General features: G+C 48.6%; 4 protein-coding genes across 7 annotated transcripts; 3 read left to right on the forward strand and 1 right to left on the reverse strand.

The window, feature by feature from the left end:
* The first annotated feature begins 480 nt into the window (after window positions 1-480).
* LOC139248257 (zinc finger protein 229-like) lies at window positions 481-40,558 on the forward strand. Of its 4 annotated transcripts, XM_070872025.1 has the most exons (4): window positions 34,510-34,574; window positions 35,128-35,216; window positions 38,928-39,280; window positions 39,362-40,558. In XM_070872025.1, exons 3-4 carry the CDS (start codon window positions 39,035-39,037, stop codon window positions 40,382-40,384), a joined length of 1,269 nt encoding a protein of 422 aa, XP_070728126.1. In that variant the 5' UTR covers window positions 34,510-34,574; window positions 35,128-35,216; window positions 38,928-39,034; the 3' UTR covers window positions 40,385-40,558. The 4 variants fall into 4 exon arrangements, with proteins under 4 accessions (XP_070728125.1, XP_070728124.1, XP_070728126.1 ...); XM_070872024.1 differs by lacking the exon at window positions 34,510-34,574 and adding an exon at window positions 481-496 and having other exon boundaries at window positions 38,928-40,558; XM_070872023.1 differs by lacking the exon at window positions 34,510-34,574 and adding an exon at window positions 953-1,034 and having other exon boundaries at window positions 38,928-40,558.
* On the forward strand, window positions 20,302-20,688 carry LOC139248161 (histone H2A type 2-A-like). The gene has a single exon (XM_070871905.1). It carries the CDS (start codon window positions 20,302-20,304, stop codon window positions 20,686-20,688), a length of 387 nt encoding a protein of 128 aa, XP_070728006.1.
* LOC139248162 (histone H1-like) lies at window positions 24,181-37,378 on the reverse strand. The gene is made up of 4 exons (XM_070871907.1): window positions 37,311-37,378; window positions 35,451-35,483; window positions 25,306-25,408; window positions 24,181-24,693 (listed from the first exon to the last, which is right to left on the reverse strand). The coding sequence occupies exons 1-4, from the start codon at window positions 37,376-37,378 to the stop codon at window positions 24,181-24,183; spliced, it is 717 nt and encodes a 238-aa protein (XP_070728008.1).
* Window positions 40,559-70,172: 29,614 nt separating the features above from the next.
* LOC139248275 (histone H2B 1.2-like) lies at window positions 70,173-70,550 on the forward strand. The gene has a single exon (XM_070872062.1). The coding sequence runs from the start codon at window positions 70,173-70,175 to the stop codon at window positions 70,548-70,550; it is 378 nt and encodes a 125-aa protein (XP_070728163.1).
* Window positions 70,551-72,089: the final 1,539 nt, after the last annotated feature.

A 72,089-nucleotide genomic window follows, 5' to 3' on the forward strand; every position in this document is an offset into this window, starting at 1 on the left:
TAGCCATTAACCAGTCCAGGCCACGGGCGGTCGAGGGGGTGTTCAGCCCGACTGCCTGCCTCTCTTCCACGGTTATGTTCGTGCCAGAGTGTCCCTGGAGATGGAGCATGCGGTGTTCACCGGTACGATCGTGGCCTTCTGTGAGAGATGGGCGCCAGAGGGACTGGAGTGCATCATCACCCCCAGGAACCAAATTTTAATTTGATCCATTTAATGCCAAAGTTAAATTTGTCTGTTTTAATGCTCCTTTAATAAGGGGTCACTTGATTTATTGTTCTACTAAAGTAGTTGTGTATACAGTGTGGGGTAACAGTGAAAGTAAATCACCTCGCTCTTTCAAATCATTGCTGCTTTCTTTCCCCAAATCAGTAGTGAATGTTCCTGATTCAGTCCCAATCTCACCGTGTCTGTTGTTCTTCGACAGTGAACAGTGGAAACACACCCTGACGGTGAGGATGTGAGGAGTTTCACAAAGTGTATCTATTGCAGGCACCAGGTGAGGAGTGTGGAGAAGACATTTCAAGCATCGGTTATTTTGTTTTGGTGCATTGAGTTGTCCAGAACCGTGTTGCTGGTGATCGAGAGCCTGTCGCTCCCTCAGATACATCAGGATCCGGGCCCTGTGACATTCTGTTAACTACACAGGCCCTCAACTCGGTTTCAATAGACTGAAAACAATTGTTGTACAGCCCAGGTACTATAGTTATATTCCAGGAAGAGATTCAGAATTTTACAAGTAGTCCCATGGGAGTGGGAGATATAAACCTGAACTGTTCCAATCGGGTGGTCCTATTCATGGACCAGTGCTGTTTGTATCGTGGTTTCCCCTCTCCAGATACTTTACTTTATTATAAACAAACATGTTAATTATAACTTTACTTTTTATAGTCTCCCACTCACCTGTCCATATCATAACTAATAATGTTCTCGTATTATTATTCTCTGAGAGAAGTACTTCACTGAGCCTGAATAAATGTGATCTTTCCTCCACCCGGAACACAAGGAACAGTGCTGTCAGCTCCTTCTCACTCACAGTAAGTATATTATCACTTACAGAGCGCAGACACAAAACTGGTCTCAATCCTATTGTCATAGGCAGCAGAAGCTGTCAGTCCCACAGTGATCCGAATTTCCAGAGTTACATTATTAATCCCACAGTCACTTGGAGCAGTACAATAAGATGTTGTTTCAAAGTCCAAACATATCGCACTGAGAGACAGATCCATTTTCATTCACTTACTCACAAACACAGGAACAGATAGACACTGACACAGTGTCAATCCACACTGCTGGCACACACGGACTTTCAACCAGTGTAGGCAGCTCCTTCCCACACACAGTAAGTACATTATCACTCACAGAGCGCAGAGATACAGAACTGGCCTCAATCCTATTATCACAGGCAGCAGAAGCAGTCAGTCCCACAGTAATCCACAGTACAAGAGTTACATTGTGAATCTTACAAGGAGCAGTAGAATCAGACGCTGTTTCACCATTGAAACAGATCAAACTAACATGTAGATTAAACACCCGCACTCACTTGCCAGAAACTGGCAGGTAGAGAATAAAACACACAATCACATACCTTAATATATAAGTTAGAAAGTAAAAACCATACTCTCATAGCAGAAGCTGACGGGTACAGAGCAAAAGCAATAATCACGTATCAGGAAAGGAGAGATTCAGTATTAAGCCATCTCGAATATACCAGAAAATGACAGGTGCAGAATAAAACCCACACTCCCGTACCATAGGCTGACAGATACAATCTACAACCCACACCCACATAGATGAAAGTGACACGCACAGAGTAAACTCCACACCAGAGAGTGACAGGTAGAGTGTAAATCCCAGAGTCACATGTCAGAAAACAGAGGTAAAAAGTAAAACTGATACTTGCATTGCAGAATCTGACAGTTTCTGAGCTAAAGACATATTGCCATCTCATAAACTGGCAGATGCAGAGTGAAACCCACACACACCTATCAGAAAGGTAAAACCTTTACTCACATATCAGACAAATTCAGGTAGAACATAAAACAGATATTCACGTTCACATACCAGAGACGGGCAGATGCAGAGTAAATCCCCGCGCATGTAGCAGGAACTGACAGGTACAGTCTAAAACATACACCCAAATTGCAGGAGCTAATAGGTGCTGATTAAACCCAGACTAACACACCAGAAACTGAGAGGCACAGATTAAACCCCCACACACATACCTAAATCTGACAGTTACAGAAATATACACAGACTCGCATATGAGAGACACATACAGTATAAAGCCCATATTCATGTATCATACATAAAAGCTGACAGTTACAAGTTAAACTACCATTCATAAGCCAGAAACTGACGGGTACAGATTAAACCAACACTCACATATCAGAAACTGACAGGTTCAGAATAAAATCCACAATCACATACCAGAAACTGACCAGTACAGATTAAAACAATACTCATATACCAGAAACTGACAAGTACAGATCATAACGCACATTCACATACAATAGACTGATAAGTACAGAATAAAACACACCCTCATATATCAGAAACTGACTAGCAGAGATTAAGCACCACACTCATCTATTGAATCTCACATATCAGAAACTGACAGGTAAAATAAAACCTACACTTAGATACTGACAGATACAGAGTAAATGCCACATTCGTGTTCTAGCGAAAGATACATACAGTGTAAATTACTAACCCACTAACTTGAAATTAACAGTTGCAGAATAAGTACCCAATCCCAGAAAGTGACATGTACAAAGTAAAACCCACACTCACCTAACAGATACTGACAGGTAGAAGAAAGACCATCCTCACTTCCCAGTTATTGACTGGAACAGGGTTATAACGTCTCGCCCACACCTGAAACTGGCAGATACAAAGGAAAAGCAACTTCCAATTAAGCAGAAACTGGCAGTTAAAGGGTAGGACACTCACTAACATATCAGAAAATAACAAGGAAAGAATAAAACCCAGACTCCCATAACAGATACAGAGAAAAGCATATATGCACATACCAGAGACAGACAGATACAGTGTGAACTCACACTCACATACCAGAGACAGATAGATACAGAATGAACTCACACTCACAGACCAGAGACAGATAGATACAGAATGAAACTCACACTCACACCAGAGACAGATAGGTACAGAATGAACTCACACTCACATACCAGAGACAGATAGATACAGAGTGAACTCACACTCACATACCAGAGACAGATAGATACAGAGTGAACTCACACTCACATACCAGAGACACAAAGATACAGAGTGAAACTCACACTCACATACCGGAGACAGATAGGTACAGAATGAACTCACATTCACATACCAGAGACAGATAGATACAGAGTGAACTCACACTCACAAACCAGAGACAGATAAATACAGATTGAAAGTCACACTCACATACCAGAGACAGATAGATACAGAATGAACTCGCACTCACATACCAGAGACAGATAGATACAGAGTGAACTCACACTCACAAACCAGGGACAGATAGATACAGTGTGAACTAACACTCACATACCAGAGACAGATAGGTAGAGATTGAACTCACACTCACATACCAGAGACAAATAGGTACAGAATGAACTCACATTCACATACCAGAGACAGATAGGTACAGTGTGAACTCACACTCACATACCAGAGACAGATAGATACAGTGTGAACTCACACTCACATATCAGAGACAGATAGATACAGTGTGAACTCACACTCACATACCAGAGACAGATAGATACAGTGTGAACTCACACTCACATACCAGAGACAGATAGCTACAATGTGAACTCCCTCTCACATACCAGAGACAGATAGGTGCGGAACGAACTCACACTCATATAAGAACATAAGCAATCGGAGCAGGAGTTGGACATTTGAGGAACAGGATAAAGCTTCATTTGGAAAGACAGGGATTAATCAAGGACAGTCAGCATGGATTTGTTAAGGGAAGGTCATGTCTGACTAACTTGATTGAATTTTTCGAGGAGCTAACCAGGAGGATCGATGAGGGCAGTGCATGTGATGTAGTGTATATGGATTTTAGCAAAGCTTTTGATAAGGTCCAACATGGCCAACTGGTCACGAAAGTAAAAGCCGATGGGATCCAGGGCAAAGTGGCCAGTTGGATCCAAAATTGGCTGAGGCAGAAAGCAAAGGGTAATGGTTGATAGGTGTTTTTGTGACTGGAAGGATGTATCCAGTGGGGTTCCGCAGGGCTCAGTGCTGGGTCCCTTGCTTTTTGTGGTATATATCAATGACTTGGACTGGAATGTTGTGGGTATGATTAGGAAGTTTACAGCTGACAGTAAAATAGGCTGTGTGGTTGATAATGAAGAAGAAAGCTGTGGATTGCAGGAAGATATCAATGTACTGGTCAGGTGGGTGGAACAGTGCCAAATGGATTCAATCCAGAGAGGTGTGAGGTCATGCATTTGGGGAGGGCTAACAAGGCAAGGGAATACACATTAAATGGTACGACACTGAAAAGTGTAGAGGAACAAAGGGACCTTAGAATACATGTCCACGGATCCCTGAAGATAGCAGACCAGGTAGATAAGGTGGTTAAGAAGGCATGTGGAATATTTGCTTTATTAGTCGAGGTATAGAATACAAGAGCCAAGGAGGTTGTGCTTGAACTGTATAAAACACTGGTTAGGCCACAGCTGGAGTACTGTGTGTAGTCCTGGTCACCACATTACAGTAAGGTGTGATGGCACTGGAAAGGGTGCAGAGGAGATTTACAAGAATGTTGCCTGGACTGGAGAATATTGGTAATGAGGAAAGATTGGAGAGAGGAGGCTGAGGAGAGACCTGATTGAGGTGTAGAAAATTATGAGGGTTCTGGATAGAGTGGAAAGGAAGGACTTGTTTCCCTTGGCAGAGGGGTCGACAACCAGAGAACATAGATTTAATGTAATTGGGGGGATGTTTAGAGGAGATACGAGGGGAAATGTCTTCACCCAGCGAGTAGTGGGGGTCTGGAACACACTGCCCGAAAGGGTGGTAGAGGCAGAAACCCTCACGACATTTAATACTTGGATGTGCACTTAAAGTGCCGTAACCTTCAGGGCTACGGACCAAGAGCTGGAAAATGGGATTAGGCAGGATAGCTCTTGGTCGGCCGGCGCGGACGCAATGGGCCAAAATGGCCTCCTTCCATGCTGTAAATTTCTATGATTTGCCCCTCAAGCCTGCTCCGCCATTGAATTAGATCATGGCTGATCTTCTACCTCAACTCCCGTTGCCCGCACTATCCCCATATCCCTTGGTTCCCTTAATATCAAACAAAATGTCAATCTCAGTCTTGAATACACTCATTACCTGAGCATCCACATCTCTCTGGGGTAGAGCATTCCAAAGATTCACAACCCTCTCAGTGAAGACATTTCTCCTCATCTAAGATCTAAATGGCCGAGCCCTTATTGTGAGTCTAACACTCCTAGTTCTGGACTGTCCATCCAGTGGAAGCAGCCTCTCAGCATTTACCCTGTCAATCCCCCCAGGGTCTTATATGTTTCAATAAGATCACCTCTCATTCTTCTCATCTCCAAGTGTATAGACCCACACCTTTCACCTTCCTAAGTGCTTGCTGTACCAACATGTTAACTTTCAATGTTTTGCGTACAATGGCACTCAAGTCCCCCTGAATTTCAACATTTACTAATCTCTCAGGTTTTAAACAATATTTTCGTTTTCTATTCATATAAAGTAAAACCTCCACTCATACCAGAAACTGGCAGATACAGAGGAATACCCACACTCGCGTACCAGAAAATGAGAGTTACAGAATAAAACCCACAAATGTAATTCCAGAGACAGACAGGTACAGAGTAAAACCCACATTCTCATTTCAGACACTGACAGGTACATAATAAAACCCACATTCACAGATCAGAAAGAGAAGATACTGAAAAAAAAAATAACACACACAAAGCAGGGACTGACGGATAAAGACTAAAACCCACACTCACGTAAACCCCTCTCTTCCACAGCAGAAATTGACAGGTAGAAAGGAAAACCCACACTCATGTAGTGGTAAATGAATGGTACAGAGTAAAACTCACTCACACATCAGAAACTGACAGGTACAGAGTGGAACCCACATTCACAAACTAGAAAGTGACAGTTACAGCATAAAACCCGCTCTCACTTTTCACAACCTGACAGTTGGAGTAAAACACAGATTCGCATATCAGAAACTGACAGGTAGATTAAGACCCACATTCGCAAACAGAAACTGATAGATACAGTGTAAGCCACACACCCACTTCGCTGAAATCAGCTGGTACATAATAAAATGCGCACTCACACACCAGAACTGGTGCAGAGTGAAACTCACTCACATACCAGAGACAGATAGATACAGAGTGAAACTCACACACTCTGTGTTGTATCATTATTTTATAAAAGGACGATAGCAGAATGAATAAATCGACTAAATTAACACTGTGGTTTCCTCTTAAAAGAGCTGTTGATTTTTTAATGCTTTTTCCTGTGTTGTGAATTTATTTGCAATGGTCACCGCCTTTGTCCCATTCCGACACGGCGTGCTTGGCCAGCTCCCCGGGCAGCACCAGACTCACAGCGGTCTGGGTGTGTACACAATCCACAACAGCCAAACTATTGGAGGTTGGTGCCATCTCCTGGCTGCCAGCCAGTAGTGCAACAAGATAACCATTCATCAGTAACTGTTTTAAGCTGGAGACAAATAACCTGAACACCTTGTTTACGTTCAGATTACAATGATTGCAGTTAGTCCTGACTAAAGCTCCAAAGACCCATGGTGAGTGGTCTGTCAATACAGAGGTTTACATGTTAAACTTAGTGTGATGGTGCTATAGTGCTGAGCATAGCTGCCTTCCCAGGGGTTGACTCAGGTTTCATTCTCGGCCAGCACAAACAGGCTCCATTTAATACAGTTTATGTCACCATGTCGCAGTTTAGAACCGAACACGAGTGCCTTCCAGCAAATGCTATTTCTCTAACATTTACAAAGCACATTCATCATCCATTTATTTATCACATAAAATTGAGGTTTCATTTATTTTTGGTGACAACTATTGTTTAATCTAGAGGGGACTGAAGAAAAAATAACTGGGGTGAGGACTCAGTCCAGATTTTAAACTAATAAATGGGGTGAGGGCTTGGTCCAAGCAAGATTACTATTGACAGTGACCATTTGTAATTGGAGGGAAGGTGTCCCAGCACCGTGCTTACATTCTGATTAAAATGATTGCTCAGCAATTTATTTGTCCCGCTGAAGACCCGTAAGAAGCAGTTTGTCTGCAAATACAAAATGACTGATGTGTGGGCGATGGTGATATAGTGCTGAGCATAGCTACCTTTCAAGCAGTTGACCCGGGTTCGATTCTTGGCCATCTCAACCGAGGTACTTTGAATATCCGTCGCAGGTCAGAACTGAATTATGGGATCTTGCAGCAGGATTTTACAACAAGACAATTGTCAATCCCATTTGTAAATTAAAATTAACAAAATTAAACTAAAAGGGACTTCAAACTAATAAATGAGTACTCAGTGAAAAACTACAGTAAAAATAGTAGTTAAATGTCCAAAAAATGGGTGAAGAGCAGAGTTCGGGTCCCAAACAGTGCCAAGGATACTCCAAGTGAAGATAATAGTAAAACAACGAATGTAGTTGCAGCAGCAGTGACAGACAAGAAAGGTGTTGAATTAAACGGTATGAGATAGGCGGCATCAATTCTCAATTAAGCAGAAACTGTCAGGTACAGAGGAAGACGCACACTCGCATTTCAGAAACTGGCAGATAAGTGGAGAGAATCCCACCCTCACATACCAGAGACACATATATACAGGGAAAATCCCAAACTCACATACCAGAGACATATATACAGAGGAAATCCCACCCTCACACACCAGAGACAGAGAAAGACAGGGAAAATCCCATCCTCACACACCAGAGACAGATATATACATAGAAAATCCAACCCTCACATACCAGAGACCGATATATACAGGGAAAAGCCCACCCTCACACACCAGAGATAGATATATACAGGGAAAATTCCACCCTCACATACCAGAGACAGATATATACAGAGAAAATCCGACCCTCACAAACCAGACAGATATATATACATAAAAAATCCCACCCTCACACACCAGAGACAGATATATATATATATACAGGGAAAATCCCACCCTCACATACCAGAGACATATAAACAGAGAAAATCCCACCCTCACACACCAGAGACAGATATATACAGGGAAAATCCCACCCTCACACACCAGAGACCGATAAACACAGGGAAAATCCCACCCTCTCACACCAAAGACCGATTATATTCAGGGAAAATCCCACCCTCACACACCAGAGACAGATAAACAGAAAATAGGTGCAGGTGTAGGCCATTCAGCACTTCGAATGGCGGTGCAGACTCGATGAGTTCATGGCTGAACCTGCAACCTCAGTACCCCATTCCTGCTTTCTCGCCATACCCCTTGATCCCCCGAGTAGTAAGGACTATATCTAACTCCTTTTTGAATATATTTAGTGAATTGGCCTCAACAACTTTCTGTGGTAGAGAATTCCACAGGTTCACCACTCTCTGGGTGAAGAAGTTTCTCCTCATCTCAGTCCTAAATGGATTGCCCCTTATCCTTGGACTGTGACCCCTGGTTCTGGACTTCCCCAACATTGGGAACCATTCTTCCTGCATTAACCTGTCTAAACCCGTCAGAATTTTAAACGTTTTTATGAGATCTCCTCTCATTCTTCTGAACTCCAGTGAATACAAGCCCAGTTGATCCAGTCTTTCTTGATATGTCAGTCCCGCCATCCCGGGAATCAGTCTGGTGAACCTTCGCTGCACTCCCTCAATAGCAAGAATGTCCTTCCTCAAGTTAGGAGACCAAAACTGTACATAATACTCCAGGTGTGGCCTCACCAAGGCTCTGTACAACTGTAGCAATACCTCCCTGTCCCTGTACTCAAATCCCCTCGCTATGAAGGCCAAAATGCCATCTGCTTTCTTCACCGCCTGCTGTACCTGCATGCCAACCTTCAATGACTGATGTACCATGACACCCAGGTCTCTTTACCCCTCCCCTTTTCCTAATCTGTCACCATTCAGATAATAGTCTGTCTCTCTGTTTTTACCACCAAAGTGGATAACCTCACATTTATCCACATTATCCTTCATCTGCCATGCATTTGCACACTCACCTAACCTATCCAAGTCACTCTGCAGCCTCATAGCACCCTCCTCGCAGCTCACACTGCCACCCAACTTAGTGTCATCCGCAAATTTGGAGATACTACATTTAATCCCCTCGTCCAAATCATTAATGTACAATGTAAACAGCGGGGCCCCAGCACAGCATATTCAGGGAAAATCCCACACTCACACCCCAGAGACAGATATGTACAGAGAAAGTCCCACACTGACACACCATAGACAGATATATACAGAGCAAATCCCACCCTCAAACACCAGAGACAGATATATACTGGGAAAATCCCATCCTCACATACCAGAGACAGATATATACAGGGAAAATCCCACCCTCACAGACCAGAGACAGATATGCACAGAGAAGATCCCACCCTCACATACCAGAGACAGGTGTATACAGTGAAAATCCCACCATCACACACCAGAGACAGATATAGACAGAGAAAATAGCACCCTCACACACCAGAGACAGATATATACAGGACAAAGCCCACCCTCACATACCAGAGAAAGATATAAGCATGGAAAGTCCCACCCTCACACACCAGAGACCGATTCTATACAGGGAAATTCCCTCCCTCACACACCAGAGACAGATATATACAGAGAAAATAGCACCCTCACACACCAGACAGATATATTCAGGGAAAATCCCACCCTCAAATACCGGAGACTGCATATCTGCAGGGAAAATCGCACCCTCACACACCAGAGACAGATATATAGAGGGAAAATCCCACCCTCACTTACCAGAGACAGATAAATACAGAGAAAATTACACCCTCACATACCGGAGACAGATCTTTACAGGAAAAATCCCACCCTCACACACCAGAGACAGATATATACAGGGGAAATCCCACCCTCACACACCAGAGACAGATATATACAGGAAAATCCCAGCCTCACATACCAGAGACAGATATATACAGGGAAAATCCCACCCTTACATACCAGAGACAGATATATACAGGGAAAATCCCAGCCTCACAAACCAGAGACAGATATATAGAGAATAAATCCCACCCTTACACACCAGACAGATATATACAGAGAAAATCCCACATTCACAAACCAGACTGATATGCACATAGAAAATCCCACCCTCACATACCAGAGACCGATTATATACAGAGAAAATTCCAGCCTCACATATCGGAGACCGATATATACCGGGAAAATCCCTTCCTCACATACCAGAGACAGATATATGCACAGAAAATCTCACCCTCACACACCAGAGACCGATATATACAGGGAAAATCTCTCCCTCACACACCAGACACCGATATATACAGGACAAATCCAACCCTCACATACCAGAGACAGATATATGCAGGGAAAATTCCACCCTCACATACCAGAGATTGATATGTACAGGGAAAATCCCACCCTCACACACTAGAGACAGATATATACAGGGAAAAGCCCTCCCTCACACACCAGAGACAGATATATTCAGGGAAAATTCCATCCTCACACACCAGAGACCAATATATACAGGACAGATCCAACCCTCACATACCAGAGACAGATAGAAGCATGGAAAATCCCACCCTCACACACCAGAGACAGATATGTACAGGGAAAATTCCACCCTCACACACCAGAGACAGAGATATACAGAGAAAATCTGACCCTCACAAAGTAGACAGATATATACAGGGAAAATCCCACCCTCACACACCAGAGACAGATATATACAGGGAAAATCCCACCATCACACACCAGAGACATATATATACAGGGAGAATTCCACCCTCACACACTAGAGGCAGATATATGCATGGAAAATCCCACCCTCACACACCAGAGACCGATTATATACAGGGAAAATACCACCCTCACAGACCAGAGACAGATATGCACAGAGAAAATCCCACCCTCACATACCAGAGACGGATATAGGGAGAGAAAATCCCACACTCACATACCAGAGACAGATATAAACAGAGCAAATCCCACCCTCAAACACCAGAGACAGATATATACAAGGAAAATCCCATCCTCACATACCAGAGACAGATATATACAGGGAAAATCCCACCCTCACAGACCAGAGACAGATATGCACAAAGAAAATCCCACCCTCACATACCAGAGAAAGATATAAGCATGGAAAATCCCACCTTCACGCATCAGAGACCGATTCTATACAGAGAAATTCCCTCCCTCACACACCAGAGGTAGATATATTCAGGGAAAATTCCATTCTCACACACCAGAGCCAGATATATACAAGGAAAATCCCACCCTCACATACCAGAGACAGATACATACAGAGAAAATCTGACACTCACATACTAGACAGATATATACAGAGAAAATTCCACCCTCACACCAGAGACCGATATATACAGGGAAAATCCCACCCTCACATACCAGAGACAGGTAAATACAGGGAAAATCCCACCCTCACACACCAGAGACAGATATATACAGAGAAAATCAAACCCTCACATACCAGAGACAGATATATACAGAGAAAATACCACCCTCACATGCCAGAGATAGGTATTTACAGGGAAAATCCCACCCTCACACACGAGAGGCAGGTATATACAGAGAAAATCCCACTCTCACACACCAGAGACAGATATATACATAGAAAATCCCAACCTCACACACCAGAGACAGATATATACAGGGAAAATCCCAACCTCACACACCAGAGACCGATTATATACAGGGAAAAGCCCACCCTCACACACCAGAGACAGATATATACAGGGAAAATCCCACCCTCACACAGCAGAGACCGATATATACAGGACAAATCCAACCCTCACATACCAGAGACAGATATATACAGGGAAAATTCCACCCTCACATACCAGAGATTGATATGTACAGGGAAAATCCCACCCTCACATACCAGAGACAGATATATACAGCGAAAATCTGACCCTCACATACTGGACAGATATATACAGGCAAAATCCCACCCTGACACACAGAGACCGATATATACAGGACAAATCCAACCCACACATACCAGAGACAGATATATACAGGTAAAATTCCACCCTCACATACCAGAGATTGATATGTACAGGGAAAATCCCACCCTGACACACCAGAGACAGATATATACAGGGAAAATCCCTCCCTCACACACCAGAGACAGAACTACACAGGGAAAATCCCACCCTCACACACCAGAGACAGATATATATCGAGAAAATCCCACTCCCACACACCAGAGACAGATATGCACAGAGAAAATCTCACCCTCACATACCAGAGACAGATCCATACAGGACAAATCCCACCCTCATACCAGAGACAGATAGAAGCATGGAAAATCCCACCCTCACGCACCAGAGACCGATTCTATACAGAGAAAATCACACCCTCACAGACGAGACAGATATATACAGAGAAAATCCCACCCTCACACCAGAGACCGATATATACAGGGAAAATCCCACCCTCAAACACCAAGACAGATATATACTGGAAAAATCCCATCCTCACATACCAGAGACAGATATATACAGGGAAAATCCCACCCTCACAGACCAGAGACAGATATGCACAGAGAAAATCCCACCCTCACATACCAGAGACAGGTGTATACAGTGAAAATCCCACCATCACACACCAGAAATTGATATATACAGGGAAAATCCCACCATCACATACCGGAGACTGTATATTTCCAGAGAAAATCGCACCCTCACACACTAAAGACCGATTATATACAGAGAAAATCCCACCCTCACACACCGGAGACAGATATATATCGAGAAAATCCCACTCCCACACACCAGAGACAGATATGCTCAGAGAAAATCCCACCCTCACATACCAGAGACAGATATATACAGAGAAAATCCCACCCTCACATCCCAGAGACAGATATTTCCAGGGAAAATCCTACCCTCAAACACCAGAGACCGATTACATACAGAGAAAATTCCACCCTCACATACCAGACATTGATATGTACAGTGAAAATCCCACCCTCACCTACCGGAGACTGTATATATACAGGGAAAATCCCACCCTCACACACTAGAGACAGATATATATCGAGAAAATCCCACTCCCACACACCAGAGACAGATATGCTCAGAGAAAATCTCACCCTCACATACCAGAGACAGATCCATACAGGACAAATCCCACCCTCACATACCACAGACAGATATAAGCATGGAAAATCCCACCCTCACGCACCAGATACCGATTCTATACAGAGAAAATGCCACCCTCACACACCAGAGACAGATATATACGGAGAAAATCCCACTCCCACACACCAGAGACAGATATGCACAGAGAAAATCTCACCCTCACATACCAGAGACAAATACATAGAGAAAATCCCACCCTCACACACGAGAGACAGAGAAATACAGAGAAAATCACACCCTCATAGACTAGACAGATATATACAGAGAAAATCCCACCCTCACACACCAGAGACAGATATATACCGGGAAAATCCCACCCTCACTTACCGTAGACAGATATATACAGAGAAAATCCCACCCGCACATACCAGAGACAGATATATACAGTGAAAAGCCCACCCTCACTCACCAGAAACAGATAAATACAGGGAAAATCCCACCCTCACACACCAGAGACAGATATATAGAGAACAAATCCCACCTTCACATACCAGAGATTGATATATACAGGGAAAATCCCACCATCACATACCGGAGACTGTATATTTCCAGAGAAAATCGCACCCTCACACACTAAAGACCGATTATATCCAGAGAAAATCCCAACCTCACACACCGGAGACAGATCTATATCGAGAAAATCCCACTCCCACACACCAGAGACAGATATATACAGGGAAAATTCTCCCCTCACACACCAGGGACAGATATTTACAAGGAAAATCCCAGCCTCACATACCAGGGACAGATATATACAGGGAAAATCCCACCCTCACACACCAGTCAGATATGTAGAGGGAAAATCCCACCCTCACATCCCAGAGAAAGATATACACAGAGAAAATCCCACCCTCACACACTAGTGACAGAAATATATACAGGGAAAATCCCACCCTCACATACCAGACAGATATGTACAGGGAAAATCCCACCCTCACACACCAGGGACAGATATTTCCAAGGAAAATCCCACCCTCGCATACCAGGGACAGATACATACAGGGAAAATCCCACCCTCACACACCAGTCAGATATGCAGAGGGAAAATCCCACCCTCACATCCCAGAGAAAGATATATACAGAGAAAATCCCACCCTCACACACCAGACACAGATATATACAGAGAAAATCCCACCCTCACATACCAGAGACAGATATCTACAGGGGTCAGCCCACCCTCACACACCAGAGACAGATATTTCCAGAGAATATCCCACCATCACACACCAGAGACAGATATATACAGGGAAAATCCCACCATCACATACCGGAGACTGTATATTTCCAGAGAAAATCGCACCCTCACACACTAAAGACCGATTATATACAGAGAAAATCCCACCCTCACACACCGGAGACAGATATATATCGAGAAAATCCCACTCCCACACACCAGAGACAGATATGCTCAGAGAAAATCCCACCCTCACATACCAGAGACAGATATATACAGAGAAAATCCCACCCTCACATCCCAGAGACAGATATTTCCAGGGAAAATCCTACCCTCAAACACCAGAGACCGATTACATACAGAGAAAATTCCACCCTCACATACCAGACATTGATATGTACAGTGAAAATCCCACCCTCACCTACCGGAGACTGTATATATACAGGGAAAATCCCACCCTCACACACTAGAGACAGATATATATCGAGAAAATCCCACTCCCACACACCAGAGACAGATATGCTCAGAGAAAATCTCACCCTCACATACCAGAGACAGATCCATACAGGACAAATCCCACCCTCACATACCACAGACAGATATAAGCATGGAAAATCCCACCCTCACGCACCAGATACCGATTCTATACAGAGAAAATGCCACCCTCACACACCAGAGACAGATATATACGGAGAAAATCCCACTCCCACACACCAGAGACAGATATGCACAGAGAAAATCTCACCCTCACATACCAGAGACAAATACATAGAGAAAATCCCACCCTCACACACGAGAGACAGAGAAATACAGAGAAAATCACACCCTCATAGACTAGACAGATATATACAGAGAAAATCCCACCCTCACACACCAGAGACAGATATATACCGGGAAAATCCCACCCTCACTTACCGTAGACAGATATATACAGAGAAAATCCCACCCGCACATACCAGAGACAGATATATACAGTGAAAAGCCCACCCTCACTCACCAGAAACAGATAAATACAGGGAAAATCCCACCCTCACACACCAGAGACAGATATATAGAGAACAAATCCCACCTTCACATACCAGAGATTGATATATACAGGGAAAATCCCACCATCACATACCGGAGACTGTATATTTCCAGAGAAAATCGCACCCTCACACACTAAAGACCGATTATATCCAGAGAAAATCCCAACCTCACACACCGGAGACAGATCTATATCGAGAAAATCCCACTCCCACACACCAGAGACAGATATATACAGGGAAAATTCTCCCCTCACACACCAGGGACAGATATTTACAAGGAAAATCCCAGCCTCACATACCAGGGACAGATATATACAGGGAAAATCCCACCCTCACACACCAGTCAGATATGTAGAGGGAAAATCCCACCCTCACATCCCAGAGAAAGATATACACAGAGAAAATCCCACCCTCACACACTAGTGACAGAAATATATACAGGGAAAATCCCACCCTCACATACCAGACAGATATGTACAGGGAAAATCCCACCCTCACACACCAGGGACAGATATTTCCAAGGAAAATCCCACCCTCGCATACCAGGGACAGATACATACAGGGAAAATCCCACCCTCACACACCAGTCAGATATGCAGAGGGAAAATCCCACCCTCACATCCCAGAGAAAGATATATACAGAGAAAATCCCACCCTCACACACCAGACACAGATATATACAGAGAAAATCCCACCCTCACATACCAGAGACAGATATCTACAGGGGTCAGCCCACCCTCACACACCAGAGACAGATATTTCCAGAGAATATCCCACTCTCACACACCAGAGACAGATATATACAGGGAAAATCCCACCCTCACATACCAGATACAGATATATATAGGGAAAATCCCAGCCTCACATCACAGAGACAGATATCTACAGGGAAAATCCCACCCTCACTCACCAGAGACAGATATATACAGGGAAACACTCATACTCACACATAAAATGCTGACAGGTACAAAGTGAAACCCGCATTCCCCTACCAGAAACTGACAAATTCAGGGTAAAAACTTTGTAGCAGAAGTTGACAGAAAGCGAGGAAATCTTACAGGTACAGTTTATACCCAACACTCACCAGAAACGACAGTTGCAGATTAAATCCCACTCTCACATCCATGAAAGTGACAGGTACAGATTATACTCCACTCTCATATACCAGCCACAGATTGGCAGGTACGGATGAAATCCCATCCTCACATACCAAGGCCAGAAAAATAGAGAAAAGCCCACCCTCACATACCAGAAAATGATAGATACAGAATAAAACCCACATTCACACACCAGAATCTGACAGGTACAGATTTTGATTAAATCCACACTCGCATACCAGAAATGACAGGTACAGATTAATCCCTACACTCACATACCTGAAACTAACAGGTACAGATTAAATCCCACACTCATATACCAGAGACAGACAGCTACAGAATAACCCCACACTCACAAAGTGGAAACTGAAGGGTACAGATTTAACACAACATTTGTATACCAGAAACAACCAGGTACAGACTAAATCTAACACTCACACACCTGAAACAAAGAGGTACCGAATATCCCCCACACTCACTGACAGGTACAGAATAAACATTACACTCACATACTCAGGCAGAAAGGTACAGAATAAACCCCACACTTACATATCAGAACCTGCCAGGTACAGATGAAACCCAACTCTCACATACCAGAATCAGACAGATGCAGATTAAACTCCACACTCGCATACTAGAGACTGACGGGTATAAAATAAATCCAACACTCGCATACCAGAAATTGACAAGTACAGAATAAAACACACAACTCACATACCAGAAACAGATAGGTACAGATTAAACTCCACAGTCAGATATCAGAAACTGACAGGTACAGATTAAACCCCACTCTCATACACCAGAAATGACAGATTAAACCCCACTCAGATACCAGCCACAGATGGACAGGTACAGATGAAATCCCACACTATCATACCAGAGGCTGCCAGGTAGAGAATAAAACACGCACTCCCATACAGAAACTGACAAAGTGCAGAATAAACCCACACACATATCACAGAGACAGACAGAAACAGAATAATAATCACATACCAGAATTTGACAGGTGTATAATAAAACCCAAATTCGCCAGTAACTCAGGTAAAAAAACAACACTCACATATCAGCGACTGATAGCTATAAGAATTAGGAGAAGGCCAAAAGGACTCTGGAGCCTGCTCCACAATTCAATAGGATCATGGCTGAACTGCCCAATATCCAGGCAGTGCTTCTGACAAAGAAATCCAAGGCTGGGTTCAGTAAGAACAAGTAAAGTGGACAAGATTTAATCTAATACCACGTTGGTTCTTTTCAGAGCCACCCACTCTATCTGTGAAAGGGCTGGTTACTGTCTGAAGAAACTGATCTATTGATCACAATCTTATCAGCTGTGCTTCAGGTGGGAGCACCCTCACTTTTGAGTCAGAAAGTTGTGGGTTCAAGTCCCACTCCAGGGTCTTGAGCAGAAAAATCTAGGCTGAAACTCCAGTGCAGTGTTGAGGGAGCGCTACATTGTCGGAGGTGACATCGATCGGATAAGACGTTAAACCGAGCCACCGTCTGCTCTCTCAGCTGGACGCAAAACATCTCATAGCAATATGGGGAGTTATCGCGTCTTATAGGCAATATTTATCCCTCGATCAACACAACACAACAGATCATTTGACCATTATGTTGCTGTTTGTGGGAGCTTGCTGTTCCCAAATTGGCTGCCGCGTTACATTACATCAGTGCCTTCTCTTCAAAGTATTTCATTGGATGTGAAGCAGGTCATGAAAGGCGCTATATAAATCCAAGTCATTATTTTTCTACTTAATATTAAATCCCGACGATTGATAAACTGGGAGATTCCTGACCAGAAGTCACCTTCAGTCAATCTCGGGTAGAAAGCGGTCAATGTCTGTTGAACATATAGAAATCGAGATCGGCAAACAGAGCAGCGAGTTTGCTGTTCAGATTCTAAAATATATATATTATAGGAAAAAATGTATGAACCTTCTTCGTAAGATTTTTGCCTGAAAGCAGAACAGAAACACATAAAGAACAGATATAAATCAGGAGGTGTTGTAACTGATGACCTCATTCAAGAATTTGAGATTGTGGCGAGCAACAAATTTGATTGGTCTCTTTAAACATCCAATCAGAGAGATACTGAACAATGGATATTGACAAGCCAATCACAACCATTGCCTTCGCCCATCCCTCATTAGCATAGGGCTGTGGGCGGAGTGTGGGGCTGCCGAGAAATATGGGCTCGGAGCAGAGTTTCCCCAAATCTGCGCCTGACTGAACGAGTTGATGGCTGACGAAAAGAAAACAGATCTAGCCAAGAAAAGCGCTAAGAAAGTAATCAAGAAAATCCCAGCGAAGAGCGGCAAGAGGCGCAGAAAAGGTCGAGGAAGGAGAGTTACGCCATCTACATCGACAAAGTGATGAAGCAGGTTCACCCCGACACCGGCATCTCCTCCAAGGCCATGGGCAACATGAACTCGTTTGTGAGCGATATTTTCGAGCGCACCGCGGGTGAGGCTTCCCGCCTGGCTCATTACAACAAGCGCCGCACCATCAGTTCCCGGGAGATCCAGACCTCCGTGCGCCTGCTGCTGCCCGGGGAGCTGGCCAAGCACGCCGTGTCGGAAGGGACAAAGGCGGTGACCAAGTACACCAGCTCCAAGTGTCCTGACAGATCAAACCCCAAACACAACGGCTCTTTTAAGAGCCACCCACAACCTCTCTGAAAGAGCTGCACTCTGTTTACTGTAATTATTTCCTGAACAAATATATTTGAGAATTTTTACACTTCCAGCTGTAGATTTAATTTTGAATTTTCAGATATCAGTTTAACTGTCCGGTACCACCTTAGCGTCGCTGGAATTTTCCGCCAACTACAAATACGGTCCCTGGTCGCTGTTTCCCTTTGCTCTCAGACACGTTCATTTACACCGCCTGCCGAATTAATAGCTTGTTTAGGGGCTGAGACTCAGATTTCAGTCACACATTCTCTCTCGCAAGCCCTTTTCAAGTTTATTTTTCAATTCCTGTTGCGGGTCAGTCCGTTTATTAAGCCGACACTCCCCGCAGTGTAACAACCCAGAATGGGAGTTCTTACAGAGACCAGAACCGGGGCAGTTTGAACTCTCTGTCCCTCTTCTCTTTTCACAGAACGACTCCCAGTTCTGGGCTCACTCCCGCCTTTGCAGGGGATCGATCGATAATCTGTGAAACCCAACTTTTACAAAGATTGAGTTGGACTGTGTTCCGTTACAGAATCGGTGGGGATTGATTCCCGCCCATTAGACAGTTTGAAATAGTACCCGAATTTAATCCTGATTGTAACAGCCTGGAACTTGCAAGGGGAATATGTAAAAGACAAAATTAATTCAAACGTGTTGGGAAATCTTTGACTAATGGTGAATTTATATTAACATAATCCGCTATTTTAAAATTTCTTTGGGTTTTTGAATTAAAAATCGATATTCTGACTGTTGGAGACAGTAATTTCCGCCCTACTTTCATTGGTGGGCTAAACAGACTGTGATTGGTCGCCTCAAAAGACCAATGAAATTCACCACCGAGCGACCAATCACAAATCCGTTCCTTGCATTCCTCCAGAAGGTACAAGAAAGGCAGATGTGGGAGGAGTTTCTCATTCTTTCTCTGAACGTGTGGATTGTGGAAATGTCTGGGAGAGGAAAAAGCGGCGGTAAAGTTCGGGCCAAGGCCAAGTCTCGCTCCTCGCGGGCCGGACTGCAGTTCCCTGTGGGCCGTGTTCACAGGCATCTGCGAAAAGGGAACTACGCTGTGCGTGTGGGTGCCGGAGCCCCGGTCTACATGGCTGCTGTGCTCGAGTATCTGACCGCTGAAATCCTGGAGCTGGCCGGCAACGCGGCCCGCGACAACAAGAAGACCCGCATCATCCCCAGACACCTGCAGCTGGCCATCCGCAACGACGAGGAGCTCAACAAGCTGCTGGGAAAGGTGACCATCGCTCAGGGCGGGGTGCTGCCTAATATCCAGGCTGTGTTGCTGCCCAAGAAAACCGCTAGTGCGCCGAAGGGCAAGTAAAGCGGACAGGATTTAATCTAATAACCCAAAGGCTCTTTTCAGAGCCACCCACACTATCTGTGAAAGGTCTGCTTTCTGTTCTGTGGATCACAATTGTTCCTGATCTAATTTAATACAAAACATGTTGGGACAGCCGAATATGAAACGGATCATAAGAGCCGAGTATAAAGGAATGAGCGATTGATGGGCAATTATTCCACAGGGAGAAATATATACATTTGAACACATTGATCCATGCGGACTTTTACCCTTTTTTTAATTTGCGTAAAGGTCAGATACAGATTACAGGCAGTTCGTCCCCTCTCTGGAATCTGTCCCGGTATGTGCAGTGGGATCAATACACTATCAGCTCTCCCACTTGATAGTTCGCGACCCACATTGGGCGGGTGCAGTGGGCATCTGACTCAGATTAAAACCTGGAGCAACGCCGCACCGTCAGATATTCACCGCCTACACTACATAAAGCTCCAGTTATAGTAACACTACAAGACGTGCACGGTGTGTACACAGGACAGTTTGCCTGGAGCCGGTCGCAACTCTTTCCTTTGCTGATTTGGTGGCTCTGAAAAGAGCCGTTGTTGCACTTGATGCGAAAGCTTGGAACCCGGGCAGGAGGAGTCTAGGCGCGCTCCCCGCGGATGCGGCGGGCCAGCTGGATGTCTTTGGGCATGATGGTGACTCGCTTGGCGTGGATGGCGCACAGGTTGGTGTCCTCAAACAGTCCCACCAGGTAAGCCTCGCTGGCCTCCTGCAGAGCCATGACGGCCGAGCTCTGGAAGCGCAAGTCGGTCTTGAAGTCCTGAGCGATCTCCCGCACCAGGCGCTGGAAGGGCAGCTTGCGGATCAGCAGCTCGGTGGATTTCTGGTAGCGGCGGATCTCCCTCAGAGCCACGGTGCCGGGTCTGTAGCGATGAGGCTTCTTCACTCCGCCCGTGGCCGGAGCACTCTTCCGGGCTGCTTTGGTCGCCAGCTGTTTGCGAGGAGCTTTCCCTCCGGTCGATTTGCGCGCTGTCTGCTTGGTCCTGGCCATCTTCTGAACGGATCTCAGCACAATCTGGGACACATGGACTGGGAATGGTCCTTTTAAAGTGTCTGTTATGGTCTGCCCCTGGGCTGTGATTGGTCATAACCCGACCGCCAATCATGTTTCAACCAATCACCGAGAGCGAAAGGGAAGGGCGGGGATTACTGGGCCATGATTGACTGAAATGAAACTGACAAGTTCGTCAATTTCAAACAGCCCGCCAATTTCAGAGTCTCAACGAACAGAGATTAAAGAAACTCTAATTTCCCGCCAGCAGTTTAAGAATCCGGCTCTTTATAACCTCGATGGTGCCCCATTATAAATCACCAATCCCATTCTCTTTAACATTCCGGTTTTAATTCTGTCCCATTCCCTGATGGGTCTGTAGCGGGCGGGAATACTTCCCCGGTCACTGCAACCTGTAAACACAAAGTCCCGCATCCATCCCGCCAGTGCCGTCCCGTTTCACCGATTCTCACACAAAGCTCACATTACAGGATTATCTGAGGGGAGACTGTATCCCCGCCCGCTCATTGTGACCGGGACACCCGGATTTTCTGATCTCATATTAAACTATTGTTCTAAAATATTTAATAGTTCCCATATTCCTACAGCGACTGCACTGCAAAAGTACTTCATTGGTTTTCAGAAGTCCGATGACCGTGTAAGGCGCTATATATATCCAAGTGTTTCTTTCCTTTAATTAAATAGCTGATATAATTTCCCAACAAAACTGTCCACACTGCCATCCCCAGGTCACTGCTCTCTCTGTGAGGCGGTGGGTGGCTCTTAAAAGAGCCTTGGTGTTGTGCTGGGTGGAGTAGTTCAGCCGCCGAATCCATAGAGAGTGCGGCCCTGGCGTTTGAGAGCGTACACCACATCCATGGCAGTGACCGTCTTGCGCTTGGCGTGCTCAGTGTAGGTGACGGCGTCCCTGATGACATTCTCCAGGAAAACCTTCAGCACCCCGCGGGTCTCCTCGTAGATCAGGCCCGAGATCCGCTTGACACCGCCACGGCGAGCCAGGCGGCGGATGGCGGGTTTGGTGATGCCCTGGATGTTATCACGGAGCACTTTACGGTGCCGCTTAGCTCCACCTTTGCCCAGTCCTTTGCCTCCTTTTCCTCGCCCAGACATGATGATTCTTCACTCAAACTGTCGCTGAATGACGAACCAACTGCTCCTCGCTCCTTTTTTATAGAGCCGGCCCCGACCTGACTGAGAAAGCGCATAGTGAGAGGCGGGAAGGGGAGGAGACAGAGTGAGAGGTTAAACAGATAGCGCGGCAGGGGAGGAGAAAGAGTCAAGATTGAGAGACAGAGCAGAGCCCGCCTCTGATCTTCCAGCTCCACCTCCGGCTTTCTGCAACCGCCAATTTCAAATTGTTTTCTCCACAATACAACCGATACACAGCGCTCCGCACAAGCCCTTACAGACTCGGAATTCATATTCAAGGCTTCCAGGGACCAGAAGCTTTTAAATAAGGTCCCGGTACAATTCACAATCAGGAATATTCCCGCCTATATAGTCCGTTCGCTATCAATCTCAGACTATTCCATCTCCTCTCACAGACCGGTTCAGCACTTTACAAACACCTTATTCCAGCTGATTTGGAGAATTTGGGGTTTGAGTTGTGAGGCGGGGTATCGCCGCCAGTCCCACCGTCTCACAGAGACTCTTCCCCCTGAATCTGTGAAATGACAATGACCAGGAACTGAGACTGGAGCCGGACTCAAACCCTAGTTACAGTGAGGCCCGGGCCGGACATCCCATTCTCTGTGTTTTATTGTAGGCACTGGGGGAGGGGTGGGTGCAGACACTGGGGAAAGGAGTGTGCAGACACTGGGGGGAGAGGTTGGTGCAGACACTGGGGGAGGGGTGGGTGCAGGCACTGGGGGAGGGGTGGGTGCAGACACTGGGGTAGGGGTGGGTGCAGACACTGGGGGAGCGGAGTGTGCAGACACTGGGGGAGAGGTTGGTGCAGACACTGGGGGAGGGGTGGGTGCAGGCACTGGGGGAGGGGTGAGTGTAGGCACTGGGGGAGGGGTGGGTGCAGACACTGGGGGAGGAGTGGGTGCAGGCACTGGGGGAGGGGTGGGTGCAGACACTGGGGGAGGGGTGGGTGCAGGCACTGGGGGAGGGGTGGGTGCAGACACTGGGGGAGGGGTGGGTGCAGGCACTGGGGGAGGGGTGGTTGTAGGCACTGGGGGAGGGGTGGGTGCAGACACTGGGGGAGGGGCGGGTGCAGACACTGGGGGAGGGTGGGTGCAGGCACTGGGGGGGGGGTGGGGGCGTGCAGCCAATGCCAACGAGTCACGAGGGATCCCGCGGTCATTTTCAATGATTTCTATCTGGAATCTGAGCCCGGGACAGGGATTATTTGATTCCGGGATCAGCTCTTTTCTGAGAGGCGTGGGTGGCTCTGAGAAGAGCCTTTGGGTTTAAATGTTTAGAAGTTGCCTTTTTATTTACTTTTTGGGTGCTGCTTTCTTGGCCTCTGCTGATTTGGGCGTGGCCTTGACCCTCGGGTTCTCCACCTTTTTGGCCGCCTTCACTTTCTTGGGGCTCTTGGGCTTCTTCACCGCCGCCTTCTTCCTAGCCGGCCCTTTCGCTGTCTTTTTTGCTGTTAGCGCATTCTTGGTGCTCGTTTTCTTGGCTGCTGCTTTCTTTGCTGGAGATTTCTTGGCTGCTGCTTTCTTTACTGGAGATTTCTTGGCTGCTGCTTTCTTTACTGGAGATTTCTTGGCTGCTGCTTTCTTCACCTTCTTTCCCACTTTCTCCTGGGGATCTGTATTAGTGATTTTGAAGGAGCCCGAGGCGCCCGTGCCCTTGATCTGCTTCAGGGAACCATTCATCACATTATTCTTAATACTGAATCTTATCTTGGACCCGCGCTTCTCCACATCCACGCCTTTGGCCGCCAGAGCCTTCTTTATCGTGACCAGGGACATTCCACTGCGATCCTTGCCATCGGCCACAACCTTGAGGATGTTGGTCGCCCAGACACAGACAGATACAGTATCAGTGTCTCCATAATACGCTCAGTAACAGTGCCACACCTTCACGTATTGCACCAGAGAGAGAAACAGAGACATTATCCGTCTTGCACATCCAACAGTGTTTCCACATCACGCTAAATAACAGTATCCCGCCTTCACAACCAGTACAAGAGAGAGCGGATAGCAACAGAGAGGCAGAGAGAGGGGAGAGGTCTGAGCGAGAGACAGGAGAGTGCGAGATAGGTCGGTGAGACACAGAAAGACATGCACAGTATCAGTTCCAGGCTGACCTGTGAAGTCCCGTTTTATTCTGGAGAGACAGAAGATGAAGTCTCCTCTCTCACTATATTGTACCAGAGACAGACACATTGTGAATCCCACACTGCGGGACAGTGTCAGAGAGTGAGAGAAACAGTGTCCCACATTTATCAATTGCTTGGCTGTGATCAGAGCAGGAGTAGGCCATTTGATCCCTCCAGCATGCTCTGCCATTCAATAAAATCATGGCTGATCTGATCATGGACTCAGCTCCACTTCCCTGCCCACTCCGCATAACCCTTTTGTTATATCCGTATACTTGTATTTACTCTATACAGCCACCAGAGGGCTCATCCCCTGGAGTCTCAAGGATCCCATAATTCTTTGGGAGCACAGGTATTTAAGGAGGCTTCCCAGGTTGGAGAGGCACTCTGGAGACCTGCAATCAAAGACAAAGGTCACACTTTACTTTGAGCTCACAGTGTTCAGTCTGACTCTTTCTCCACACACAACACCTTTACTCCATTATCGCTCAAAAATCTGACTATCTCCGCCTTAAATATATTCTATGACCCAGACGCCACAGCTCTCTGGCGCAGATAATTCCATAGATTTACAACCCTCTGAGAGAAGAAATTCCTCCTCTTCCCAGTTTTAAATGGGCAGCCCCTAATTCTAAGATTATGTCCCCAAGTTTTAGTTGCCCCTATGAGTGGAAATATCCTCTCTGTATCCATCTTGTCAAGTCCCCTCATTATCTTATAAGTTTCAATAAGATCACCTCTCATTCTTCTGAACTCCAATGTTTTTAGGCCCAATCTACTCAAACCTATCCTCATAAGTCATTGGCCTCATCTTCGGAATCAACTGAGTGAACCTTCTCTGAACAGCCTCCAATGCAAGTATATCCTTCCTTATATACGGAGACCAAAACTGTACACAGTACTCCAGATGTGGCCTCACCAATACCCTGTACAGTTGTAGCAGGACTTCTCTGTTTTTATACTCTATCCCCCTTGCAATAAAGGCCAACATTCCATTTGCCTTCCTGATTACTTGCTGTACCTGCATGCAAACTTTTTGTGTTTCATGCACAAGGATCCCCAGATCGCTTTGTACTGCTGCATTTTGTAATTTTTCTTTATTTAAATTATAATTTGCTTTTCTATTATTTCTGCCAAAGTGGATAACCTCACATTTTCCCACATTATACTCCATCTGGAAGTGGACCTGAGTCCATGATAGGATTAGCCATGATCACACTAAATGGCGGACCAGGCTCGAGGGACTATATGGCCTACTCCTGCTCCTATTTCTTATGTTCTTATGGGCCACATTTATGCTCACTCACTTAGCCTGTCTATATTCCTTTGCAGAATTTTTGTGTCTTCCTCACAATTTGCTTTCCCACCCATCTTTGTATCATCAGCGAACTTGGCTAAATTAAACTTGATCCCGTCATCCAGGTCATTAATATTGATTGTAAATAGTTGAGTACCCAGCACCAATCCCTGCGACACCCCACTAGTTACTGTTTGCCAGCCGGAAAATGACCCATTTATCTCGACTCTCTGTTTTCTGTTCATTAGTCAATCCTCTATCCAAGCATATATTATTCCCAATCCCGTGAGCTTTTATCTTGTGCAGTAACCTCTTATGTGGCACTTTATCGAATGCCTTCTGAAAATCGAAATACACCACATCCACTGGTTCCCCCTTATCCACCCTGCTCGTTACATCCTCAAAGAACTCCAGCAAATTTGTCAAACATGATTTCCCTTTCATAAAAGCATGCTGACTTTGCTTGATTGAATCATGCTTTTCCAAATGTCCTGCTACTGCTTCCTTATAATGGACTCCAGCATTTTCCCAATGATAGATGTTAGGTTAACTGGGTGATAGTTTCCTGCTTTTTGTCTGCCTCCTTTTTTAAATAAGGGTGTTACATTTGCGGTTTTCCAATCTGCTGGGACCACTCCAGAATCCAGGGAATGTTGGTAGATTACAAACAATGCATCCACTATCTCTACAGCCACATTTCATAAGACCACAGGATGTAAGCCATCAATTCCAGGCGACTTGTCTGTCTTTCGTCCCATTATTTCACCGAGTACTACTTCATTCGTGATAGTGATTGTAATAAGTTCCTCCCTACATATAATCTCTTGATTATCCACTTCGATATTACTCTCAGTGACCGAGTGTTTGACTCTAATCGAAACATAGAAAATAGGTGCAGGAGTAGGCCATTCAGCCCCTCCAGCCTCCACTGCCATTCAATGAGTTCATGGCTTAACATGCAACTTCAGTACCCCATTCCTGCTTTCTCGCAATACCCCTTGATCCCCCTAGTAGTAAGGACTTCATCTAACTCCTTTTTGAATATATTTAGTGAATTGGCCTCAACAACTTTCTGTGGTAGAGAATTCCACAGGTTCACCACTCTCTGGGTGAAGAAGTTTCTCTCACTAAACTAATCTCGAACATTTTCTGTCAGATATTAACTCCTGCGCGGTCCGAGCAACAATTCCCACTCCCTCGTCCCTCCGATGTTTTTGCAGGATTGCTTTGTGAAGACGGCTGAATGGGGAGAAATTACAACATGCTGTGGTGCAGAGGGACCTGGGGGTCCTTGTGCATGAAACTCTTTTGGAGTTTACCTGTTAAACATAAACATTAATCGGTGCCACCCGACCTGGATGACACACCAGATATTTACAAGGACCATTTTTTTCTTTTTTGTGTTTTTTTTTCTGTTTTTTTTTGGGCACTAAAATCCAATTTTTTTTTTCCACCAGTGCCCCCTATAAAAGGGGAGGGGGACACTAAAAGCACCGGCAATTAAAACAAATTAAACTTTAAAACGTAAAATCAAATTAAAATTTGGTTGCCGGGCGTGATGATGCACTCCAGTCCCTCCGGTGCCTACCTCTCGCGGAAGGCCGCGAGCATACTGGTGGACACCGCGTGCTCCATCTCCAAGGACACCCTGGACCGGATGTAAGAGCGGAAGAGTGGCAGGCAGTCAGGTTGAACGACCCCCTCGACCGCCCGCTGCCTGGACCGGCTGATGGCACCCATGGCCGTGCCCAGGAGCAGTCCTACGAGGAGGCCCTCGGACCTACCCGCTCCCCTCCGCACAGGGTGTCCAAAGATCAGGAGAGTGGGACTGAAGTGCAGCCAGAATTTCAGGAGCAGCCCCTTCAAATAATGGAACAGGGGCTGCAACCTCGTGCACTCAATAAAAACATGGAACACGGACTCCTCCAGACCGCAGAAATTGCAGGCGGCCTGGGAGTCCGTGAACCGGCTTAAAAATTTGTTGCACGGCACTGCTCCGTGCACCACCCTCCAGGCCAAGTCCCCGATGAATAGTGGGAGGACCACTGCGTAGAGTGCCCTCCATTGGGGACCCCCGCCTCCTCCGGATGGCAAGATGGTACGCCATGGCGTGTCCGGACGGCCGGCGAGGATGGCAAAGTTGAGGGTGTGCAGGAGCAGCCCGTACAGGAAACCCCTCCGCGCGGAACTGAAAGGCACGGAGGGGATTTCCCCGAGGCGGCTCAAGTTGTGAGGCGCCGGCCCCCGAGGGAGGTTCCGGGGTTTGGCGCCGATGAGGAATTCCGTCCGGACGGGGGTCAGTTCGGACGGGATCTCCCCACGTGCTTGAGCCTCCTCGATGCACCTAACGGAGTCAGGGCCCAGAGCTGTTTTTAGCGACTCGATGGCATCGGCCGCGTGGCGGACGTTGGCAGAGTTTAGGCGCCGCGCCAGCGTGTCTGGCGCCATCCAGCCCGCTCCTCCGCCATCGAGCAGGTCCCTGACCCTGGTCACCTCACCAGCCACAGCCCTCTCTTCCGACCGCCACATGAAACCTCGGCCGTGGAGGTACGGATTCCCGAGCAGCGGCTCCTGCAGGACGGCCGCCACTCCAGCCGGCGGAGAGCTGCGCTTAGTGGAGACTTTGTTCCAGACCCTGATGAGTTCCCTGTAAAAGACAGGCAGCTCCTGGAGGGCGGTCCTGGCACCCCCCAAGTTCACAAACAGGAGCTGCGTGTCATAATTGAGGTCGCGCTGCTGGCGGAAGAAATACCTCGCCAGAGCACACCACCTAGGAGGGGGCTCGACGTAAAGGTATCTCTGCAGGGTCTGAAGACGGAATGTCGCGAGCTGGGCGCTGACGCACACCAACGACTGACCGCCCTCCTCAAGCTGGAGACTCAGGACCGCGGCAGAGACCCAGTGCTTCCTGTTGTTCCAGAAGAAGTCCACCAGCTTCTTCTGTATCTTGGCGACAAACGCAGGGGGAGGGGTCAAAGTGACCAGCTGGTACCACAACATTGCGGCCACCAGCTGGTTTATGACTAGCGCTCGACCCCTGTAGGACAGTACTCGGAGCAGTCCTGTCCAGCGCCCTAGGCGAGCGGCGACCTTGGCCTCCAGCTCCTGCCAGTTCGCCGGCCAGGCTCCCTCGTCGGGGCTAAGGTAGACTCCCAGATAGAGGAGATGGGTCGTGCTCCAGGCAAAAGGCCTGAGCTCCTCCGGCAGGGAGTCCACCTGCCACTGACCCACCAGGAGTCCGGAACATTTCTCCCAGTTGATCCTGGCGGAGGACGCGGCCGAGTAAATCTCCAGGCACTCACGCAGCCTCCGCAGGTCAGCGGGATCCTCTACCGCGAGGAGCACATCATCGGCATAAGCCGACAGGACGACCTCCACGCCCGGCCCTTGCAGAGCCAGTCCCGTCAACCTCGTCCGCAAGAGGCGCAGGAAAGGCTCCACGCAAACGGCGTATAACTGGCCGGACATGGGGCATCCCTGGCGCACCCCTCTCCCAAAGCCAAGGGGCGCCGTCAAGGACCCGTTAACCTTAATCAGACACTCCGCGGTGGTGTACAAAAGTCAGATCCGGGTGACGAAATGCGTCCCGAACCCGAAAGCGCGCAGAGTTCCAAGCAGATAGTCGTGATCCACCCTGTCGAACGCCTTCTCTTGGTCGAGAGATAGGAAGGCGACCGACAGACCAGCCTCCTGGGAATGATGGATGAGGTCCCGGACCAGATGGATGTTGTCGTGGATTGTCCGGCCCGGGACCGTGTAGGACTGGTCGGGTGGATCATGTGGTCCAGCACGGCACCAAGGCGAGCAGACATCGCCCTGGCGAAGATTTTGTAGTCCGTGCTGAGGAGGGAGACCGGGCGCCAGTTCTTAAGGAGGCGGAGATCACCCTTCTTAGGCAGCAGGACAATGACTGTCCTGCGCCAAGAGAGGGGCATCTCCCCGGTCGCCAGACTTTCCCCCAGGACCCGCGCGTAGTCGCTCCCCAGGATGTCCCAGAACGCCCTGTGGAACTCCACGGTCAGCCCGTCCAGCCCCGGGGTTTTTCCCCTCGAGAGCCGGTCGAGGGCACCGGTCAGCTCCGCCAGGCTTAGCGGAGCTTCCAAATTTTCACCGCCCTCCGGGCTGACTTTCGGCAGGTCCTCCCACAAAACTCTACACGCTTCCTCGCTGGACGGATCCGGAGAGAACAGAGCCCCGTAATATTCACGGGCCCTGTTGTTGACGCCCTCCGGATCTGAAACGAGAGAGCCGTCCTTGTGCATGAAACTCTTTTGAGTTTACCTGCAAAACATAAAAACATTAAACGGTGCCACCCGACCTGGGTGACACTCCAGACATTTACAAGGCCCTTTTTTTTCCCCCCCTTTTTTTGTTTTTTTTTTGTGTTTTTCTTTTTTGGTTTTTTTTTTTGGGCACTAAATTCACAATTTTCCCCAGTGCCCCCTATAAAAGGGAAGGGGGACACTAAAAGCACCGGCAATTAAAACAAATTAACTTTAAAACGTAAAATCAAATTAAAATTTGGTTGCCGGGCGTGATGATGCACTCCAGTCCCTCCGGTGCCCACCTCTCGTGGAAGGCCGCGAGCGTACCGGTGGACACCGCGTGCTCCATCTCCAAGGACACCCTGGACCGGATGTAAGAGCGGAAGAGAGGCAGGCAGTCAGGTTGAACGACCCCCTCGACCGCCCGCTGCCTGGACCGGCTGATGGCACCCTTGGCCGTGCCCAGGAGCAGTCCTACGAGGAGGCCTTCGGACCTACCCGCTCCCCTCCGCACAGGGTGCCCAAAGATCAGGAGAGTGGGACTGAAGTGCAGCCAGAATTTCAGGAGCAGCCCCTTCAAATAATGGAACAGGGGCTGCAACCTTGTGCACTCAATAAAAACATGGAACACGGACTCCTCCAGACCGCAGAAATTGCAGGCGGCCTGGGAGTCCGTGAACCGGCTTAAAAATTTGTTGCACGGCACTGCTCCGTGCACCACCCTCCAGGCCAAGTCCCCGATGAATAGTGGGAGGACCCCTGCGTAGAGTGCCCTCCATCGGGGACCCCCGCCTCCTCCGGACGGCAAGATGGTACGCCATGGCGTGTCTGGACGGCCGGCGAGGATGGCAAAGTTGAGGGTGTGCAGGAGCAGCCCGTACAGGAAACCCCTCCGCGCGGAACTGAAAGGCACGGAGGGGATTTCACCGAGGCGGCTCAAGTTGTGAGGCGCCGGCCCCCGAGGGAGGTTCCGGGGTTTGGCGCCGATGAGGAATTCCGTCCGGACGGGGGTCAGTTCGGACGGGATCTCCCCACGTGCCTGAGCCTCCTCGATGCACCTAACGGATTCAGGGCCCAGAGCTGTTTTTAGCGACTCGATGGCATCGGCCGCGTGGCGGACGTTGGCAGAGTTTAGGCGCCGCGCCAGCGTGTCTGGCGCCATCCAGCCCGCTCCTCCGCCATCGAGCAGGTCCCTGACCCTGGTCACCTCACCAGCCACAGCCCTCTCTTCCGACCGCCACATGAAGCCTCGGCCGTGGAGGTACGGATTCCCGAGCAGCAGCTCCTGCAGGACGGCCGCCACTCCAGCCGGCGGAGAGCTGCGCTTGGTGGAGACTTTGTTCCAGACCCTGATGAGTTCCCTGTAAAAGACAGGCAGCTCCCGGAGGGCAGTCCTGGCACCCCCCAAGTTCACAAACAGGAGCTGCGTGTCATAATTGAGGTCGAGCTGCTGGCGGAAGAAATACCTCGCCAGAGCGCACCACCTAGGAGGGGGCTCGACGTAAAGGTATCTCTGCAGGGTCTGAAGACGGAAAGTCGCGAGCTGGGCACTGACGCACACCAACGACTGACCGCCCTCCTCAAGCGGGAGACTCAAGACCGCGGCAGAGACCCAGTGCTTCCTGTTGTTCCAGAAGAAGTCCACCAGCTTCTTCTGTATCTTGGCGACAAACGCAGGGGGAGGGGTCAAAGTGACCAGCCGGTACCACAGCATTGCGGCCACCAGCTGGTTTATGACTAGCGCTCGACCCCTGTAGGACAGCACTCGGAGCAGTCCTGTCCAGCGCCCTAGGCGAGCGGCGACCTTGGCCTCCAGCTCCTGCCAGTTCGCCGGCCAGGCTCCCTCGTCGGGGCTAAGGTAGACTCCCAGATAGAGGAGATGGGTCGTGCTCCAGGCAAAAGGCCTGAGCTCCTCCGGCAGGGAGTCCACCCGCCACTGACCCACCAGGAGTCCGGAACATTTCTCCCAGTTGATCCTGGCGGAGGACGCGGCCGAGTAAATCTCCTGGCACTCACGCATCCTCCGCAGGTCAGCGGGATCCTCTATCGCGAGGAGCACGTCATCGGCGTAAGCCGAGAGGACGACCTCCACGCCCGGCCCTTGCAGAGCCAGTCCCGTCAACCTCGTCCGCAAGAGGCGCAGGAAAGACTCCACGCAAACGGCGTATAACTGGCCGGACATGGGGCATCCCTGGCGCACCCCTCTCCTAAAGCGAAGGGGCGCCGTCAAGGACCCGTTAACCTTAATCAGACACTCCGCGGTGGTGTACAAAAGTCAGATCCGGGTGACGAAATGCGTCCCGAACCCGAAAGCGCGCAGAGTTCCAAGCAGATAGTCGTGATCCACCCTGTCGAACGCCTTCTCTTGGTCGAGGGATAGGAAGGCGACCGACAGACCAGCCTCCTGGGAATGATGGATGAGGTCCCGGACCAGATGGATGTTGTCGTGGATTTTCCGGCCCGGGACCGTGTAGGACTGGTCGGGTGGATCATGTGGTCCAGCACGGCACCAAGGCGAGCAGACATCGCCCTGGCGAAGATTTTGTAGTCCGTGCTGAGGAGGGAGACCGGGCGCCAGTTCTTAAGGAGGCGGAGATCACCCTTCTTAGGCAGCAGGACAATGACTGCCCTGCGCCAAGAGAGGGGCATCTCCCCGGTCGCCAGACTTTCCCCCAGGACCCGCGCGTAGTCGCTCCCCAGGATGTCCGAGAACGCCCTGTGGAACTCCACGGTCAGCCCGTCCAGCCCCGGGGTTTTTCCCCTCGAGAGCCGGTCGAGGGCACCGGTCAGCTCCGCCAGGCTTAGCGGAGCTTCCAAATTTTCACCGCCCTCCGGGCTGACTTTCGGCAGGTCCTCCCACAAAACTCTACACGCTTCCTCGCTGGACGGATCCGGAGAGAACAGAGCCCCGTAATATTCACGGGCCCTGTTGTTGACGCCCTCCGGATCTGAAACGAGAGAGCCGTCCTTGTGCATGAATCCCAAAAAGTTAGTTTGCAGGTGCAGCAGGTAATAAGGAAGGCGAATGGAATGTTGGCCTTCATTGCAGGAAGGATGGAATACAAAAGCAGGGAGGTCCTGCTGCAACTGTATAGGGTATTGGTGAGGCCGCACCTGGAGTACTGCATGCAGTTTTGGTCACCTGACTAAAGGAAGGATATACTAGCCTTGGAGAGGGTACAGAGACGATTCACTAGGCTGATTCTGGAGATGAGGGGGTTACCTTATGATGATAGATTGAGTAGACTGGGTCTTTACTCATTGGAGTTCAGAAGGATGAGGGGTGATCTTATAGAAACATTTAAAATAATGAAAGGGATAGACAAGATAGAGGCAGAGGGGTTGTTTCCACTGGTCGGGGAGACGAGAACTAGGGGGCACAGCCTCAAAATACGGGGGAGCCAATTTCAAGCCGAGTTGAGAAGGAATTTCTTCTCCCAGAGGGTTGTGAATCTGTGGCATTTTCTGCCCAAGGAAGCAGTTGAGACTAGCTCATTGAATGTATTCAAATCACAGATAGATAGATTTTTAACCAATAAGGGAATTAAGGGTTACGGGGAGCGGGCGGGTAAGTGGAGCTGAGTCCACGGCCAGATCAGCCATGATCTTTTTGAATGGCGGAGCAGGCTCGAGGGGCGAGATGGCCCACTCATGTTCCTAATTCTTATGTTCTTATATTATGTAAACACCCTGCACAGAATTATCCCAAATTGAGCATTTCCAAGGGACAAGGCTCCCAGCTTTAATCATTCTGTGTCCTTTCCCCCCAGGCCCAGTTCCTTTGTTCAGATTCTGATAAAAGTAAATTGGGAAAGGTGCACTTTGATTTTTACAGGCTGAATTATTGCAGAGAGATGCGCATGCGCGGCTCAGCCCCACCCCCTGTGTCGAGTCCCAGTGAGCAGAAGAGCGCATGCGCCCTCCCCTCGATCACCATTCACTCAGTGAGCGGAAGAAGATGGTTTCAAACAGCCGGAAATGAGAGCCCGCGGCCCTGGGGTAAGGCAGCGAGCAGCAGCCTCCTTCCAGCAGCGCAGCGCTTTGGGAGCGTGTCCGCAGATGGGCTCAGAGACCGGCACTGAGTCCGGGGGGAGTTCAGGGGGAGTCGGGGGCTGTGTGTAAGGGGCGGAGTGGAGCAAGAACCAGTGTCAGTGCGTGGTGTGAGTGGGGGGAGGGAGAGGCCATTCTCGGGCTGTGTGTGGACAGTGTAAGATAACAGAGAAAGTAAATCACCTCGCTCTTTCAAATCGTTGCTGCTTTCTTTCCCCAAATCAGTAGTGAATGTTCTTGATTCAGTTCCAATCTCACCGTGTCTGTTGTTCTTGGACAGTGAACAGTGGAAACATAACCTGGCTGTGAGGAGTTTCACAAAGTGCATCTATCGCAGGAGAGGAGTGTGGGAGAAAATATTTTAAAACTGATTATATTGTCTGGTGCATTGACTTCTCCATTGACTGCTGGTGATCGAGAGATACATTGTTGCTCTCTCAGATCCATCATAATCTTCACCTGCATCTTGTGACTAATATTGTTCTTGTATGATTATTCTCAGAGCAATATTCTTCAACCAGCCAGAACAAATGAGAGCTTTCCTCCAACCGGAACACGAGGAACAGTTCAGGCAGCTCCTTCTCCCACACAGTAAGTACATTATCACTCACAGAGCGTAGGGTCACAGAACTGGTCTCTAATCCAATTATCACAGGCAGCAGAATCAGTCAGTCCCACAGTGATCCGAAGTGGCAGAGTTACATTGTAAATCTTACAGCCACATGGAGCAGTAGAATCAGATGCTGTTTCACCATTGAAACCGATCACACTGGCAGGTACATTGAACACCCCACACTGGCAGGTACATTAAACACCCACACTCACTTGCCAGAAACTGGCAGGTAGAGAATAAAACTCCTATCGGAACAAATAACAAATAGATAGTATAAATCGTACTCTCATATCAGAAGCTGATGGGTACAGAGCAAAAGCCATATTCAAGTTTCAGAATCTGACGGATTCAGTATTTAACCCCCAGAACATACCAGAAGATGACAGGTGCAGAATAAAACCCACATTCCTGTACCATAGACTGACAGATACAGTATACAACACACACACACATACATGAAAGTGACAGTAACAGAATAAAATCCGCACTTGCACACCAGAGAGTGACAGGTAAAGTGTAAATCCCATGTGCACATATCCAAAAACTGAAAGGCAGTAAGTAAAATTGGTACTTGCATCGCAGAAACTGATAGGGGCAGAGTAAAACCCACACGCACACACCAGAAAAATGACAGGTAGAAGGCAAAATCTTCACTCCCATATCAGAGAAATACAGGTAAAAAGTAAAATTGATCCTCACGTTCACATACCAGATACAGAGTAAATTCCACACTCTCACAGCAGAAACTGACAGGTACAGACTAAAACACACAATCAAGTAGCAGGAACAAATAGGTACAGATTAAACCCAGACCAACATAGCAGAAACTTAGAGGCACAGATTAAACCTCAACACACATACCAAAACCTGACGGGTACAGAATAATACACACACTCGCACATCAGAGACTGAGGATACAGTATAAAACCCACACTCACATATCACAGGCTGAGATATATTATAAAACCCACACTCACATATCAGAGGCTGACATATTAAAATCCACATTCCCATAACATAAATTGACGAGACACAGTGAAATGTCATACTCACTTATCAGTACTTGACAGGAACAGAGTAAAGACATCTCTTCCATACCAGAAACTGACAGGTACAAAGAAAAGCCCACTCTCAATTAAGCAGAAACTGGCAGGGAAAGAGTAAGGCCCACAATCACATATCAGAACTTGACAGGTACAGAATAAAACACAGACTCCCATAACAGAAATGGAGAGATACAGAGAAAGGCCCACACTCACATACCAGAGACAGATAGATACAGAGTGAAAATCAGACTCATTTACCAGAGACTGACAGATTCAGCATAAACACTCACCTCCATAACAAAAATTGACAGGGTATTCGTTTTACTTTCTATCAGGAATTGGTGGTACACAGTAAAACAATACTAACATACTGGAGAATGACAGGTATGAAGTAGAACTCACATTCACATAACAGAGATGGACAGATCGAGCACAAAACACACACACATACACCAGGAATGGAAAGATACAGAATGAAACCCACAGGCAATTACCAGAAATTGATAGGTACAGGATAAAACCCACACTCTCGTATTAGAAACTGACACACACAGTAAAACCCTCATCCACATACCAGAGATGGGCAGATACAGAGCCAATCCACATTCATATACCAGACACCCACAATATAAGAAAATAAGAACATAAAAAATAGGAGCAGGAGTAGGCCATACGGCCCCTCAAGCCTGCTCCGCCATTTAATACGATCATGACTGATCCGATCATGGACTCAGGTCCAATTCCATGCCTGCTCCCCATAACCTCTTATTCCCTTATCGGTTAATAAACTGTCTATCTCGATCTTAAACATATTCAATATCCCAGCTTCCATAGCTCTCTGAGGCAGCGAATTCCACAGATTTACAACCCTCAGAGAAGAAATTCCTCCTCATCTCAGTTTTAAATGGGTATCCCCTTATTCTAAGATTATGCCTCCTAGTTCTAGTCCCCCCTATCAGTGAAAACATTCTCTCTGCATCCACCTTGTCAAGTCCCCTCATAATCTTATACATTTCGATAAATCACCTCTCATTCATTCTTCTGAATTCCAATGAGTAGACGTCCAACCTCTTCTCATAAGTCAATCCCTTCATCTCCGGAATCAACCTAATGAACCTTCTCTGAACTGCCTCCAAAGCAACTATATCCTTTCATAAATATGGAAACCAAAACTGCACGCAGTATTCCAGGTGTGGCCTCACCAATAACCTGTAACCTGTATAACTGTAGCAAGACTTCCCTGCTTTTATACTCCAGCCCCTTTGCAATAAAGGTCAAGATTCCATTGGCCTTCCTGATCACTTGCTTTACCTGCATACTAACCTTTTGTGTTTCATGCACAAGTACCCCCAGGTCCCGCTGTACTGCAGCACTTTGCAATCTTTCTCCATTTAAATAATAACTTGCTCTTTGATTTTTTTTCTGCCAAAGTGCATGACCTCACACTTTCCAACATTATACTCCATCTGTCAAATTTTTGCCCACTCACTGAGCCTAACTGTGTCCTTTTGCATATTCTTTGTGTCCTCCTCACACGTTGCTTTTCCTCACATCTTTGTATCATCAGCAAACTTGGCTACGTTACACTCGGTCCCTTCTTCCAAGTCGTTAATATAGATTGTAAATAGTTGGGGTCCCAGCACTGATCCCTGTGGCACCGCACTAGTTACTGATTGCCAACCCGAGAATGAACCATTTATCCCGACTCTCTGTTTTCTGTTAGTTAGCCAATCCTCAATCCATGCTAATATATTACCCCCAACCCCGTGAACTTTTATCTTGTGCAGTAACCTTTTATGTGGCACCTTGTCAAATACCTTCTGGATGTCCAATTACACCACATCCACTTTATCCACCCTGTTCATTACATGCTCAAAGAATTCCAGAAAATTTGTCAAACTTAATTTCCCCTTCATTAATCCTTGCTGACTCTGCCTGACCGAATTTTGCTTTTCCAAATGTCCTGCTACTGCTTCTTTAATAATGGACTCCCAACATTTTCCCAACAACAGATGTAAGGCTAATTGGTCGACAGTTTCCTGCTTTTTGTCTGCCTGTTTTTTCACCGAGTGCGGCTCTCAGGCCCCAGGTAACACCCAGTGCAGCTCTCAGGCCCCGGGTAACACCCAGTGCAGCTCTCAGACCCCGGGTAACACTGAGTGCAGCTCTCAGGCCCCGAGTCAGAGCCGCCAAGCCTGGCACCAGCAAACCCCGGGGGCAGTGCCACCCGCACACCACTTGCATTTATGCAGCAGGCCCAGCAATTCCCAGTTGCTCTATCAGGGAGGGCGCTGGATGTGGAAGTCTCTCCCTGACCTCCTGTGTGGGTCTGTTTGTTGCATCAGTTTGAGCTGGAGTGGGGAGGAGGGAGAAGCTGCTGGGTTTCACCCCCAGTACTTCTGGGCCCAGTGGGACCAACAATTTCCCATGTGGGACTGTCACGGGAGGTGGGTTCCCTTCCGTGAAGGACAATCATGACCCAGATGTGTTTTTATGACAATCCGGCAGCTTTCATTGTCACTTTTTTCTAGTGCTGGCCCCACAAATGACCAGATTCATCAAGCTCAATTTCATAACCTGCCTTTGTGTTTTTGTGGGTTCTCTCTCACACTCCCTTTTTCCTGTTTGAAATTCACTTTATAGGGTATTAAAAGGGGAGGATTTGTAGACTGGAAGCTCAAACCAAACATCACTTCAAGATCTGACAGTCAGTCGATACATCGGGACCGGAATATCATCAGCTTTTGACCATGGAAGCAGAAGGCACCGTTCACAGTGGGGAGAAACGGTACACGTGCTCTTTGTGTGGACAAGGCTTCAGCCAATCATCCAACCTGGAGAGACACAAGTGCAGTCACATTGGGGAGAAACCATGTAAATGTGAGGACCGTGGGAAACGATTCAACTACCCGTCCCAGCTGAAAATGCACCAGCCGTTTACCTGCTCCGACTGTGGGAAGGGATTCACTGCATCATCCAGCCTGCTGACACACCAAGTTCCCACTGGGGAGAGGCTGTTCATCTGCGCGGAGTGTGGGAAGGGATTCACTGTATCATCCAGCCTGCTGACACACCAGCGAGTTAACACTCGGGAGAGTCCGTTCACCTGCTCCGACTGTGGGAAGGGATTCACTGCATCATCCCACCTGCTGACACACCAGCAAGTTCCCACTGGGGAGAGGCCGTTCATCTGCACGGAGTGTGGGAAGGGATTCACTGTATCATCCAGACTGCTGACACACCAGCGAGTTCACACTGGGGAGAGGCCGTTCACCTGCTCCAACTGTGGGAAGGGATTCACTCAGTTATCCGCCCTACTGAGACACCAGCGAGTTCACACTGGGGAGAGACCTTTTAAATGTTCTGACTGTGAGAAGAGTTTTAAAAGCAAACAGCAACTCCTGACACACCAGCGAGTTCACACTGGGGAGAGGCCGTTCACCTGCTCCGAGTGTGGGAAAAGATTCACTCAGTCATCCAGCCTGCTGACACACCAGCAAGTTCACACCGGGGAGAGGCCGTTCACCTGCGTGGAGTGTGGGAAGGGTTTCACTGTATCATCCAGCCTGCTGATACACCAGCAAGTTCACACTGGGGAAAGACCGTTCTCCTGCTCCGACTGTGGGAAGGGATTCATTCAGTTATTCGCCCTGCTGAGACACCAGCGAGTTCACACTGAGGAGAGACCTTTTAAATGTTCTAACTGTGAGAAGAGTTTTAAAAGCAAACAGCAACTCCTGACACACCAGCGAGTTCACACTGGGGAGAGGCCTTTTAAATGTTCTGACTGTGAGAAGAGTTTTAAAAGCAAACAGCACCTGCTGATACACCAGCGACTTCACACTGGGGAGAGGCCGTTCACCTGCTCCGAGTGTGGGAAGGGATTCACTCTGTCATACCACCTGCTGAGACACCAGCGAATTCACACAGGGGAGAGGCCGTTCAGCTGCTCTGAATGTGGGATGGGATTCACTCGGTCAGCCCACCTGCTGAGACACCAGCGAATTCACACTGGGGAGAGGCCGTTCACCTGCTCAGAGTGTGGGAAGGGATTCATTCGATCATCCAACCTGCTGAGCCACCAGCGAGTTCACAAGTGACTGCAGGGGTTGGATTCTGCTATTATTGCTGCTGTTAATCACATCCTGGACTGAATTGTGTTCATTCTGACAGTTGGGGTTTATATCTCTTGTAACGCTGATATTAATAACTCCTGTAGCTGGACTGGAATTTAATATTTGATATATAGACACATAAATTAGTGTTGCTTTCAACACATTGCTGTGGATTTTTGTCTTTCCCACCTGAATGTTTAGCATCACCTGGCTGGAGCTGAGAAAGGACAATCTGGGGGGAGGATCATACAGGGGGAACAGAATTTCAGCCTGGACATACTCCTTCAGGGCCACACTAAGATCACTTCATTCCTCTGAACTCAAATGTGTATAGGCCCAACCTATCGTCATAAGTCGACCCCCCTCACCTCCAGAATCTACAGCAGACATGAGCAAGGACCTGAGGCTTATTAAAAGACACATTTCATTACAGACAAGGTTACACTGGGAGAAATGTTCAGTTAGAACATAAGAAATAGGAGCAGGAGTAAGCCATTTGGCCCCTCAGGCCTGCTCCGCCATTCAATAAGACCATGGCTGATCTGATCATGGACTCAGCTCCACTTCCCTGCCCGCTCCCCATAACCTTTTACTCCCTTATCACTCAAAAATCTGTCTATCTCTGCCTTAAATATATTCAAAGACCCAGCCTCCACAGCTCTCTTGGGCAGAGAATTCCATAGATTTACAACCATCAGAGAAGAAATTCATCACCTCAATTTTAATTGGGCTGCCCCTTATTCTAAGACTATGTCCCCTAGTTTTAGTTTCCCGTATGAGTGGAAATATCCTCTCTGCATCCACCTTATTGAGCCCCCTCATCTTATATGTTTTGATAAGATCACCTCTCATTCTTCTGAACTCCAATTTGTATAGGCCCAACCTACTCAACCTTTCTTGATGAGTCAACCCCCTCATCTCTGGAATCAACCTAGTGAACCTTCACTGAACAGCCTCTAATGCAAGTATATCCTTCCTTAAATACAGAGACCAAAATAGAGTCCATTACAGGCAAAATGCCAAGCAAACCAGCAGCACACTGGCACCTTAACAGTGTCTCATTGGTCTACAGGTTTTCTTAAATAGATTTGCTGAGTGGATATAAACTTATACAAGGTTTGCAGGCGTGATGCTCTATTCACATATAGGAGGGAGAAGAGATGCTGTGAGGTACTTTCAGTTGCTGAAAGTGATTAACAGACTAGATTTTGTGTTTAGTGAGCCTGGGCGTGTTACCAATACCAGTAAAATCGGGACAGTGCAGCATGGATATGAAAGTGGCTAAGTGACACAAACAGAGTAGTGGTGAACGGTTGTTTTTCAGACTGGAGGAAGTGGTGTTCCCCAGGGGTCAGTACTGGGGCCACTGCTTTTTTTGATCTATATTAATGACTTAGACTTGGGTGTACAGGGCACAATTTCCAAATTTGCAGATGACACAAAACTTAGAAGTACAGTGAACAGTGAGGAGGATAGTGATAGATCTTGAAAGACATACACAGGCTGGTGGAATGGATGGACATGTGACAGATGAAATTTAACATAGAAAAGTTCAAAAGTGATACATTTTGGTTGGAAGAAAGAGGAGTGGAAATATAAACTAAAGAATACAATTTTAAAGGGGTGCATGAACAGAGAGACCCAGGAGTATATGTGAACCAATCGCTGAAGGTGGCAGTACAGGTTGAGAAAGCAGTTAGAAAGGCTTATGGGATCCTAGGCTTCATGAATAGAAGTATAGAGTACAGAAGTGTAGATATTATGTTGAACTTGCATAAAATACTGGTTCGGCCTCAACTGGAATATTGTGACCAATTCTGGGTCATTATCATAGGCACCCCTCTGAATCGAGGCAGACATGCTTCCACTCTAAAAATGAATCCTTAGGTGGCTGAACAGTCCAATATGAGAACCACAGTCCCTGTCACAGGTGGGACAGATAAGTCGTTGAGGGAAAGGGTGGGTGTGACAGGTTTGCCACACGCTCTTTCCCATGCCTGCGTTTGATTTCTGTGTGCTCTCGGCGATGAGACTCGAGGTGCTCAGTGCCCTCCCGGATGCACTTCCTCCACTTAGTGCGGTCTTTGGCCAGGGACTTCCAGGTGTCAGTGGGGATGTTGCACTTTTTCCGGGAGGCTTTGAGGATGTCCATGTAACATTTCCTCTGCCCACCTTTGGCTCGTTTGCCGTGAAGGAGTTCCGAGTAGAGCACGCGCTTTGGGAGTCTCATGTCTGGCATGTGAACAATGTGGCTTGCCCAGCGGAGTTGATCAAGTGTGGTCAATGCTTCAGTGTTAGGAATGTTGGCCTGGTCAACGACGTTAATGTTGGTGCATATGTCCTCCCAGGGGCTTTGTAGGATCTTGCAGAGACATCGTTGGTGGTATTTCTCCAGCAACTTGAGGTGTCTACTGTACATGGTCCATGTCTCTGTGACATACAGAGGGCAGGTATAACTACAGCCCTGTAGACCATGAGCTAGGTCACAAATTTGAGGGCCTGGTCTTCAAACACACTTTTCCTCAGGCGGCCGAAGGCTGCACTGGTGCATTGGAGGCAGTGTTGAATCTCGTTGTCAATGTCTGCTCTTGTTGATAAGAGGTTCCCGTATGGTCCACGTTGTCCAGGACCGCGCCGTGGATCCTTGATGACTGGGGGGCGGGAGGGGGAGATTTGTGGAGGATCTTTGTCTTACGGATGTTTAGCGTAAGGCCCATGCTTTCGTACGCCTCAGTAAATACGTTGACTATGATTTGGGATTTCAGCCTCTGTATGTGCGCAGACACAGGCATCGTCCGCGTATGGTAGCTCGACGACCGAGGTTGGGGTGGTCTTGGACCTGGCCTGGAGACGACGAAAGTTGAACAGGTTCCCACTGGTTCTGTAGTTTAGTTCCACTCCAGCGAGATGGAGCAATTCTGGGTACCGCATTTTAGCAAGTATGCGAAGGCTTTGGAGAGGGTGCAGAAAAGATTTATGAGAATGATTCAGGGATGAGGGACTTCAGTTACGTGGATAGTCTGAAGAAGCAGGGGTTGTTCCCCTCAGGACAGAGAAGATTGAGAGGAGATTTGACAGAGGTATTCAAAATCATGAACGGTCTGGACAGAGTAGATGGAGTGGGATTAGCTGACGCTCTTGCAGATAGCCGGCATGGGCTCGATGGGCAAAATGGCCTCCTTCCGTGTTGTAACCAGTCTCTGATTCTAAGATGAAGAAAAACCTGTTACCCAGGATGCTCCATCTCCCGGGCACTGGGACCCAGTTGGGAACAGAGACCCTGAAGCCCCGTCCATTCTCTGTTCCTGAACCAAGATGGCCATGCATGCGCCCTGATCCCGCCCTGTGCAAGATGGCAGCCAGTGACCCTGCTCACCCGGGCCTGTCACCATGGGGCATGAGGGCTCTAATTTGGGGTCTTGAATTTATCTGTATCGAAACCGTGCTGTACCTGCCCTGGGATTGTTTGATGAGATAGTGTAGAGGGAGCTTTACTCTGAATCTAACCAGTGCTGTACCTGCTCTGCTAGTCTTCGACAGGAAGCTGTCGAGGAAGTGTTTCTATACATATGAAAAATGACGGACAGGTAAAGACCATCTGGTCCATCAAGCCTGTCTCACACAATTGCGATATATCACAGCATATACACTCCACTCCACCCGAATCCATGTGATCCCCTGGGAGAGGCAAAAAAACATGAAAAAAACCCAGGACAATTTGGGAAAATAAAATATGGGAAATTCATCTCCGACCCATCTAAGCGATCGAAACTAGTCCAGGAGATCACTCTGGCCATTAAATTCTCTGCAGTACCTACCTTCTGTAAGTGTTAATCTCCGCCGCAGCCACAAACAAATCCAGCTTTTGCTTGAAGGAATTCAGTGAGTCTGCATCCACCACATGAGAGGGCAGCTTGTTCCAGAGGTCTACTATTCTCTGGGAAAAGAAGCACCTCCTGACATCTAACCTAGTTGTAGCCTTATACAACTTAAATTTGTGCCCCTGGTCCTGCCTAACCTACTTCATTGAAATAAACGGTCAGCTGGAACACTTTCACGTTCATTATCTTATAAACCGCAATCATATCCCCCTAAGTCTACGCTGCTCTAAGGAAAAGAGTCCCAACTCTTTTAACCTATCTTGATAACTAAGATACTTTAGACTTGGAATTCGTGTAGTGGCCCTCTTCTGCACCTTTTCCAGAGCCTCAATATCACCCACCATGTGAGGAGACCAAAACTGGACACAGTATTCCAAGTGCAGCCTGACTAAGGTGTTGTATCAGGACAAAACAGTACGCCTCGTCTTATACTCCTTTGTCCTATGGATACATTTGCTCTAGCTATCGCTGCACAGCATTGCTCATGTACCTTTAAGGATGTATGCACTAGAATGCCCAAATCTCTTTCTGTCTCCACCATTTTTAATGCCTTTCCCGAGAGGGTTTTCGAATGTTGAGCATTTGCCCTGCCCACATGCATGCCACTGAACTTGTCTAAGTTATACATCGTTTTCCAGTCATGAGACCAGACACCTTAAGATCTGCCTGAATCAGACGAGCCTCTTCCACAGTTCTAGCACTTGCACAGATCTTGGTATAATTTCCAAATTTGCAAACTGTGCCCCCAACCCCAAAATCCAGATCCTTAATATAATTAGTGAAAAGCAACAGTCCCAGCACTGATCCCTGCGGGACACCACTGGTGACCAGTCTCCAAACAGATACAAATCCATCTATAACTGCTCTTTACCTGCATCTTGCCAGCCAGATCTGAATCCAGCTCAATATATTTCCACTAATACCAGAGGCTCCCATCTCACAGAGAAGCTTCTTGTGTGGTATCCTGTTAAAAGCTTTTTGAAAATCTAAGTAGACAATGTCTACTGGGCTTCCCTCATCCAGCAACTTTGTAACTTTTTCAAAAAATATAATTAAAATTGTGAGACATGAAGTCTTTTTTTAATGAAGCCATATTGGGTGTCCCCAATATGTCCCTCCCTATCCAAGTATTCATATATTGCATCCCTTATGATTCAAGCATCTTACCTATTGCTGATATTAAACTGATGTTCCTATAGTTACCTGGGTCTGCCTTGTCACAATTTTTTTAAATGGGGACTACCTTAGCCTCCTTCCAGTCTGTAGGAACCATTCCAGATTGCAGTGAGCTATTTAAAATACAGGCCAGGGGCTCGCACAGCACATGTCCCATCTCCCGGAGGACCCTCGGGGTGGGGGGGGGGGGAGGTATTATCCGGCCCTGCTGCTCGATCTATTTTCAAGTTCTTAATTTTTTCTAAAGCAATCTGCTTCTATAAGTTAATGTTATTGATAAAACTAGTATTATTAAATTCTAATATTTGAGCATGATCTTCAAGGGTGAATACTGATGCAAAGTACTCATTTAATATTTCCGCCATACTCAGTGAGTCCTTTGTAACCTGTCCTTGAACACCCTTCAGTGGCCCAAAACAGTCTTTGATAGTTCTCTGACTCTTCACATAACTCAAAAAGCTCTTCCCGTGACTGCCACAGTTGTCCACAATCCTTTTTCCCATTAGCCTTTTTGCTGATCGAATAGCAGCCTTCGTTTTCTTTAATTGTTCCTTGTATTCACCCTATTTATTTGAGTGTGAAATGATTTAATTTATAGAGACATTTCTGTTTATATCTGATTTGTCTTTGTACAGAGCCAGTCGGCCACCTTGGCTTTTTCTCACCACATGTCTATCTTTTGATTTTGTCTACATGTTGGTTTTCAACATTTTTAATCGTATTCTTAAAAACTTTCCATTTATATTCAACATCGGTCGCATCAGCACCGAGGGGAGTTGGCCAATTTACCTGTTGCAAGTCCTCTGCCATTTTGGAGAAGTTTGCCCGTCTGAAATGTGGCGCGAGTCGCAGGTTCTCAGTCCCTTTGGTTCTCCCGGCCAATTGGGAGCGTATAATGTGATCAGTGTTGCCCAGATGTTCCCCCACACCAGGTCAGGCTCACTACTAAACACCAGATCCAATATATAACTTTCCCCAGTTACTTCATTAACATGTTGAGTCAGGAAACAGTCCTGTATATTGTCAATAAATCTTTCAGCTGCACTTCCCCCAACAGCAGGTAAAGCAGCGTGCCCCTGAATGTCAGGGCAATAACAATGAGCTTCCCTCAGGTTAATTCTCTCTCTCTGTCCCCCCACACAAGCTGCCTGAGCGGCTGAGTGTTTCCAGCACCTTCTGTCTTTATTCTCTCAGATTGCAGCATTCCCGCTGCTGAGCTCAGGGGTTGTGTGGGCAGGGCCCTGACGTCACACACGGCGGGCGGGGCCATGTCCCGCGCGCTGCCCGGCTCGCGGAGTGACAGTTCAACTGCCCCGGGTTCAAATCAGGAGCCACGTGACCCTGCGTGGTTCCTTCTGCAGCCCTCTGGGCGGGGCTCTGTGGTGGAGCGGAACTGGGATTGGTGCAAGGGGCTGTCAATCTCCTGTGTGCAGCCAGGGTTACCGGGGCCGCGCTCTGTCACTGGGGGAACTGGGCTCACGGACTGAGAGCGGGCGGCTCAGCCCGAGAGCTGAACAAACACCGGGAGGGACTTTAAAGTGTAACAGTGCCGCTTTGTAACTGTGCACAGAAAATGGCGCATTGCCATCTACATGAGGGAAAATGCGGAAGTGTCAGATCTGATGTTTGCTGTCACACAGGGCGGGACTTTAAAGTTTAAATTAAAGTGTTTGTAAGTGAGCACAGAAACCGAGGTTAGATTACTGTCATCATCAGGTCCCGGGGAATGTGCTGACCCGCACAGTGTGTAACCCGGGGGTGGGCCCAATGACATCAGACAGTGTGTAACCCGGGGGCCCAGTGAGATCAGACAGTGTGTAACCCGGGGGTGGGCCCAGTGAGATCAGACAGTGTGTAACCCGGGGGCCCAGTGAGATCAGACAGTGTGTAACATGGGGGTGGGCCCAGTGAGATCAGACAGTGTGTAACCCGGGGGCCCAGTGAGATCAGACAGTGTGTAACCCGGGGGCCCAGTGAGATCAGACAGTGTGTAACCCGGGGGCCCAGTGAGATCAGACAGTGTAACCCGGGGGTGGGCCCAGTGAGATCAGACATGTGTAACCCGGGGGCCCAGTGAGATCAGGCAGTGTGTAACCCTGGGGCCCAGTGAAATCAGACAGTGTGCCACGTGCTAGTCAGAGTAGGAATCGCAGGATAGCGCAGATGAATACGTGGCTTGAGCAGTGGTGCAGCAGGGAGGGATTCAAATTCCTGGGGCTTTGGAACCGGTTCTGGGGGAGGTGGGACCAGTACAAACCGGACGGTCTGCACCTGGGCAGGACCGGAACCAATGTCCGAGGGGGAGTGTTTGCTCGTGCTGTTGGGGAGGAGTTAAACTAATATGGCAGGGGGATGGGAACCAATGCAGGGAGACAGAGGGAAACAAAAAGGAGACAAAAGCAAAAGACAGAAAGGAGATGAGGAAAAGTGGAGGGCAGAGAAACCCAAGGCAAAGAACAAAAAGGGCCACTGTGCAGCAAAATTCTAAAAGGACAAAGGGTGTTAAAAAAACAAGCCTGAAGGCTTTGTGTCTTAATGCAAGGAGTATCCATAATAAGGTGGATGAATTAACTGTGCAAATAGATGTTAATAAATATGATGTGATTGGGATTACAGAGACGTGGCTCCAGGATGATCAGGGCTGGGAACTCAACATCCAGGGGTATTCAACATTCAGGAAGGATAGAATAAAAGGAAAAGGAGGTGGGGTAGCATTGCTGGTTAAAGAGGAGATTAATGCAATAGTTAGGAAGGACATTAGCTTGGATGATATGGAATCTTTCTGGGTCGAGCTGCAGAACACCAAAGGGCAAAAAACGTTAGTGGAAGTTGTGTACAGACCTCCAAACAGTAGTAGTGATGTTAGGGAGGGCATCAAACAGGAAATTAGGGGTGCATGCAATAAAGATGCAGCAGTTATAATGGGTGACTTTAATATGCACATAGATTGGGCTAAGCAAACTGGAAGCAATACGGTGAAGGAGGATTTCCTGGAGTGCATAAGGGATGGTTTTCTAGACCAATATGTCGAGGAACCAACTAGGGGGGAGGCCATCTTAGACTGGTTGTGTAATGAGAGAGGATTAATTTGCAATCTCGTTGTGCGAGGCCCCTTGGGGAAGAGTGACCATAATATGCTGGAATTCTGTATTAGGATGGAGAGTGAAACAGTTAATTCAGAGACCCTGGTCCAGAACTTAAAGAAGTGTAACTTTGAAGGTATGAGGAGTGAATTGGCTAGGATAGATTGGCGAATGATACTTAAGGGGTTGACTGTGGATGGGCAATGGCAGACATTTAGAGACCGCATGGATGAACTACAACAATTGTACATTCCTGTCTGGCGTAAAAATAAAAAAGGGAACGTGGCTCAACTGTGGCTATCAAGGGAAATCAGGGATAGTATTAAAGCCAAGGAAGTGGCATACAAATTGGCCAGAAATAGCAGCGAACCCGGGGACTGGAAGAAATTTAGAACTCAGCAGAGGAGGACAAAGGGTTTGATTAGGGCAGGGAAAATGGAGTACGAGAAGAAGCTTGCAGGGAACATTAAGACGGATTGCAAAAGTTTCTATCGATATGAAAAGAGATAAAGGTTAGTAAAGACAAACATAGGTCCCCTGCAGTCAGAATCAGGGGAAGTCATAACGGGGAACAAAGAAATAGCAGTCCAATTGAACAAGTACTTTGATTCGGTATTCACTAAGGAGGACACAAAGAACCTTCTGGATATAAAAGGGGTCAGAGGGTCTAGTAAGGAGGAGGAACTGAGGGAAATCGTTATTAGTCGGGAAATTGTGTTGGGGAAAATGATGGGATTGAAGCCCGATAAATCCCCAGGGCCTGATGGACTGCATCCCAGAGTACTTACAGAGGTGGCCTTGGAAATAGCGGATGCATTGACAGTCATTTTCCAACATTCCATTGACTCTGGATCAGTTCCTATCGAGTGGAGGGTAGCCAATGTAACCCCACTTTTTAAAAAAGGAGGGAGAGAGAAAACAGAATTATAGACTGGTCAGCCTGACCTCAGTAGTGGGTAAAATGATATAATCAATTATTAAGGATGTCATAGCAGCGCATTTGGAAAGAGGTGACATGATAGGTCCAAGTCAGCATGGATTTGTGAAAGGGAAATCATGCTTGACAAATCTTCTGGAATTTTTTGAGGATGTTTCCAGTAGAGTGGACAAGGGAGAACCAGTTGATGTGGTATATTTGGACTTTCAGAAGGCTTTCGACAAGGTCCCACACAAGAGATTAATGTGCAAAGTTAAAGCACATGGGATTGGGGGTAGTGTGCTGACATGGATTGAGAACTGGTTGTCAGACAGGAAGCAAAGAGTAGGAGTAAATGGGTACTTTTCAGAATGGCAGGCAGTGACTAGTGGGGTACCGCAAGGTTCTGTGCTAGGGCCCCAGCTGTTGACACTGTACATTAATGATTTAGACGATGGGATTAAATGTAGTATCTCCAAATTTGCGGATGACACTAAGTTGGGTGGCAGTGTGAGCTGCGAGGAGGATGCTATGAGGCTGCAGAGTGACTTGGATAGGTTAGGTGAGTGGGCAAATGCATGGCAGATGAAGTATAATGTGGATAAATGTGAGGTTATCCACTTTGGTAGTAAAAACAGAGAGACAGACTATTATTTGAAGGGTGACAGATTAGGAAAAGGGGAGGTGCAACGAGACCTGGGTGTCATGGTACATCAGTCATTGAAGGTTGGCATGCAGGTAAACATAGAAACATAGAAAATAGGTGCAGGAGTAGGCCATTCGGCCCTTCTAGCCTGCACCGCCATTCAATGAGTTCATGGCTGAACATGCAACTTCAGTACCCCATTCCTGCTTTCTCACCATACCCCTTGATTCCCCTAGTAGTAACTCATCTAACTCCTTTTTGAATATATTTAGTGAATTGGCCTCAACAACGTTCTGTGGTAGAGAATTCCACAGCAGGCGGTTAAGAAAGCAAATGGCATGTTGGCCTTCATAGTGAGGGGATTTGAGTACAGGGGCAGGGAAGTGTTGCTACAGTTGTACAGGGCCTTGGTGAGGCCACACCTGGAGTATTGTGTACAGTTTTGGTCTCCTAACTTGAGGAAGGACATTCTTGCTATTGAGGGAGTGCAGCGAAGGTTCACCAGACTGATTCCCGGGATGGCGGGACGGACCTATCAAGAAAGACTGGATCAACTGGGCTTGTATTGTGAGTTCAGAAGAATGAGAGGGGACCTCATAGAAACGTTTAAAATTCTGATGGGTTTAGACAGGTTAGATACAGGAAGAGCGTTCCCAATGTTGGGGAAGTCCAGAACCAGGGGACACAGTCTAAAGATAAGGGGTAAGTCATTTAGGACTGAGATGAGGAGAAACTTCTTCACCCAGAGAGTGGTGAACCTGTGGAATTCTCTACCACAGAACGTTGTTGAGGCCAATTCACTAAATATATTCAAAAAGGAGTTAGATGAAGTCCTTACTACTAGGGGGATCAAGGGGTATGGCGAGAAAGCAGGAATGGGGTACTGAAGTTGCATGTTCAGCCATGAACTCATTGAATGAAGGGCCGAATGGCCTACTCCTGCACCTATTTTCTGTGTTTTGTTTCTATGTAACCCGGAAGCCCAGTGAGATCAGACTGGTGTAACCAGGGGAGGATGGGCCCAGTAAGTTCAGACAGTGTGTAACCCAGGTAGGATGGGCCCAGTGAGATCAGACAGTGTGTAACCCGGGGGCCCAGTGAGATCAGACAGTGCGTAACCCAAGGAGGTTGGGCCCAGTGAGATCAGACAGTGTGTAACCCGGGGACCCTGTGAGATTAGATAGTGTGTAACCCGGGGGCCCAGTGAGATCAGTCAGTGTGTAACCTGGGGAGGATGGGCCCAGTGAGATCAGACAGTGTGTAACCCGGGGACCCGGTGAGATCAGACAGTGTGTAACCCGGGGGCCCAGTGAGATCAGACAGTGTGTAACCCGGTGGCCCAGTGAGATCAGACAGTGTGTAACCCGGGTGCCCAGTCAGATCAGACAGTGTATAACCCGGGGTGTATGGGCTCAGTGAGATCAGACAGTGTGTAACCCGGGGGCCCAGTCAGATCAGACAGTGTGTAACCCGGGGAGGATGGGCCCAGTGAGATCAGACAGTGTGTAACCCGGGGACCCAGTGAGATCATGACAGTGTATAAGCCCGGGGACCAGTGAGATCAGACTGGTGTCACCCGGGGAGGATGGGCTCAGTGAGTTCAGACAGTGTGTAACCCGGGGAGGATGGGCCCAGTGAGATCAGACAGTGTGTAACCTGGGGACCCAGTGAGATCAGACAGTGTGTAACCCGGGGAGAATGGACTCAATGAGATCACACAGTCTAAGCAAGAGACAGTAAATTCCGCAGTTTTGTCAAGAACTCTGGCGATTTGTGTGATGCTCCAGTGGGCTTGCCGGGGAAATGACAAACTCCAACAAGAATACTCGATCCTGAACTTTCAGTTTTATTAAGCGTCAGAAAAGTATACATTACATTCCACTTCACACTGTCAATATTTGTCTCATTTTCTGCCCTGCCATTATTAGATCTTCTGGTGAATGATGGAGTGATTGAGAAAGTTTCACAGGAGGAAGGAAACAGGGACTGTAGACTGAGAAACAATGGCCGGTGAACCAGCAGAGGATTGTGAGAGCACCAACCAGAGATAACCCTTCTGATTCAAAGAGCTTCCATAGATCGACAGGGGCGAAAGGTAAGAGAGAGTCCCATTGACTCAGATAAACATTGGTCCTGGGGATGGACTGAGGAGAAAGGTCAGAGAGAAGTCCCATTGACTCATATACACACTGGTCCTGGGGATGGACTGGAGAGAAAGGTCAGAGAGAGTCCCATTGATTCAGATACACATTGGTCCTGGGGATGGACTGGGGAGAAAGGTCAGAGAGTCGCATTGATTCAGATACACACTGGAGATGGACTGGGAGAAAGGTCAGAGAGAGCCCCATTGACTCAGATACACATTGGTCCTGTCGACAGTACACAGAGATTACAAGGTAAGGCAGGAAATGATGGGAATGAGATTTGGAGAGTCTGACCACCGAGCACAATTATCCAGCAGGAGGTCGTGCAGTGGGACTTGAAATAAGATCAGTTTCTGTCTCTGAACACACAGTCACATTGAATCGTGTGTGTTTTTAGAGTAAATTAAGTATCACAGTGTTGAGGAAAGTGCAGTAGAGGTTGTATACATGGACTTTCAAAAGCCATTTGATAAAGTATCACATAATGGACTTGTTTGTAAATTGAAGCACATGGTGTTAAAGGGACAGTGGTAAATTGGATATGTAATTAGCTGAGGGACAGGGGGCAGAGAGCAGTGGTGGACCGATGTTTCTCCAACTGCGGAGAAGTTTACATTGGGTCAACCAGGTGTCGCAATTGATGCCTTTGCTTTTCTGGTTATATTTTAAATGACCTGGTCTTCGCTATCGGGAGTGGACCTTCGAGGTTTGCTGAGGGCAAGAAAGTTGATTGTAGTAAATGGTGAGCAGGATCGCAGCAGACTTTAGAAAGGCACAGACAGACTGGTGAACTGGACTGAAACATGGCAGATGCAATTTATTATTGCTCAGTGTGAAATTATACACTTTGGGAAGTTCAACATGGAGAAGCAGTATAATGCAGACAGTACTATTTTGAGGGGATGTAAGAGCAGAGACCTGGGGGTAAATATCCACAAATGTTTGAAGATGGAAGGGTAAGCTGATAAGACATTTAAGAGAGTGTATGGCATCTTTCACTTTGTAAATGGAGCACTAAACATAAAAACAAGGAGTTCAATGCTAACCCATTACAAATCAGTGGTGAGGCTGGAGTATTGTGTACAATTCTGAGCAACACACATTAGGAAGAATGCCAAGGTGTTGGAGAGGGTACAGAGGACGTTTACCAGGATGATACCTGAGACTTCAATTATGTGGTGAGATTAGTCATGCTTGACCAATCTTCCAGAATTTTTTGAGGATGTAACTAATAGAGTGGATAAGGGAGAACCAGTGGATGTGGTGTATTTCGAATTTCAAAAGGCTTTTGACAAGGTCCTTCACAAGAGATGTGCAAAATTAAAGCACATGGTATTGGGGGTAATGTATTGACATGGATAGAGAACTGGTTGGCAGACAGGAAGCAAAGAGTAGGAACAAACGGGTTATTTTCAGAATGGCAGGCAGTGACTGGTGGGGTGCTGGAAGGTGCCATGCGGCTGTGGGGGTCGGGGTTTGTGGAAGGGGCGTGGCGGGGAGGTGCTGGGGTGGCTGATCAGCCATGATCTTGTTGAATGGTGGTGCAGGCTTGAAGGGCCGAATGGCCTACTTCCGCACCTATTTTCTATGTTTCTATGTTTCTATGCTGGGACCCCAGCTATTTACAATGTACATTCATGATTTAGACAAAGGAATTGAATGTAATATCCCTACATTTGCAGATGACACTAAGCTGGGTGGCAGTGTGAGCTGTGAGGAGGAAGCTAAGAGGCTGCAGGGTGACTTGGACAGGTTTGGTGAGTGGGCAAATGCATGGCAGATGCAGTATAATGTGGATAAATGTGACGTTATCCACTTTGGTGGCAAAAACAGGAAGGCAGAATATTACCTGAATGGTGACAGATTAGGAAAAGGGGAGGTGCAACGAGACCTGGGTGTCATGGTACATCAGTCATTGAAGGTTGGCATGCAGGTACAGCAGGCGGTTAAGAAAGCAAATGGCATGTTGGCCTTCATAGCGAGGGGATTTGTGTACAGGGGCAGGGAAGTGTTGCTACAGTTGTACAGGGCCTTGGTGAGGCCACACCTGGAGTATTGTGTACAGTTTTGTTCTCCTAACTTGAGGAAGGACATTCTTGCTATTGAGGGAGTGCAGCGAAGGTTCACCAGACTGATTCCCGGGATGGCGGGACTGACCTATCAAGAAAGACTGGATCAACTGGGCTTGTATTCACTGGAGTTCAGAAGAATGAGAGGGGACCTCATAGAAACGTTTAACATTCTGATGGGTTTAGACAGGTTAGATGCAGGAAGAATGTTCCCAATGTTGGGGAAGTCCAGAACCAGGGGTCACAGTCTAAGGATAACGGGTAAGCCATTTAGGACTGAGATGAGGAGAAACTTCTTCACCCAGAGAGTGGTGAACCTGTGGAATTCTCTACCACAGAAAGTTGTTGAGGCCAATTCACTAAATATATTCAAAAAGGAGTTAGATGAAGTCCTTACTACTAGGGGGATCAAGGGGTATGGCGAGAAAGCAGGAATGGGGTACTGAAGTTGCATGTTCAGCCAACATGGCGGTGCAGGCTCGAAGGGCTGAATGGCCTACTCCTGCACCGATTTTCTATGTTTCTATACCAATGACTGACAGGGACAGAGATAGATATATACTTCCAGACCAGACACTGACGAGCACAGAGATAGATACATACTTCTATACCGGTCACTGACAGGCACACAGATAGATACATACTCCCAGACCAGAAAGTGACAGCACAGATAGATGCAAACTCCCGTACCAGGGACTGACAGGCACACAGATAGATGCATACTTCCAGACCAATACATAAGAATTAGGAACAGGAGTAGGCCATCTAGCCCCTTGAGCATGCTCCGCCAATCAATAAGATCATGGCTGATCTGGCCGTGGACTCAGCTCCACTTACACGCCCGCTCCCTGTAACCCTTAATTCCCTTATCGGTTAAAAATCTATCTATCTGTGACTTGAATACATTCAATGAGCTAGCCTCAACTGCTTCCTTGGGCAGAGAATTCCACAGATTCACAACCCTCTGGGAGAAGAAATTCCTTCTCAACTCGGTTTTAAATTGGATCCCCCGTATTTTGAGGCTGTGCCCCCAAGTTCTAGTCTCCCCGACCAGTGGAAACAACCTCTCCGCCTCTATCTTGTCTATCCCTTTCATTATTTTAAATGTTTCTATAAGATCACCCCTCATCCTTCTGAACTCCAACGAGTAAAGACCCAGTCTACTCAACCCATCATCATAAAGTAACCCCCTCATCTCCGGAATCAGCCTAGTGAATCGTCTCTGTACCCGCTCCAAAGCCAGTATATCCTTCCTTAAGTAAGGGGACCAAAACAGCACGCAGTACTCCAGGTGCGGCCTTACCAATACCTTATACAGTTGCAGCAGGACCTCCCTGCTTTTGTACTCCATCCCTCTTGCAATGAAGGCCAGCATTCCATTCGCCTTCCTGATTACCTGCAAACTAACTTTTTGGGATTCATGCACAAGGATCCGCGCGTACATCCGCGCCAGGGTATCCTTGGAGATGGAGCACGCGGTGTCCACCGGTACGCTCGCGGCCTTCCGCGAGAGGTGGGCACCGGAGGGACTGGAGTGCATCGTCACGCCCGGCAACCAAATTTTAATTTGATTTTATGTTTTTTAAGTTAATTTGTTTTAATTGCCGGTGCTTTTAGTGTCCCCCTCCCCTTTTATAGGGGGCACTTGGAAAAAAAAAAAAATTTGATTCTGTGCCCAAAAAAAAAATGGCATTGTAAATGTTGGTGTTTCCCCCAGATTGGGGGGCACGGTTTAATGTTTTCCTGTTAACTCCTAAAAGAGTTTCATGCACAAGGATCCACGCATACATCCGTGCCAGGGTGTCCTTGGAGATGGGCACGCAGTGTCCACCGGTACGCTCGCGGCCTTCCGCGAGAGGTGGGTACCGGAGGGACTGGAGTGCATCATCACGCCCGGCAATCAAATTTTAATTTGATTTTATGTTTTAAAGTTTAATTTGTTTTTATTGCCGGTGTTTTTTAGTGTCACCCTCCCCTTTTATAGGGGGCACTTGGAGGAAAAATAAGATTTTAGTGCCCAAAAAAATAATTTAAAAAAAATACACACACACAAGAAAAGGGCCTTGGAAATGTTTGGTGCGCCCCCCCAGATCGGGGGGGCACCATTTTATGATTTAATGTTTTTTTTGTTTGCTCCCAAAAAGAGTTTCATGCACAAGGACCAATGGTGGAGCTTTGGAGGCGTGGCCTAATCAGTTAGAGCTGTGAGCAGTGGGAGAAGGAGCTGCTGCTTTTGCTCCTGTCTGGGACGCCTGGAGTGAGCCCTGAGAACAGCCCAGGAATAGGAGGGAAGGGCTGGCTTACTGCAGTTCAACATCCGGAGCGAGAGGAGAGCAGAAAAATTAACCAACTTTATTTACTTCTACAAAGAGTTGGAGAGAGTGGGAAAAGAGCAACAACCTGTGTGGAAGGAGGGAGATTCTACAACATTCTACAGGTGGGTGTTGGTGCATTCCCCGAAAGACATTGTTGTATCGGTGGGGGGAGGAAAGAAGACTTTTCGAGGGCCGGAACATCGCGGGAGGTGTGTGTGTGCGGAAGTGTGTGTGGGGGTCTTGCTTACAGCTAGGCCCCACACACCACTAAAGCACCCCTCCCCCATTGCCTAGCCTGGGATAGCTGGAGCTACCTGGCTGAAAACTATTAATTACCCTATTAAACATCATTGGGAGTGTGTGCCTGGGTGGCTCCAGCTACCCCAGGTGAAGACATCTTCTCCCCCCACCCGAAGACCTTTCTTAAAAGAATGTGTTTTTTTTTTGGATCTGGGGAGTGCACCCCAAGAAACACCCACCCATTGCTGTGAGGGGAGACCTGCCCTCGCAGCCTCCCTCTTTCCCACACCCCCTCACTCGATCTCTCTCTGTCTCTCCCCTCTCTCTCTGAGAGCCCTTTCCTCCTAATTTAAAAAAAAAACAATTAAGACAACTGAGCAGAGGGAGCAAGGCCCCTCCCCATTCGTTCACCAGGGGAGAGGTGTGCCCCATTAAGAGCTCCCTCTGCTCAAAAAACCAACGAGGCCAATAAAGACCATTAAGGCCTGTGACTTTGGGGTGGGTGTAGCCCTTAAAGGGACCCCGTGATGGCGACCCCATCCACGCCGGTGGCAGGGCCAGCAAGGACATATGCGCAGGCGGCATCCACATCCATGGCGCCTCCTGCGCCACCTGCTGCCCTGCCACCATTCAGACTGATGACAAAGAAACACGGGGTCAAGAGCTACACTCAACCCACAATGAGCATTGAGGTGTGCATGCGGGCGATGGCCGGGGTAGTCGGCCCCTCGGCCATTGTTGCAGCCTCCAAGATGTCAGGGAAGGCTGTGTTCTTCCTGGGGTCGGAGCGGGCGGTGTCCCTGGCCCTTGAAAAGGGGCTCATGGTGGGCGGGACGTTCCTGCCGGTGGACCCTGTCGAGGCCACCGCGCAGAGGGTCATCATTTCAAACGTCCCGCCCTTTGTTCCCGCTGAGCTCCTTCTCCCTCACCTACACCAACTGGGGGAGGTAAGGTCGGGGATCTACCCCATACCGCTCGGCCTCAGGGAGAGCAGCCTGCGCCATGTGTTCTCCTTCCGCCGCCAGCTCTTTGTCCGGCTGGCACGGGAGGAGACGACGGAGGGCAATTTCAATGTGGTGCACGAGGGGACTGCCTACCGCGACTTCTGGACGTCGGAAGGCGTGCGGTGCCATGCCTGTAGGGAGGTGGGGCACGTTTGCAAGAACTGACCCGCCTCCAAGGCCGCCAAACCACCGAAGGCGGCTAAGGCTGGCGCCGCCGCCACCCCTCCCCCTAGTAGCGTCCGCGTGCCGCGTGCCGTGAGCCGTAGGTGCGCGGGCATCGTCGGGGGCCTTTGTTTTCACGGCCTCTGGCGGGGGGGAGGGTGAGCGTCCGATCGGAAAGAAGGTGCGGAGGAATGCGAAACATCTCGAGGCGGGTCCCCTCAGTGCGCCAGAAAGTTTGACCACCGCGCTCAGCCCAACCCAGTCATCGGCGAGCGCGGGGTGCCCTGAGCCCGTGCCCGAGCCCTTGACCAATACCGCAGAGGGGCTCGGGCGCGGGCAAGATAAGAAAAAGGGGGGGGCGGAGCGGGAGGCCTCGGCAGACACGGGGGTCTCCCTGCCTCCGCGCACCCCCAGGAACAAAAGGAGGCGCCACTCCAATGAGGCGGAGGGGGAACAACATCCTTCCGCGGAGGAGTCGGTGCCTGCCGCTTGTCCCGTGTCCCCCACCGGCGCCCCCAAACCACGCCGTAGGCGCGAGGAATCTGTCCCCGGGGAGGGTGAGGCAGTCGAGGCTGCCCAGCCGCTGCCTCCCGGGGATGGCATGAAAGATCTGCCTGGCGTGGGGGGCGTGGGGCCAGCGGAGGAATGCGTTGCTGCCGGGTCGAGCATCCCGGGGACTGAGGCGGACGGAGCCGAAAAGGTCGTACCTGAGACCGTCCGGCTATTATCCAACTTCCCCCGGGTGTCGTTGGGCCCAGAAGAAACGGCAATGAATGATTTTAACGAGTCTGTACACGCTGGGCCGGGGGGTGGCGGCGGGGTGGGGGAAGAACAACAACCCTCGCCCCCTACTTTGGAGCTGCGGTACTTGGTGGACCTGGAACATTACTTTGACTAGGTCTCTCCGTGTTCCCCGGTTACTGGGGCGGAGGAGGAACACCTTCCGCTGTCGCTTCCCGATCCAGCACCAAATTTAAAAGAGCCCAGTGGGGACTCCTCTGCCGATGATCCTGGGGGTGCGATCGGGGCGGAGCCAGGGCCAGATGGAGCGGCCGGGCCGTTTGCCGTACCTCATGCGGTCGACGGGCCGGCTGCTAGCGGCGACCTCCCGGAGGAGGACGGGGACTCGGTGGAGGACGCGGGTGAAGATCTCGAGTCCATCGCCAGTGAGGCGGTGGATCTCCTCGTGCCCGCCGCTGAGTCCCCCCTCATTCCCGTAGAGGAACTCCGGGACTTTTTGGTCCAGAGCCAGGGTCGCCGCAACCGAACCCATCTGGCCCGGGAAAGATGGTCCTAGCCGGGGCTGCTCATCGCTTCCGTCCGCGTCACCGCTAAAACCATGGCCGCGGGCGGGCCCTTATCAAAGGCGCAAGGCCTTGAGCTGCGCTGGCTCAAAAAGTTCCTCGCTGGGCTGCTGAAGGAGTGGAGGTCAACAAACGACTCCACTCCCCCCCCACAATAGGTTAGGTAGAGGTTGCACTATGCTCTTGTCATGAAGATAACCATAGCCAGCCTCAACATCAACGGCGGCAGAGAGGCACGCCGTAGATTTAACAATTTTTCGCTCCTGTGGGAGGGGAAATATGCGGTATGCTTCCTGCAAGAAACCCACACCGTTCCGGGAGACGAAGCCACGTGGCTCCTGGAATGGCAAGTAGAGGTCCGCATGAGCCACCTCACCGCCACTTCTAGTGGGGTGGCCATCTTGCTGGCCTCGCATTTTCAGCCGGAGATCTTGGGGGTCGAGGAGCCCGTGCCAGGCCGCTTTCTGCACGTAACGGTTCACCTGGGGGACATGCCGCTCCATCTCGTGAACGTATACGCCCCTCAGCCCGGCCCGCAGCAAATGCGCTTCTTCGAAGAGGTGTCCGCTCTTCTTGGCTCCGTCGACGTCGGCCTCGGGGGGGATTTTAACTGCACCCTCGAGGCGAGGGACCGCTCCGGTTCCCCGCAGAGCATGACGGCGATGGGGAAGTTGAGAGACCTGGTCGGGTCCTTCGAGTTGGTGGACGTCTGGCGAAATCTCCATCCCGACTCCAGCGCCTTTACTTGGGTGAGGCCTGGAGTAGGATGGTCCAGAGTCGACCGCCTTTACGTGTCTCGGGCGTACGTTTCCTGCGTCCCGACGGCCTCCTTGCGGCCGATGCCGTGTTCGGACCACCACCTGGTGTGGGCGGAACTCGCTTCGCTCCGCGGGAGGACGGGGTCCGCGTACTGGCATTTTAACAACCGGCTGCTGGAGGACGTGCGGTTCCAGGATTCGTTCCGTCGATTCTGGGCCGACTGGAGAAGGAAGCAGGGGGGCTTCCCCTCCTTGAGGCTATGGTGGGACGTGGGGAAGGCTCACGTCCGCGTCTTCTGTCAAGAGTACGCGAGGGGGTCAACCAAGAGGCGGGCGGCCAGGGTCGGGCGCCTAGAAAAAGAGGTGCTCGACCTGGAGTCCCGTCTCGGTCAAGTCGTCGGGGACCCGGCCCTGCGGATGGTGTACGAAGTGAAGAAGGCCGCGCTGAAGGACCTGCAGCTCGTCGGGTCCCGAGGCGCGTTCGTGAGGTCGCGGATCCGGTTCCTGCGGGATCTGGACCGCGGCTCCCCCTTCTTCTACTCGCTGGAAATAAAACAGAGTGTCCGTAAGCAGCTCTTGACGCTGCTGGCCGACGACGGCTCTCTCGTCTCGGATCCGGAGGGCGTCAACAAAAGGGCCCGTGAATATTACGGGGCCCTGTTCTCTCCGGAGCTGTCCAGCGAGGAAGCGCGTAGAGTTTTGTGGGAGGACTTGCCGAAGGTCAGCCCGGAGGGCACCGAAAATCTGGAAGCTCCGCTAAGCCTGGCGGAGCTGACCGGCGACCTCGACCGGCTCTCGAGGGGAAAAGCCCCGGGGCTGGACGGGCTGACCGTGGAGATCCACAGGGCGTTCTGGGACATCCTGGGGGGCGACTACGCGCGAATCCTGGGGGAAAGTCTGGCGACCGGGCAGATGCCCCTCTCTTGGCGCAGGGCAGTCATCGTCCTGCTGCCTAAGAAGGGCGATCTCCGCCTCCTTAAGAACTGGCACCCGGGCTCACTCCTCAGCATGGACTACAAAATCTTCGCCAGGGCGATGTCTGCTCGCCTTGGTGCCGTGCTGGACCACATGATCCACCCCGACCAGTCCTACACGGTCCCGGGCCGGACAATCCACGATAACATCCATCTGGTCCGGGACCTCATCCATTATTCCCAGGAGGCTGGTCTGTCGGTCGCCTTCCTATCCCTCGACCAAGCGAAGGCGTTCGACAGGGTGGATCACGACTATCTGCTCTGAACTCTGCGCGCTTTCGGGTTCGGGACGCATTTCGTCGCCCGGATCCGACTATTGTACGCCGCCGCGGAGTGTCTGATTAAGGTTAACGGGTCCTTGACGGCGCCCCTTCGCTTTGGGAGAGGGATGCGCCAGGGATGCCCCATGTCCAGCCAGTTATATGCCGTCTGCGTGGAGCCTTTCCTGCGCCTCCTGCGGACGAGGTTGACGGGACTGGCTCTGCAAGGGCCGGGCGTGGAGGTCGTCCTCTCGGCTTACGCCGATGACGTGCTCCTCGCGGTAGAGAATCCCGCTGACCTGCGGAGGATGCGTGAGTGCCAGGAGGTTTACTCGGCCGCATCCTCCGCCAGAATCAACTGGGAAAAATGTTCCGGACTCCTGATGGGTTGGTGGCGGGTGGACTCCCTGCCGGAGGAGCTCAGGCCTTTTGCTTGCAGCACGACCCATCTCCTCTATCTGGGAGTCGACCTTAGCCCCGACGAGGAAGTCTGGCCGGCGAACTGGCAGGAGCTGGAGGCCAAGGTCACCGCTCGCCTAGGGCGCTGGACAGGACTGCTCCGAGTGCTGTCCTACAGGGGTCGAGCGCTAGTCATAAACCAGCTGGTGGTCCCCATGTTGTGGTACCGGCTGGTCACTTTGACCCCTCCCCCTGCGTTTGTCGCCAAGATACAGAAGAAGCTGGTGGACTTCTTCTGGAACAACAGGAAGCACTGGGTCTCTGGGGCGGTGTTGAAGCTCCCGCTTGGGGAGGGCGGTCAATCGTTGGTGTGCGTCAGCGCCCAACTCGCGACTTTCCATCTTCAGACCCTGCAGAGATACCTTTACATCGAGCCCCCTCCTAGGTGGCGTGCTCTGGCGACGTATTTCTTCCGCCAGCAGCACGGCCTCAACTACGACACGCAGCTCCTGTTTGTGAGTGTGGGGGGCGTCAGGACCGCCCTCCGGGAGCTGCCTGTCTTTTACAAGGAACTCATCAGGGTCTGGAACAAAGTCTCCACCAAGCGCAGCTCTCCACCGGCTGGAGTGGCGGCCGTCTTGCAGGAGCCGCTGCTCGGGAATCCGTACCTCCACGACCAAGGTTTTAGGTGGCGGTTGGACGAGAGGGCTGTGGCTGGTGAGGTGACCAGGGTCACGGACCTGCTCGATGGTGGAGGAGCGGGCTGGATGGCGCCAGACACGCTGGCGCGGTGCCTAAATTCTGCCAACGTCCGTCACGCGGCCGATGCCATCGAGTCGCTAAAAAGAGCTCTGGGCCCCGACTCCATTAGGTGCATCGAGGAGGCTCAAGCACGTGGGGAGATCCCATCCGAACTGACCCACGTCCGGACGGAATTCCTCATCGGCGCCAAACCCCGGAACCTCCCTCTGGGGCCAGCGCCTCACAACTTGAGCCGCCTCGGGGAAATCCCCTCCGTGCCTTTCATTTCCGCGCGGAGGGGTTTCCTGTACGGGCTGCTCCTGCACACTCTGAAATTTGCCATCCTTGCCTGCCGTCCGGACACGCCATGGCGTACCATCTTGCCGTCCGGAGGAGGCGGGGGTCCCCGATGGAGGGCACTCTACACGGGAGTCCTCCCAGTATTTATCAGGGACTTGGCCTGGAGGGTGGTGCACGGAGCAGTCCCGTGCAATAAATTTTTAAGCCGGTTCACGGGCTCCCAGGCCGCCTGCAATTTCTGCGGTCTGGAAGAGTCCATGTTCCATGTTTTTATGGAATGCACGAGGTTGCAGCCCCTGTTTGATTATTTAAAGGGGCTGCTCCTGAAATTCTGGCTGCACTTCAGTCCCACACTCCTGATCTTTGGACACCCTGTGCAGAGGGGAGCGGGTAGGTCCGAGGGCCTCCTTGTAGGACTGCTCCTGCGCACGGCCAAGGGTGCCATCAGCCGGTCCAGGCAGCGGGCGGTCGAGGGGGTCGTTCTACCTGACTGCCTGCCTCCCTTCCGCGCGTACATCCACGCCAGGGTGTCCTTGGAGATGGAGCACGCGGTGTCCACCGGTACGCTCGCGGCCTTCCGCGAGAGGTGGGCACCGGAGGGACTGGAGTGCATCGTCATGCCCGGCAACCAAATTTTAAATTGATTTTATGTTTTAAAGTTTAATTTGTTTTAATTGCTGGTGTTTTTTAGTGTCCCCCTCCCCTTTTATAGGGGGCACTTAGGAAAAATATTATTTAAGTGCCAAAAAAAAAAAAAAAATGGGCGTTGTAAATGTTTGGTGCATCCCCCAGATCGGGGGGCCACGGTTTAATGTTTTTGTTTGCTCCAAAAGAGTTTCATGCACATGGAACCCCAGGTCCCTCTGCATCTCAGCATGTTGTAATTTCTCCCCATTCGAATAATATTCCCTTTTACTGTTTTTTTCCCCAAGGTGGATGACCTCACACTTTCCGACATTGTATTTCATCTGCCAAACCTTAGCCCATTCGCTTAACCTATCTAAATCTCTTTACAGCCAATCTGTGTCCTCTCCACAACCCGCTTTCCCACTAATCTTTGTGTCATCTGCAAATTTTGTTGCACAACACTCTGTCCCCTCTTCCAGGTCATCTATGTATATTGTAAACAGTTGTGGTCCCAGCACCGATGCCTGTGGCACACCATTAACCACCGATTTCCAACCCGAAAAGGACCCATTTATCCCGACTCTCTGCTTTCTGTTCGCCAGACAATTCTCTATCCATGCTAATACATTTCCTCTGACTCCGCGTACCTCTATCTTCTGCAGTAACCTTTTGTGTGGCACCTTATCAAATGCCTTTTGGAAATCTAAATACACCACATCCATCGGTACACCTCTATCCACCATGCTCGTTATTTCCTCAAAGAATTCCAGTAAATTAGAAAATTCCAGAAAAAACAGAAACTGACAGCACAGAGATAGATACATACTCCCATACCAGAGTCTGACTTGCACAGAGTTAGATACGTACTTCCATACCAGACAGTGACAGGCACACACATATATATATATATATATATACAGCCATACCAGAGATTGACTGGGACAGAGATAGATACATACTTCTATACCGGACACTGACAGGCACACAGATAGATACATACACCCATATCAGCGATTGACTGGGCCAGAAATAGATAAATACTCTCATAACAGAGACTGATGGGCACACAGATACTTACTCCCATAATAGACACTGACAGCACAGAGATAGATACATACTCCCACAACCGGCCCAGAGATACTCCCATACCAGACAGTGACAGGCACACACATATATACATACTCCCACACCAGAGATTGACAGCACAGAGATAGTTACATAATTGTATACCGGACACTGACGGGCACAGAGATAGATACATACTCCCATACCAGAGACTGACTTGCACACAGATAGATACATACTCCCAGACCAGAGACTGACCGCACAGAGATAGATACATACTCCCACACCCGGCACAGAGATACTCCCATACCAGACAGTGACAGGCACACACATATATACATACACCCATACCAGCTACTGACAAGCAGAAAGATAGATGCAAACTTCTATACCGACACTGACATGCACACAGATAGATACATAATCCCATACCCGAGATTGACAGGCACAGAGATAGATACATACTCCCATACATGAGACTGACAGGCACAGAGATAGATACATACTCCCACACCAGAGATTGACAGCACAGAGGTAGTTACATAATTGTATACCGGACACTGACGGGCACAGAGATAGATACATACTCCCATACCAGAGACTGACTTGTACACAGATAGATACATACTCGCAATCCAGAGACTGACGGGCACAGAGTTAGATACAAAGTCCCATACCCGACACTGACAGGCACACAGATAGATACACACTCCCACACCAGAGACTGACAGCACAGAGATAGATACATACTCCCACACCCGGCACAGAGATAGATACATACTCCCATTTCAGAGACTGACAGCACACAGATTGATACATGCTCCCATACCCGAGACTGACAGGCACAGAGATAGATACATACTCCCATGCTAGAGACTGACTTGCACACAGATAGATACATACTCGCAGACCAGAGACTGACGGGCACAGAGTTAGATACAAAGTCCCATACCCGACACTGACAGGCACACAGATAGATACATGCTCCCATACCAGAAACTGACAAGCACACAGATAGATACACACTCCCACACCAGAGACTGACAGCACAGAGATAGATACATACTCCCACACCCGGCACAGAGATAGATACATACTCCCATTCCAGAGACTGACAGCACACAGATTGATACATGCTCCCATACCCGAGACTGACGGGCACAGAGATAGATACATACTTCCATACCAGACAGTGACAGGCACAGAAAGACACATATTCCCACACCAGAGACTGACAGGCACAGAGATAGATACATACTTCCATACCAGAGACTGACAGGCACAGATAGATACATACTCAAATACCCGACACCGACAGGCACAGACTGATACATTCTCCCATACCAGAGACTGACGGGCAGAGGTGGATACATACGCCCATACCAGCGTCTGACAGGTACAGACATAAATAGGTGCTCCCATACCAGAGATTGACTGGCACAGATAGATACATACTCCCATACCAGAGACTGACAGGCACAGAGATAGATACATACTTCCATACCAGAGACTGACAGGCACAGATATAGATACATTCTCCCTCACATGAGACTGACAGGCACACAGATAGATACTTACTCCCATATCAGAGACTGACAGGCACAGAGATAGATACATACTTCCATACCAGAGACTGACAGGCACAGAGATAGATATATACTTCCATTCCAAGCACTGATAGGCACAGAGTTGGATACATACTCCATACCAGAGAGTGGCAGAGACAGAGATACATAGTCCCATACCAGAGGGTGACAGAACAGAAATAGATACTTACTCTCATACCAGAGACTGACAGGCACAGATAGATACATACTCCTACACCAGAGACTGACAGGCACAGTGATAGATACATACTCCATACCAAAGAGTAGCAGAGACAGAGATAGATACATACTCCCATACTAGAGACTGACAGATTCAAAGGAAAACCATCTCTGAATTAGGTAGAAACTAACAGTTATTGGATAAGACGCACACTAATAAATCAGAAGATGACAAGTACAGAATAAAATCCAGATTCCCATAACAGACACTGCCAGATACAGAGTAAAGTCCACACGCACATACCAGGGACCGATAGATACAGAGCGACGCTCACGTGCCAGGGACTGAGAGAAACAGACTAAAACCTACCATTGCAAAGCTGAAAATGACAGATACAGAGTACTCCCCTCTATTCCATATCAATAAAAGTGGAGAGAGGAACAGAGTTAATGTTTCAGGTGTATGAGCTTTTGTCATCGAACTGAAACGTTAACTCTCTCTCTCTCTCTCTCTCTCTCTCCACAGATGCTGCCTGACCCGCTGAAATTTCCAGCATTTTCTGTTTTTATTTCCAATTCCAGCATCCACAGTATTTTGCTTTTATACTTGTATATCATAATAAAAATAACATAAAAAATAGGAGCAGGATGGAATAAAACACACTGTCATTTCAAACACTGACAGGTACAGAGTAAAAGTCATAATCACATACCAGAGGTGGGCTGATACAGAATAAAGTCCATAATCACAAACCCGGTTCCAATACAGTACATAGAACCCCCCCCACAATAATCAGAGAATGTGTGTAAAGATTAAAATCCACATTCACAAACCAGAAATTCACAGGTATTGATTAAAACACTCACTTATATATCCCAAACAGAAAGTGGATTAAATTTTGACTGGATCCTACGGCCATGAATTGAACCCAGATCAACGAGCTTGGAAGGCAGCTGTGCTCACCACTCTACCACCATCACACGCATCAAGCGGGAAAGCATCGCTTTCTGTTTTTACACGTGCCTGTCAATCCCCCACTGACACACTGTACCAGACAGTGACAGATAGTGTCTTTACTATACTCCCAGTCAATCCCACACTGACACACTGTACCAGACAGTGACAGATACAGTGTCTTTACTATACTCCCTGTCAATCCCACACTGACACACTGTACCAGAGAATGACAGATAGTGTCTTTACTATACTCCCAGTCAATCCCACACTGACACACTGTACCAGAGAGTGATAGATAGTGTCTTTACTATACTCCCAGTCAATCCCACACTGACACACTGTACCAGACAGTGACAGATACAGTGTCTTTACTATACTCCCAGTCAATCCCACACTGACACACTGTTCCAGAGAGTGACAGATACAGTGTCTTTACTATACTCCCAGTCAATCCGACACTGACACACTGTTCCAGAGAGTGACAGATACAGTGTCTTTACTATACTCCCAGTCAATCCCACACTGACACACTGTACCAGACAGTGACAGATACAGTATCTATCCTACACTGACCAGTGAATCCCACATTAGCACACAGTAGCTGAGTGACAGAGGCAGTGTCTGTCCCACACTCAATGATTAACCCCAGCACTGTAGACGTCTCTGCAAAGACACGTTTGGTTGAAATGAATTGCCCAGTAATGTCGATCCCACACTCAGTGATTAACCCACTGTTCACACTACAATCGGGTGAGCGCCTCCACCTGCTTTTAATGGTTGTTTGGAATTTTCAGCTGGACCAATAAAATACTTTGCAATAGTTTAAGCTGAACATAAACATGGTTCTGAGCGATCTGTGGAATTTAAAATGGGTTCTGCTGAATGATTGTCACTTGTTGCAGCACTCACTTTCAGCCAGGAGATGGCAGCAACCTCTAACAGTTAGGAGTGTACAGATTGTGTCCACACATCTCGACGGCCATGAGTCTGGTACTACCCGGGGAGTTGGCCAAGCACACTCGCTCCAAGTAAATCTCCACAAATTACTGACAAAAAAACCCAGTAAACACCACGATTCACATACAAGAAATTGACAGATGCAGGTTAAAATCCCAACTCCAGTGATTCACAACCCTCTGAGTGAACAAATTTCTCCCAATCTCAGTTCGATATTATTGTACCAACGCTACCTTACTCTTATACTCCAACCCATTTGCATTAAGGGCTAACATACCATTTATCTTCCTAATTGTTTGCTGTAACTGCATGTTAACTTTCTGTGATTCATGTACAAGGACACTCAGATTCCACTCAATAACATTTACTAGTCTTTCTCTTTTAAATAAAGTCAGTTGTTTCATTCATATAAAGTTAAATTCACACTCGCATCTCAAAGTCTGAACAATACACAATAAAACCCACACTCACATATCAGTGACTGTCAGGGACAGAGTAAAACACACTCACATAACAGAAACTGACAAGTAGAGAGTAAAACATGCATTTGCATAACAGAAACTGACCAGGTACAGAATAAAACCCACACACACATCCCAGAGACAGCGAGACAATGTGAAAATCACACTCAGATACTCGAAGCTGACAGGTGTATAATGAAACCCAAATTCGCCGAGCAGAAACTGAAGAAAAAACAACACTCACATAAATCATATTTCCAAATATGTTTATCAAAGTTAGGTGCGCCTTTGTCGAGCTGTGTCAAGTAAATAGCCCTTACGTTTGAGAAATTCCTTGACCTGCAAGTCTAAATAAATATTTAATCACTTAACGCAATGGTGTAATCAAATTCAGCTGTAAGAAATGGGAGAAGGCCATAAGGCCCCTCGAGCCTGCTCCACAATTCAATAGGATCATGGTTGAACAGTCAAAAATGCACGCGGTGCTCCTGACAAAGAAATCCAATGCTGGGCCCAGCAAGAGCAAGTAAAATGGACAAGATTTAATCTAATACCACGTTGGTTCTTTTCAGAGCCACGCACTCTATCTGTGAAAGGGTTGGTTACTGTCTGAAGAAACTGATCTATTGATCACAATCTGATCAGCTGTGCTTCAGTTGGTAGCACCCTTGCTTCTGAGTCAGATTCCAGGGACTTGAGCACAAAAATCTAGGTTGACATACCAGTGCAGTGATGAGGGAGTGCTGCACTGTTGGAGGTGCCATCTATAGTAAGAGACGTGAAACCGAGGTCCGTCGCTCTCTCAGGTGGATGTAATAGATCTCACGGCCACTATTTTGAAGAAGAGCAGGTCAATTATGCCCGGTGTCCTGGCCAATACTTCGCCCTGGATCAACGCAACACAGTGGATTATCTGGTCATTACACATTGCTGTTTGTGGGAGCTTGTTGTGCGCGAAATGTCAGCCGCCGTTCCGACATTACTACAGTGTCTGCACTTCAAAAAGCACTTCATTGGCTGCGAAGCACGTTCTGAAGTCCGATGGTCGTGAAAGGCGCAATATAAATCCAGGTCACTATTTCTTTACTTGATATTAAATCGCAACGGTTGATAAACTGGGAGTTTCCTGACCAGAAGTCACCCTCAGTCAATCTCGGTTATAAACCGGTCAATGTCTGTTGAACATGTAAAAATCCAGATCGATAAACAGAGCAGCGAGTTTGCTGTTCAGATTATTGAATATATACTAAAAGATTTATGAACCTTCCTCATAAGATTTTTGCCTGATAGCAGAACAGAAACACATAAAGAACAGAGTATGAATCAGGAGGTGTTGCAACACATGACCTCATTCAAGAATTTTAGATTGTGGCGAGCACAAATTTGATTGGTCTCTTTAAACATCCAATCAGAGAGATACAGAACAATTAATATTGACAAGCCAATCACAACCATTGCCTTCTCCCATCCCTCATTAGCATAGGGCTGTGGGCGGAGTGTGGGGCTGCTGGTATAATACGGGCTCGGAGCAGAATTTCCCCAAATCTGCGCCTGACTGAACGAGACGATGGTTGACGAAAAGAAAACAGGTCCCGCCAAGAAAGGCGCCAAGAAAGTAATCAAGAAAACCCCAGCGAAGAGCGGCAAGAGGCGCAGAAGGTCGAGGAAGGAGAGTTACGCCATCTACATCTACAAAGTGATGAAGCAGGTTCACCCCGACACCGGCATCTCCTCCAAGGCCATGGGCATCATGAACTCGTTTGTGAAGGATATTTTCGAGCGCATCGCGGGTGAGGCTTCCCGCCTGGCCCATTACAACAAGCGCCGCACCATCAGTTCCCGGGAGATCCAGACCGCCGTGCGCCTGCTGCTGCCCGGGGAGCTGGCCAAGCACGCCGTGTCGGAAGGGACAAAGGCGGTGACCAAGTACACCAGCTCCAAGTGAGACTGCCCGCTGTCCTGAGAGATCAAACCCCAAACACAACGGCTCTTTTAAGAGCCACCCACAACCTCTCTGAAAGAGCTGCACAAACGCATCTCCCTTTACACTCTGTTTACTGTAATTATGTCCTGAACAAGTATATTTGAGAACTTTTACACTTCCAGCTGTAGATTTAGTTTTGAATTCTCATATCAGTTTCAGGAGAGAGGCGGGAGTCGAGAGAGGCAGCGGCCTATAAAAGGCTCAGCAGTCCGGGGAGCGTCGAGAGAGGCGGGAGTCGAGAGAGGCAGCGGCCTATAAAAGGCTCAGCAGTCCGGGGAGCATCGAGAGAGGCGGGAGTCGAGAGAGGCAGCGGCCTATAAAAGGCTCAGCAGTCCGGGGAGCGTCGAGAGAGGCAGCGGCCTATAAAAGGCTCAGCAGTCCGGGGAGCGTCGAGAGAGGCGGGAGTCGAGAGAGGCAGCGGCCTATAAAAGGCTCAGCAGTCCGGGGAGCGTCGAGAGAGGCAGCGGCCTATAAAAGGCTCAGCAGTCCGGGGAGCGTCGAGAGAGGCGGGAGTCGAGAGAGACAGCGGCCTATAAAAGGCTCAGCAGTCCGGGGAGAGAGACGTACCGGTGCAGCTCCAGCTGAGAGAAGTCAAAAAAGAAGTAGAAAGAAATCAAAAGGTGACGTCACAGCCAACGTGGTAAGTGATTGGCTGCTGCTTGGTGAGTAGTTTTTCTTTTTCTTTATTAGTCAGTAACTTTTAACATTGTTGTCGGCAATTTAAGTGTATCTAAGGGTTAAGTCATGGCAGGACAGCTCGGTCACGTGATATGCTCCTCCTGTACCATGTGGGAACACGGGAACAACACCAGTGTCCCTGACGACTACATGTGCGGGAAGTGTGTCCACCTCCGGCTACTGACGGTCCGCGTTGCGGAGTTGGAGCTGAAGGTGGATTCACTCTGGAGCATCCACGATGCTGAGAATGACGTGAGTATCACGTGTAGCGAGTTGGTATTACCGCAGGAGAAGGGTCCACAGCCAGCGAGGGAATGGAAGACCAGCAGGAAGAGTAGTGCAAGGAAGGTAGTGCAGGGGTTCCCTGTGGTCATCCCACTGCAAAACAGATACACTGCTTTGAGTGCTGTTGAGGGGGATGACTCATCAGGAGTGGGCAGCAGCAGCCAAGTTCATGGCACCGTGGCTGGCTCTGTTGCACAGGAGGGCAGGAAAAAGAGTGGGCGAGCGATAGTGATAGGGGATTCAATTGTAAGGGGAATAGATAGGCATTTCTGCGGCCGCAACCGAGACTCCAGGATGGTATGTTGCCTCCCTGGTGCAAGGGTCAAGGATGTCTCGGAGCGGGTGCAGGACATTCTAAAAAGGGAGGGAGAACAGCCAGTTGTCGTGGTGCACGTTGGTACCAATGACATAGGTAAAAAAAGGGATGAGTTCCTACGAAATGAATTTAAGGAGCTAGGAGCTAAATTAAAAAGTAGGACCTCAAAAGTAGTAATCTCGGGATTGCTACCAGTGCCACGTGCTAGTCAGAGTAGGAAT

The sequence above is a fragment of the Pristiophorus japonicus genome, unplaced genomic scaffold, assembly GCF_044704955.1.
Source record: "Pristiophorus japonicus isolate sPriJap1 unplaced genomic scaffold, sPriJap1.hap1 HAP1_SCAFFOLD_29, whole genome shotgun sequence".
Classification (NCBI taxonomy): Eukaryota; Metazoa; Chordata; class Chondrichthyes; family Pristiophoridae; genus Pristiophorus; species Pristiophorus japonicus.

What these genes read in the sequence shown, in the direction of transcription:
- LOC139248257 (XM_070872024.1), top strand. Translation starts at nt 39,035, where the DNA reads ATGGAAGCAGAAGGCACCGTTCACAGTGGGGAGAAACGGTACACGTGC.
- LOC139248275 (XM_070872062.1), top strand. Translation starts at nt 70,173, where the DNA reads ATGGTTGACGAAAAGAAAACAGGTCCCGCCAAGAAAGGCGCCAAGAAA.
- LOC139248162 (XM_070871907.1), bottom strand. Translation starts at nt 37,378, where the DNA reads ATGAAGGGATTGACTTATGAGAAGAGGTTGGACGTCTACTCATTGGAA. An exon ending in TACCTGCCAGTTTCTGGCAA is followed by an intron (nt 25,409 to 35,450) that starts GTGAGTGTGGGT and finishes CTTTGATTGCAG; the next exon opens with GTCTCCAGAGTGCCTCTCCA. An exon ending in GGATGAGCCCTCTGGTGGCT is followed by an intron (nt 24,694 to 25,305) that starts GTATAGAGTAAA and finishes AACATCCTCAAG; the next exon opens with GTTGTGGCCGATGGCAAGGA.
- LOC139248161 (XM_070871905.1), top strand. Translation starts at nt 20,302, where the DNA reads ATGTCTGGGAGAGGAAAAAGCGGCGGTAAAGTTCGGGCCAAGGCCAAG.